This window comes from Eumetopias jubatus, unplaced genomic scaffold (assembly GCF_037043125.1).
Source record: "Eumetopias jubatus isolate StellerSeaLion01/CBP00866 unplaced genomic scaffold, mEumJub1_p1.0 scaffold_12, whole genome shotgun sequence".
Lineage (NCBI taxonomy): Eukaryota > Metazoa > Chordata > Mammalia > Carnivora > Otariidae > Eumetopias > Eumetopias jubatus.
In genome coordinates this window covers 113,231,974-113,304,062 of record NW_028274818.1, presented here as the reverse complement: position 1 = coordinate 113,304,062, position 72,089 = coordinate 113,231,974, and the positions used below count along the sequence as shown (strand labels likewise).

Here is a 72,089-nt window from a genome sequence, read left to right as displayed (position 1 = left end):
TCCAGGAGGATCCTCCAGGTGGGGCTTGGAGCCTGGGTAAACCTGGTCGCACTCAGGTTGCATGAGGAACAGAGGAGTTGAGGTCTTCATTTGGAAGAGTCATTTCGCTTTTCCAAAAAGGTCAAGGTCATTGGTCTACTTTAGAATGAAGATAATGACTACTTAAAAACAAGTGTGTGTTTCCCCTTCTCCCAGAAATGGAAGCAGGTGTGCAGGCCATAGGTCGGAGGACCTACTTATCCCCACCTGACAGCACTTCTCTGCTCTGGATCTAGGAGACTCAAGGTTTTGAACATCAGCCTGTGAGTCAGTGATGCAGCTTTTCACAGGATGTCAGTGTTCAGAGAAAGCAGCAGGTCCATTTGGCACAGTGTCATCTTCATGTCAGGACTGGAGGTCAAATTTCTCATGAACCCCAAACTTCCTGGGATTTCCTCTTTTCTCTAGTTGACCCATGGTTAGGGTTAGAGTTACGGTACAGGTTAGGGTACGGGTTAGGGTACGGGTTAGGGTTAGGGTACGGGTTAGGGGTTAGGTTTAGGGTTAGGGTACGGGTTAGGGTTAGGGTACGGGTTAGGGTTAGGGTACGAGTTAGGGTTATGGTTTGCGTTAGGGTTAGGGAACACTGCCCTTCATGCAGGTGGAGGTGTGACCTCCTTCCACTCTTACAGGAAGGTGAAACCTCTTTTTTTAAGATTGATTTATTTATTTGACAGAGAGAGAGACACAGCAAGAGAAGGAACACAAGCAGGGGGAGTGGGAGAGGGAGAAGCAGGCTTCCCGCAGAGCAGGGAGCCCGATGCGGGGCTCGATCCCAGGACCCTGGGACCATGAGCTGAGCCGAAGGCAGACACTTAACGACTGAGCCACCCAGGTGCCTCAGGAAGGTGAAACCTCTTAACATGCAGGGATGTGAGGTAAGCATTTGTCATCCTCCCGTCGTTGCGATGCCGTCCCCTGACAATCAGAAAAAATGAATCCTCAGGATATTCAGGTGTTTGTGGTGAGAAATCCTGACCCTCAGGTATAGGAGACACATCTTCCTGCATGTAGGTCCCAGAGAGGAGACCTGGAGACACTCAGGTAGGAGTGAGACCTGAGATCACAGACGCTGTGATACCTAGCAATGAATAGAAAGATGGGCTTTGTAGTCCTAAATTAGAGAAATTCAAAGTGGGTCTTTGAAAAGTGTGCTGATAATATGTACTTGGAAAAGGGAAAGACAATTTGCCCTACACAGTGGTAATGATCGATTAATCTGGTGAGCCAGACACCCTGTGACCATTGACATGTTGCATCATCTTGACACAGAGGGACAGAGCTGCCCCTCAACACATGATTTGGAACAGGAACTGTGGTTGCAGCTTGCATGAGGGGCAGACCCTGACACTGCACAAAACTGGATCCTCAGATGATACTGAACCTTCGAAGGGTAACTGGGAATGAAGATCCTGGCCTTGGGACAGAGGGAGGGCCTGCACATGAGCCCCCATCACCCGAGGGGTGCAGAGGAGCCTGTACAGAAAGCTGGCATCTTGTTTTGGCCTGAACCGGTTAAGCTAATGGGCTCCTGCCTGGCCTGACTATTGGGGGGTTTGGGGGGATGTAGCCATGCTGATTGGTCCAGAGGTCACAGAGCTTTGTGAGGTTACTGGGCTTCCAGGCCAGGCTGGGACAGGAGTATGATAGAGATGCTGCCAACTGCCATTCTGCTGGCCTTGGCAGTGTCTGGGGTTGCCAAAGATAACGCCACGTGTGAGTAAGTGTCAGGGACTCCTCCGGGGGGTGGAAAGAATGTCTTCTGAATAGCAAGCCCCACCCAGACGCCCTCTGTCCAGGGCTAGGCAGGAGGCCAAGCTTGGGCCTTAGTAGTGCCCTGGGTCTCACGGGTGTGACCCACATCCCCAACTCAGACCATCCTTGCTCCCAGCTTCATCAGCCGAGATACACCAGGGCTGACCTCTGGGCTCTTATGCCTCCTGTAGCACAGACGTTGGGGTCCTTCCATCACCTAGAGACTGACCTCACTGCCTCTTGCACATCAAGTCCCAATTTTTAGAAACCCCTTTCTTCCCACAGATACTGAGGTGCCCCACCTTTGGCTGACCCCAAAGACCCCAGGGTATTGTCATGGCATTCTTCTAAGGTCCCGCCTCCACCTTAGATTGTGACAGCACCCAAGGGACCCCCAAACTCTTGTTGCCTCTCCCCAGTTCCCAGAACTTCCACCCCTGGCCCCCGCTGTTCCCCACACCTGGGATCACTGGACCTGCCTTGGCTACTCTCCCTCGTCCTGCCACCATTTAACCCCACACTGCAGCCCCAAGACACCTGTGGCTCTTTTCTTAGTCTCCCGCCCAAAATTGGCTCTAAAGACCTCAAGCCATTACACCTCTCTCTCTCCACCTCTAGCCTCCCCCTCTGCCTCGGGATCTCCCCTATTTCTAGGGCCCTTATCATCGGTCCTGCTTCCTTTGGCGCCTTCTTACTTCGCCTTGGGGCTACACCCACAAGACCCCAGAACTCATACTCCTCAAAACCAGTTCCTGAAGCCTGCAGCTTCCTGCTTCCCTACCGCCCTGACAGCGCCCCTCCTCAGCAGCTCCCCCTCGGACCCTCCACACTCCCGATTGCCCCACTTTGCTCAGCCCTCTAGCCCTGTTTCCCCATCGTGCAGGTGCGAGGACAGGCTGTGCCTCTTCTTGGTTTGAACTGTGCCCCTGGTCTATCCCCAGTACCCCCCTGTGGGTTAGGGTTCAGGCAGAACCCACCGGGAAGTGGCCATATCGCCGGAGGGCAGGATGCAAAATCGGGGCCTGGCCCTGGATGGTCAGCCTCCAGGTATTCATGTCCCATAATAACCGAAGGTACTATGCGTGCAGAGGCACCTTGCTGAACTCCCATTGGCTGCTTATGGCTGCCCACAGCTTATTACGTGTGGGAGCGCGTGGAGGGAGGTCTTCAGAAAGGCTCTTCCCAGAAAGGGACATTCTCCAGGGCTCTCTGTGCGCAGTCTCCCTGGGGCTCTGGGCCTTGTGGCAACCAGACCGAGAGTGGGTGGGCCCAGGCCCTTGCTGAGGGAGGGCTCTGAGGATCATGATCACCAGAGGTTTCTGTCGAGCCCGTCCTTTCTGAGGATGACCTGGCTTGCCTCTGTGCCCACAGAAATGTATATGACTGGAGACTGATTTTTGGAGCAAGGGAATTTACGTATGGGAACGATAAGGCAGCGAAGCCACCTCAACAGGAGAGAGATGTCGAGAAAATCATCATTCATGAGAAATACATCCCCAGTTTATAGCACAATGACATCGCTCTCATGAAGATCACCCCTCCCGTTCCCTTTGGGCAATTCATCGGAACGGGCTGCCTGACCCAATTTAGGGCAGGCCCACCTCGAGTTCCCCAGGCCTGCTGGGTGGCTGGCTGGGGATTCTTGAAAGAGAAAGGTGAGTATGGGAGGGGCTCTCACAGGGGTAGGGACACTGCTGGTCATTCCCTCAGTGATCTCTGAAGTGCAGGGGCCATATGTGGTGCCTAATGGTGATGTCCACCAGAATGGGGGACACTATCCCCTTTTAGAGCAGGAGAAACTGGCAGCCGATTCCCCTGTCCACAACCTCACCACTGATGGCTCATGTGGTCGCTGGGTGGAAGGGTGCATGCAGCCCCAGGAGAACCTGGGCATTTTTCGAATGGGGTATGGGCTGTGGCTCTATCTGGGGCCTGGAACCCCAGTTGCTAACTTCTGGAAATGGGGGATTGTCCCTTGACACGGCACTTGGAGAAGAGCTCGAGATGGGGTTTTGTGGTGGCGGGCCAACTCCTCTCCTCTCTGGACATCCATTTCCCCATCTGCGAGTGCAAGGGCCATGTCACGTGGTCTCTGAGCTCTGAGACCCCAGAGCCCAGCCCTCTAGACCTCAGTGAACCTCTGCTCACCACCCTCACTGGACACAATGCGAGAATCCACCCTCCCCATCCAAGTGACTTCGTATTCTCTGCAGAGAGAGGACAGGGTTCTTGGCAGGCCAGCAGTGGGCAGCAAGGTTTTGACGAGTAGGTTAGGCCTTTCAGCTTTCCACAGGTGACCACATGGACTTTTTACCCAGTCACATTGGGGATGAGAAGAGAGACTGAAAGCTCTTCTGTCCCTTGATAATGGAAAACTGAGGGCTCCTAATTCAAGGCACTTCAGTCATTTGGGGTTCAAAATTCAGCATTTTCTGCTGACAAAACCCTGGTAGTTTCAGTATGCTTCCTGTAACTCTTCTTCCCTCTCTCAAGGCTGCCCCCCTTCTCTGATTGGGTTGCTTCTCCTCCCGGGCACCCCTGTTTTCTCTGGCCTCTGCTGGCCCTTCCCTCCCTGACCTGGGGTTTCAACCTCTGTCTGCCTATTGATGTCCATAGCTCTGCTGAGGCCTCTAGAGCATTCTTCTTCTCCCAACCTCCCGGCCTACCCTGCTCTGCCCACCCACCCAAACATCTGTGCAGTGTCCCATGGTTCTTGGAGTCCCTGGGGGGGGGTGATCTCAGGGTTCCCATCTACAAACCACCCCTGCCACCACCTTTGCTGTCCTATCTCTCAAAAGGATTATAGGCTCCCAGCTACACCCTGGACATCACACAGGCCTCTTTTGTTCTAGAATCCTCCTCAACTTAGTGGGATTTCTACCATCTTCTGGTGAATCCCTCCCCCACTGGTAAGGCCAAGTCTTAAAGAAATCCCCAGCCTCCAAATTTCTGTGACATTCCTGCAGACCTTCCTTTTTCTACCTCCTCCTTGAGCCCATATGCTTGTGGGGTAGTCCTCCTTTTCCATTGAATTTCAGGTTCTTGTGGACTTTTTAGCATTTAAAGCCAAGGTGTTGGGATTGAGAAAACCCTGTTCTCTTCCAGGTCATCTGGATCTTCCATAGATCTAAAAGGTCACCACAAGCGACCAGGCTTGTTGTGGGGGTCATTTCCATGTCACCCCTGCCGTGGGGACAGTGCAAGTACAAAACTAACCCTTCTTGGGTGGTATGCAAAGTTGACCTGAAGGGCCTGGAGACACAGTCCAAGCCACACAAACACACAGTCTGAATGCTGTGTGCCTAGCTCCATCCATTTGCTCCACTTGGTTCTGGCTTCCCACTTGGCCTCCACTGCCATGTTCCAAGTGTGATCTGCCACCTCTCCACCCGGATGCAGGCGATTTCAGACCCACCCACCAGGCTGTGGCTGGGCTGTGGGTGCGGCCGTGGTGGGGGGAGGCCACTTGATGAAGAGGGGATAGCTGCCCCTATAGCCAGGTGTGAGGTTGGCTGATGGAATCATAGCCTGGGCTGGGCCTTTCTTAACCCAAAGGTCATGATGGAGCCTCTGGGGCTGTACAGGATGTTCTGACCTGCCTTCCGGTTATTCCAACCACCCATGCCCCTGACAGATCTGTGTGTGTGGAGGCCATCCTGCAGCTCCTCCTTCTCTGTAACTTCAAAACGGATGGGAGGCATGCGGGGAGGACTCATCTGCCCAGCCCCAGCAGATCCTGTCCAGAACTGAGCTGAGGGGTTTAACGGGGGATAAGAAGCAATGAGGGGGACTTAGAGCCGTACTGTGGGGAAATGAAATGTGTGTCCTGGATTTGAGTGTAGAGAGGAAAACCTTGGTCCGAATCCAAGCCACGCCACATCCCTACCAGCATGTTTGGGCATGTGGTGCTCCAAGCTCTTTATTGGAGGCAAGGTCAGTCACAGCGCTTAACACAGGGGGTGACTGTGGGGTGTAAATGAGGTGACACATCCTGGCTGTAGCTGTGAATAATCATCTGGCATCAACACACATTCCTGCAGCCACATCTGCTTATCCTCCATGCACTGCCCATTCTCTTCACCTGCATATGCCTCCAACACCCCACATCCTTCACAAGTGTCTGAGGAGAGGCCAGGGGCATTGTCCTTCATGGATTTTAGGTTGAAGTAGAGCATTTCAGGATGATGGGGGTTCCGTGGAGGGAGGAGGCAGGTCTTTCCCAAAACATGTCTTCTGTGATCGCTGACCACCGAGCTGCCTGGCTGTAGCCTACAGGATCGCACCGACACTGCAGGAGGCCCGTGTGAACCTCATCAACCTCGACTTTGTAACTCCACCCAGTGGTACAACGGGCGCATTTGTTCAACCAATGTGTGTGCAGGGTACCCTGAAGGCAAGATCGACACCTGCCAGGTAACTTCCCTCCAGGTGCCCCTTTCCCTGTCAACACATATTTTGTGAATCCCTGAACTCCACTCACTCCAGCGCCCTGCTTCAGTGACCCTTTCCCTGGTCTCATCTTGTAGCAGTGAGGATGGGAGGTGATACCTCGGGCCCCTACAAAGAACCAGTCACCACCACACAGAGCGCTTTATCCCACCGTGACACAGAGATCATACCACCCGAACACCACCCTGGAAGAGAATGCTTACCTCTCCTCACGAGAATACAAAACCTTCAAATCCACTTGTACACACATGCCCATGAATGCATAAGGCCTCATACGTGGACTCATGGATCGCTGATCTTCCCTCCTCACTGCAAGAAGACCCATGACAATTCATCCCCTTCTCACATCCACCTGAAGCTGTTGATACCAACTCAAGGTTTACCACCACCACTTGTGTTCATGGCAGCAAGAAGCCATGTGACTGAAGAAACTGTCCTTCCAGAGCCTATGGCCCTTCTGGGCAGGGGAAATGTGGCTCAGACAGAGAGTGACTTCTGTGTCCTTCTGGGCAGGGGGACAGCAGCGGGCCTCTCATGTGCAGAGACAACATGGCAAACACCTATGTGGTCGTGGGAGTCACAAGCTGGGGGTGGCTGTGCCTGAACTAAGCGCCCCGGAGTCTCCTGCCCATGTACATGCCCTTCCACAAAGTGAAATCAAGGTCCAGATAGCTTTACTGGCAAAGTCTACCATGCAAGGAAGAAATAATATGAATTTTACACTAACTCTTCCCAATAGCTTAAATATGGAACACACTTCCCAATTAATTTTATGTAGCCAACATTATCCTGATAGTGAGACTAACACAAAGATGTTGCAGGAAAATGAAACTACAGACCGATATTCTTCATGAACATAAACGCACCGGTTTATTTTTAATTTTAGCAAATGAAATCCAGTAAGATATGAAAAGGGTAATACACTATAATAATAGTGGAGTTTATTCCAGGAATGTAATGTTTATTAAACATTCAAAAATTGGGGCACCTGGGTGGCTCAGTCAGTTAAGCATCTGCCTCAAGTCATGATCCCAGGGTCCTGGAATGGAGCCCCACGTGGGACTCCCTGCTCAATGGGAAGCCTGCTTCTCCCTCTTCCCCTTCCCCTGCTTGTGCTCTCTCTGTCAAATCAGTCAATAAAATCTTAAAAAGGAAAAGAGTTAAACATTCAAAAATTATTCAGTATAAGCAAGAAGTGAAGGATAAAATGAACCCTGTGGTACTGGATATGGGTTGGAAACAGCAGTATGAACTCCTGTTTAATATATATGCAGATGGATAGATACAGAATCAGTACAGGCATGCATGTCCACGTGGGTTAGGATCCATGCCTGTATTGCCTGGTTTTGTCTTATCTACCTCAGGGGGCCTAAAAGCAATGACATCTCAGGAGCAACAAGCATGCCTTTTGTCTAGATCTTGGTTTCCAATTAACATTCTCCAATGAAAGGAACTAGGTCATCTTAGAGAAATGCAGGACTGAGTTAGGGAAAATACCAGATAAGCCTGGAGCATTTTATAATATGAAAGTAAAGATATATTTAAAAAAATGATAGGGTCACATGAAACAGACACAGTAGCCATGTGAAAGCACTCCCAATGGCCAAAGGTAGAACAATGTAAACAACAAATTAAATAATACAGTATTGGAATATCATCCAAAGTATCAAATATATGTGAGTCTATACTGCAAAAATAATAAATAGTGGGAAAGAGGCAAATACTCCCTACAGAAGAATTATAATTTTTTTAAGATTTATCTATTTATTTTAGAGAGAGAGAGCACAAGTGGGAGGGGCAGAGGGAGAGAATCCTCAGGCAGACTCCCCTCTGAGCACAGAGCCTGACGAGGTGCCCGAATCCACGACCCTGAGATCACGAACTGAGCCCATACCAAGAGTCGGACGCCCAACCAACTGCACCACCCAGGCGCCCCAGAAGAATTCTAAGTAGTATATGTAGATACTACACCTCGCAGGAGCTGACACTTCATCAACACCACCCCCTAGTGTGCGCTAAACAGAGCAATTCAATTTCAAAGAATAAAGGATGGAGAGGGAACTGTGAATAAAGCTGGAAAACACTACCCTGCCCAAGGGGCCAAGGTTTAGTTTCATCCCTGATGTCATGTGTACGCCATGGACTCCCCCATAGGAGTGAGGAGAAGGGTACTTCATCTCCATGGAATTCTTTGAAAAACTCATAATCTCAATAACCATGAAAAAACCATAAAACAATTCATATTAAGTGACATTCTACAACACATCTAATCAGTATTCCTCAAAACTGTCAAGGCCATATAAAGGCAAAGGAACACTGAGCAACTATCACAGACCACAAGAGATTAACGAGACTTGAAACATAGAAAGAATGTGGTACCCTGGATCGGACCTTGGAACAGGAAAATGACTATCATGGAAAAACTGGAAAAATATTAATAAACTCTGGAGTTTAGCTAATAATAATGTACAAATGTTGATTTATTAATTTTGACATACATACCTTGGTAATATAAGATTTAACGACAGGGGAACCTATCAACTGTCGAACCCAGGGGAACCTATCAACTGTTTCAACACAGTTGAAACTGGGTGAAGGGCATGTGGGAACTCTGTACAACTTTGCAACTTTACTGTAAATCTAAAATTCTGAAATAAAAGTTTATTTAGAAAAAGAGGTCAGTATAATTCACCAGATTAACAAAATAAAACAGAAAAACTCCCTGACCACTTCAATAGATGCAGAAAATTTTCTGACAAAATCCAACACTCATTCTTGATATTGAAAAGATAAATAAAAATATCCTAGCAAAGTAGGGGTAGAAGGGAATATCCTCAACCTAATAAAGGATATCTGTGAAGAAAAATCATGCTCAACACTTAACTTCACTACTAACATCGTACTTAGGGATGAAAGGCTTAATTATATGCCCTTCAGATCAGACACAAGACAAGTATTCCACTCTCAACCCTGCAGTCAACATTGCTCTGAAGGTCTGGCCAATTGAAGAAGGCAGGAAGGAAAAGAGGAAGGATGAAGGCAGACGGGCATCCAGTTTGGGAAAAAATTATATAAAACCCTCTTATTCACAGATGACTTGCTTTTCTATATAGAAACCCAAAGGGATCTACAAAAAGCCTACTAGAGATGGAAAACAGACACATGAAAATATGCTCTATATCACTAATGACCAGGGAAATGCAAATCAAAACCATAATGAAATGTCACCTCACACCTGTCCGAATAGTTAAAATCAGAAAGACAAGAAATAACAAATTTTGGCAAGGATGTGGAGAAAAGGGAACCTTTGTGCACTGTGGGTGCGAATGTAAATTGGTATACTGTGGAAACCAGTACAGACATTCCTCAAAAAATTAGAAATAACATGTGATCCAGTAATTCCACTACTGGGTATTTACCTGAAGAAAACAAAAAGATATATGCCCCCCCCATGTTTATTGCAGCTTTATTTACAATAGCCAGGATATGGAAGCACCACAAGTGTCCACTGACTGATGAATGGATAAAGACATGGTGTATAAACACATTGGAATGTTATTCTGCCATAAAAAGTAATGGGATCTTGACATCTGCAACAACATGGATGGACGTAGAAGGTATTATGCTAAGTGAAATAAGTCAGAGAAAGACAAATAACATATGATGTCACTTACATGTGGAATCAAAAACAAAAGGCAGAAACAGACCCATAAATACAGAGAGCGAACTGATGGTTGCCAGAGGGGTGGGGGTAGGAGGCAGGGCAAAATGAGTGAAGAGAAGTGGGAGATACAGGCTTCCAGTTATGGGATAAGTAAGTCATGGGGATGAAAGGTACAGCACAGCGAATACAGTCAGTGATACTGTGATAGTATCACATGGCGAGAGATGGCAACTACACTTGTGATGAGCACAACATACAGACTTGTCGAATCACTTTGTTGTCCACCTGAAACTAACGTAACATTGTGTCAGCGATACTTCAATAATTAAAGGCTGCTAGAGGGACACCTGGAAGGCTCAGTTGGTTGAGCTTCCCACTCTTGATCTCAGCTCAGTTCTTGATCTCAGGGTCATGAGTTCAAGCCCCACATTGGGCTCCATGCTGGGCATGGAGCTTACTTAAAAAAAAAAAAAAAGTCTGCTAGAATCAATAAGTGAGTTCACCAAGGTTTCAGGATGCATAATTAATACACAGAAAATAATTATATCTGTATATACTAGCAATGAATAGTTGAAAATTGAAATTAAATAACATTTATAATAATATCAAAAGATGAAATCCTTAGGAATAATTTTGACAAAATATTGACAAATGACCTGCATACTTAGACTAAAACATTGCCAGGGGAAATTAAACAAGTCTTAAATAGATTTTGTTGGAAAGATACACTGCGTTAATAGTTCAGAGGACTCGATATTGTTGAGATGTCATGTCTCCTCAAATTGATCTATAGAATTGGGCCTCCTGTCTGGCTCAGTCAGTACAGCGTGTGACTCTTGACCTTGAGGTAGTAAGTTCAAGCCCCATGTTGATTACTTAAAATAAAAAATCTTTTTTTAAAAAAATTATCTATAGATTCAACATAATCACAATAAAAGTTCCAGCAGGATTTGTTTTATAAATCAATAAGGTGATTCTAAAATTCACATGGAAATGCTAAGGACCTAAAATAGCCAAAACGGCTTTGAAAAAACATTTGAAAGATGCACACTACCTAATTTCAAGACCTCTTGTAAGCTGTACATAGTAAGATAGTGTGGAAATAGTGTCAAGTAAACTTGTTCAAAGGAACAAAACAGAGCTCAAAAGTAGAACCATACATATGAGGACAACTGATTTTCTTCAGAGATATGAAGCCACAGTAGAGAAAGAAGAGTCTTTTCAACAACTAGATATACACATACAGAAAAACGAGCATCAATCCATAGTTTACCATAAATAAAAATTAACTCAAAGGGACCATAGACCTAAATGTAAAACCTAAGACTCTCAAACTTCTAGAAGTAAACATCAAAGAAAATCTTTGAGACCTTACGTTAAGCAAAAATGTCTTAGATACGACACCAAAAGAATGATCTACAAAAGAACACATTAATTGAACTTAATCAAAATGTAAAAAGACATTATTTAGAGAATTAAAAAAAGCCATAGACTGGGAGAAAATATTTACAAAGCATATATCTGATAGAGGACTTATTTTCGGTATATAAAAAGAACTCTCAAAACTCTAAAATAAAAAGACAATGAAAAATTTTAAAAAGGCAAAAGATTTGAACAGACCACCAGAGAAGATATGTCAATGGCAGTTGGCACATGAAAATATGCTTAACATCACTAGCCTTTAGGGAAATGCACATGGAAACCACAGGATTTCCAGGTTGGTGAGCTCATGGCAGTGCTGGGAGGGTGGGGGTCTTGAGAGAACGCGAAGCTCCACAGCCATTCCCCCACATACTTTGCCCTATTCATCTCTTCCATCTGTCTCTTCCTGGATTGTATCCTTTTAACTAAACAACTAAACAACCCCAAACAAAAGAGCAAATTGTCTACGGTTAAATGCCCAAAGCCTGAAGGAGAAGATTCAATGCTGGAACTTTCTGTGAGACTGGCAGAGACAACAATGCCCAGATAGTGCTAGCCACAGATCCTGATGGCAGCGACCACTTCGGGAGACTGGCCACGGGAACGCTGTCATGTCAGCAGCTTGGCTAGGTAATGGACATCGGACTGGATGGTCAGGGAGGTCTCTGGTGCAACCTGATGACTGCAGCAAGATACAAGGAGAGAGTAAGCCCTAGGAGTTTTTATCCCACGGAAAACATGTCTCTCCTTTCTTTTCTTGTCTTTTCTTTTTGTTGTATCCATATTGAGAAGATGGATGTTGGCTGAATCTACTGTGGTGATCATTTCACAATCAATATAAATCAAACCACCCTGCTGCACACCTTAAACTTATACAGCAATGTATATCAATTATTTCTCAATAAAACTGGAGGGGAACAGGATGGGGCGCCTGGGTGGCTCAGTCAGTTAAACGTCTGCCTTTGACTCAGGTCATGATCCCAGGGTTCCGGGATTGAGCCCCGCATCGTCAGCTACATCCTCTGGGGGGAGTCTGCTTCTCCCTCTCCTTCTGCCCCCCCCCCCCCAGCCCCATCATGCTCTCTCTGTCTCTCGCTCTCAAATAAAATCTTAAAAAAAAAAAAAAAAAACTAGCAGGGGGACAAAGGCCTCCTGGAAAATGGGAAAGAAGTCCTTTTGCATTTGAAGAGTTCGTTGGTTTTCTGTGTGGAACTTCCCTTTGCATAATGATGAGTTGAGTACTGCCGCTGTTGTTCTGTGATGGTCTTACTTAGAAACCATGAATGTAACATTGAAAGAGCAACTGATTACGATTCATGAAAAATATGGTTATCATATTTCAAAGATTTCTTATTTCTTGTGTTGTGATCCAACTAACATCAAAAGTGTATTTGAAAGGCTTCACAGTTTTTATTCTCCAAAAGAATATCCAAAATTTATGGGATACTTGTTGTGTTGCATACACAGGACGTTACCACTGGATATGACGGCGGCAAGCCTAATCAGAAATCAGTGTTGCCTGTGAGTAAAAACAGCAGAGTGATTACATCCCCTTCTCAAAATGGCTGTGTTGGTGGTCCTTGGACGAGCAGCATGGAACCAAAGACAAAGTACTCTGCAGAGACGTGAGTACTCCCTGACCCGGAGATGGGAATCACAGAGCCTTATTGGAAGAAGAATTGAAGAAGCTCATTTAAGCTCGGATTTAAAATTGGTTTGGGCCCAGTTAAGGATGAAACAGAACAACCAAGAGAACTATGCATTGAATTCGTGTGAACATTCTCTACCTCATCTGGGCAAATATTTTCCTTTTATTTCCTTTCTTTCTGGTCAGCTGACTAAACTAGTTGTATAAATTTGAAATGAAATGGTCTTGAGAGAAGTTATTCAAATTTTTCATAATCTTGAACCAAAGTCATTACATTAAAAGTATTAGAGTAACACAGTTTTTCCTTTAACAGAAACATAATACAAACGTGATTTTTCTAATTAAAGTATGATTAAGCTTAGTTCTATAGTCTTATAACTGTGTACAGTACATTTTCTAAAAAGGCATGTAAGTGTTATGTCATTGTACAGTTAAGGAAATTATTCATAAAATTGGCAAAAAAGTGGACTGTTCTCCAATCACTGTGGTAAAGTGCCATTGTTACATCATAGATATTAATTCATAAATTAGAGTATTTGAAATAGGGTATTTAGCATTCACAGTTTATTTTCTTAAGATTTATGTATTTGAGAGAGAGAGAGAGCACACATGTGAGCATGGGGGGCGGGCTGTGGGGGTAAGGGCAGAGGGAGGGAGAAAATCTCAAGCAGACTCCCCACTGAGTGCGGGACCCAATGTGGGGCTCCGTGGGGGGGCTTGACCCCATGACCCTGAGCTCATGACCCGAGCCAAAACCAAGAGCTAGACACTCAACCCATTGAGCCAACCAGGCACCCCTAGCATTTGTGGTTTAAAACAGTGTTATAATATCTCCTTCAACACCTCTGCTAAAGATGCTCATGGTGTAGTATACATTTATTATATGTATCTAAAATTTGATGTTCACTATACAGAAAATAAGAGTGGGAACACTCCTGGTTTTGCTCTTGTCAGATTTCTCAGTGCCTTCTCAGTCTGGTGTGAACTGATACAGTGCTCCTGCATTGCGTATGAATTAATCAGTTAATTTAGCAGACAGCTAAAGAAAATATTTTCAAACTATCTAGGTGCTTCCTCTTTACCTCACATGGGTTTGCTGACTTAAGAAGAAAATCTGAGAAAGAAGCTCTGAATCTACTCAAAAGTCCAGTTTTATAAGTAGATTTATTCCTTTATCAGATGAAGTAATGCTAATTTTACTAAGACACAAAAACAGATTTTAGGTATTAATGAATCACTAACGCTAAAGGCCAGTTTATTCTAACATTTTGTGGCCTCTGTAGAATTTGTGATCACGTGAGTTCCGTTTATCATCTTAGTGTGGAAAAATGTTTTGGAAGTTCACTTCTGGTGGATTCTGTGGTCTTCTGAACAAGACCTCACAGAGAAGTGCTGTTTGAACTTTTTCAAGTGCACCCTGTCCTGTATAGCTCTCAGAGTGCCTGGGCACGTGCGGCAGAGTTAGGAGGTTGCAATCACAGGCCTTGGATAGACTCACACTAAACAATTTACCTAGAGGAGTTAGCAGTGGTATTAGAGAATTTATTTCCTTTACAAAGAACAGTATAAGGTTGGAAATGATTGGAATGTTCATTAAATCTTGGTCTGTTGCAGCTGTCAGCTAACATTTGCTTAAACTCATAGGATCCAAATATAATTTTCAAATTTTTATATTTCCACTATTAATTTGTTCCTTCCTTACCTTCTTATAGATGGATGTCGCATGACTAGAGTAATACCTAGCCAAATGCAGAGCACCACTTTTCTGAATAAGGTTATTTTCAAAGGCTTTGCACTAAAGAAGCAATGTGTAGAATGATTTGTTTTATTGCTTTTAGGAATGTTGACTGTAATTTTGGAAGTGGCCTATATTCAACAAAGTGGTCTTCACAATGCTGTGTCTGTGTGTACAGTATGTACCTTTAGGAAGAGTAATAGTGTTTCAGTGACTGAGGGATGAAGTAGGGCTGCAATGATAGGACAGCCTGCTCATCATTACTAGAGCCACGTCACAATGACCATACTATATTCACGAGAGAACATTTTGACTGCTTTAATACACTTAAGTCATGTTACTCAAGGAAAAGTTATTGAAGTTTGGATTCTTATCTCAGAAATTAAACAATCCAAAATTAAATCAACCAATTTTCTATTCCTGGCATATACAGCCTGAGGAATCATTTGACCCTAGCCACACTCCCGAATCTGTCTGAGCATGGAATTTAGCATCTCTTTGGCACAGTGGCACACATTTGCCTAACAAAGTCAGTTCAGTGATAGCTCAACCCAGCCAGGAGAGATGCAAGGGCTGGCTGGGTAGGTTCACCCCTGGGCTCTGCATTGTCTCTCTTCTTCTTTATGAAAATATCATGGACATGAATGAATTCTCCCTGAGCATGCAGATCCAAACTGGGGTTCTCTAGAGCTTTGGGGAGAAAGAATTAGTGGGGCAAGATCAAAGCATATATTGGAAATAAACAAACCGTATTAAGGTCAATAAGGTGGCACATGATGCTTCTTGTGAAGAGCAAACCTATCATCACCCTAAAAGTGGAGGATGAACTGACTGTGGGCAAATTGTTGACTTGTGCTAAATTTGGGTTTTTTAGTATCTTATTAAAGAGGAATCTCTACAATGTAACATGGGGCTTGAACTCAGGACCCCAAGATCAAGTGTCACACACTCTACTGACTGAGCCAGTTGCACACCCTGAGGATTTTGTTTTAAATATAAAGTGTTCTGTTTGGGTGTAGTAACTTCAGCAGACAGGGCAGCTCTGGGAGTTTGGATACTTTGGAATATCTTTATATAGTAGAGACCTGGCTTAATGGAGAAATTGTTCTATGGCCGTGGCTATTGTTATGTCTTTCAGATGTTTTCCATTGATGTTTGTGATGCTTGAAAAATCCAAATTCTGTTTGAATGAATTTAATTTTATACTTATTTCTACCTCCTCCTTTCCCTATGTGCACTCCCACATTTTGTTGCTGTCAAAAGTTACTGCCCTATTACCTCATGATAAATCTTAACAATATTCATTTCGAATGCTTTAAATATATATATAGACTACACTTGTGGATAAAAACCCCACACATGACATATTATTACACACCTATAAGAATGGCTAAAATTCAGGGCGCCTTGGTGGCTCAGTGGTTAAGCGACTGCCTTCCGCTCAGGTCAGGATCCCCGGGTCCTGGGATCAAGCCCCATGTCGGGCTCCCTTGCTCAGCGGGGAGTCTGCTTCTCCCTGTCCCTCTGCTCTTCCCCCTGCTTGTGCTCGCGTGTGCTCACTCTCTCTCAAATAAATAAATAAAATCTTTTAAATTGTTTTTAAAGATTAAATTAAATCGAAAAGACGGAGCACACCAAGTGTTGGCAAGGAGCTGGAGGAACTCGAACCCTCAGATACTGCTGACGGGGATGTAGAGTGTTGAAACTGCCTTGAAGACAGGTTTTGGCAGGTTTTAAAAGTGCTCACCATACACGTACCATATGATCCTGCGTGTAGGTACTTAGCCAGGAAACATGAAAGCATATGCCATACAAAGACTTGTGTACAAATGCTCATAGCTGCTTTATTTCTACTGACCTAAAACTGTAAAATCCATCACCTGGTTAGAGAACCAAGTGGTGGGGCAGTCACATAGTGGAGCGCTGGGTGGCAACAAGGATGAGACGCAAGGACTGTCCAGTCCACAAGGACTGGAATACACTGTCACATGGATAAACCTCAAAATGATTATGCTGAGTGAAAGAAGCTAGACCAAAAAAAAAAAAAAAAAAAACACTCGCTGTATGATTGCATTTATTAATTTTTTTTAAATGCAAACAGATCACAGTGAGAGAAACAGAGTAGAAGTTGCCAGGGCCGGGGAGGGAAGGGGCTGGAGGGATTACGGAGTACCCCAAGGAAGCCTTTGGAGTGATGGGCAGGTTCACTGTGTTGATTGTGGTGCTGGTTTCCTGGGTGCATTCATATGTCAAAACTTACATCTGCCATATAACCCAGCCATTCCACTATCTGAATATCTACCCAAGAGAAGTACACAGGCCCAACTATTGTGGCCAGAAGCAGGTCACTGACGATTCTTTACCAAGAATATAGTTTCTGCAGAAAACTCCATTAGGCTAATTTTTGTTTCTTGATGAGTTTTCTACACATTAAAGAAGAACTACCTCCATTTTTTCCACTTCCATTTAAAATATACTAAAATTATATTTATTGGGATCTGGTTTTCCTTGTAAATATAAGATTTCTTATACTGGGGGTGTGTGAGTGGCTCAGTCGGTTAAACGTCTGCTTTGGTCAGCTCATGATCTTAGGGTCCATGGATCAAGTCCCACATCGGGTTTCCTGCTCAGTGGGGAGCCCGCTTCTCCCTCTGCCTCTGCATCTTCTCTCTGCTCATGCTCTCTCTCATGCTATCTCTCAAATAAATAAATAAATAAATCTTAAAAAAAGTTTTCTCATATGGATCAAATTTGCAATTAGAACTTGTGCCTATACACATCTTAGGACTGTTATTCCCGAATGCTCCGGATTCAGGCTTTTACCACGTGCACAGGTTTAGCCACCGTCAAACCATCTTGTTACTGTTCCTAGCAATAAAAGTCATTATGAATTCTGGTTTTAAGAAAATACTTATCATTTGCCTAAACCATCCCACAGAGAAACAGTGAGCATATCCCTCAGTTGCCTAGATGCCCCTTGGTGCTGGCTCATTGTACAGCCTGTCCAGTTTTCCCCTGTTCTTCTTGTCTCTGTGTGCAGCAGTATCTGCTCTGGGACCTGTAAGCCATTTTCAGGGTTAGAGTATCCACAGGGATATGAAGGCAGATCAGAGAGTCTCACTTCACTTGTCAACAACTTCATTCATAATTTAAAAAAAAAATGACAATTGGAACATCTATTCATTTTGCAAAAATCAGTGAATTTGATTTAAACCAGTATTGGCTTATATGTGGGGAAATGAGTACATTGAGGGAAAGCTAAAGCAGGGGGCTAGATAACCCCTCCCAGGAAGGCAATGTGGCACTATATCTCGTAAGTACGCCTACCACACAATGTAATTTGAGAAGGTGAGTCCCTGTGTACTAATAGGAAAATAACTCTAATTTGCTAAATGAAACAGGAAGTCAGAATAGTATGAACAGTGACTAAATAAGAAGAATATTATACGTAAATCTATTCGTGGGCATTGAAAGTTTTGGAAGATACACAAGACACCATCAATTGGATTCTGCAGGCTCTACCCAATCCATGGCCTCCCATCAGCACTCCCTGAGCATAAGCCCTGTCTCCCCAGGAAGGAGACCCAAGTGTCAGCGACAGATGACAGGCCCAATGAGCAGAGAAGGGAAAAACTAAGGACAATTATTTGAGCATGTGAAAGGAGAGAGTGCCAGGAGAATCCGTTCTGGATCCTGGGAAGCTCTGAGGAGGAGGGATAATCTGTAAGTGGAAAGAAACCACTGGTACTATAGCTCCTCCAAATTTGTCCCAAATCCTCTGCACCCACCCCTACTCCCTAGCCTGAGCACATCTTTCCACAGCATTCCCACCTGCAAGCTCAGGGTTCAGGACTGCCCAGGAAGGGTGAGGGCAGGTCCTGAGTTGCTGCCATGGGTGTTTCTGCTCTTTGGACTGTGTGGCCTATGGCTTGGTGTTTGTCTCACTCTGTGACTGACATTGAGTTTTGTCCAGTGTTTAGAGGGTTCCTGGTGTCTGACACCAGGGTACAAAGCTTATATACCCAGTAGGGAGATTAAGAAACTGACTTTAGAAGAGACAGACAAAAGCCCACGAAAGGAATCATGGACATGCCAACTCTAATCTTAGAAATGTTGGCTCTCAGTGAAGACAGATAAAATTTGTTTTTTTTTATTTTATCAATGTTAATACACTACAGAGTCATGGGCCACCCAGATTAATTTGCAAGTCCCCTTAGGTAGCCTAGGTTCCAGGGCTCATAAGGGCACAGACAAAATACACCCGAGTGCCCCTGCATATGTATAAGGTTACCCAGCATCTCATCACCAGGTGGCTCTAGAGCACTCATCTATAAGCATGTATGGACTGTCACGCTCTGCTCTGAAAACTTCACATCTGTCCTACTTTCATTGTCACACAACCCTCTGGCCATATTCCCAAAGCCACATAGCTGACGAGGGGTAAAGTAGGGGGTTTATTTGAACCCAGGTAGACTGACGAATCGTGAAAATACTCATGCCTGCTTCATCATTCCCTGTTGCAGCCCCAGCAGGAAAAGTCAGGGTCCTTGGCCTTGCTCACCCAAAGTTCCTCCCTCATGCTCCTGTACCCTATGCCATCTATCTTTGCATCCAAAACATAGGACCATATTGCACTTGAAACATGTGCACACAGTGAACAGGTGACCAGGTATGAGACTGTTGCTTGTTGCAGCAACGGCCCAGCCAGGAGCCCAGGGGTTTCTTTCTGGAGCCTGCCATCTTTTTTTTTTTTTTTTTTTCGTATTTTTTTTTTTGAGTTTTTTTCTTTTTTTTATTGTTATGTTAATCACCATATATTACATCATTAGTTTTTGGTGCAGTGTTCCATGATTCATTCTTTGTTCATAACACCCAGTGCTCCATGCAGAACGTGCCCTCCTCAATACCCGTCACCAGGCTAACCCATCCCCCTACCCCCCTCCCCTCTAGAACCCTCAGTTTGTTTTTCAGAGTCCATCATCTCTCATGGTTCGTCTCTCCCTCCGACATACTCCCCTTTTCTTCCTCTCCTGTTATCTTCTTCTTTTTCTTTTTTCTTAAAATATGTTGCGTTATTTTTTTCAGAAGTACAGATCTGTGATTCAACAGTCTTGCACAATTCACAGCGCTCACCGTAGCACATACCCTCCCCAATGTCTATCACCCAGCCACCCCATCCCTCCCACCCCCGACCACTCCAGCAACACTCAGTTTGTTTCGTGAGATTAAGAATTCCTCATATCAGTGAGGTCATGTGATACATGTCTTTCTCTGATTGACTTATTTCACTCAGCATAACACCCTCCAGTTCCAACCACGTCGTTGCAAATGGCAAGATCTCATTCCTTTTGATGGCTGCATAATATTCCATTGTGTATATATACCACTTCTTCTTTATCCATTCATCTGTCGATGGGCATCTTGGCTCTTTCCACAGTTTGGCTATGGTGGACATTGCTGCTATAAACATTGGGGTACACGTACCCCTTCGGGTCCCTACTTTTGTATCTTTGTGGTAAATACCCAGTAGTGCAATTGCTGGATCGAACGGTAGCTCTAATTTCAATTGTTTGAGGAACCTCCATACTGTTTTCCAGAGTGGTTGCACCAGCTTGCATTCCCACCAACAGTGTAGGAGGGTTCCCCTTTCTCCACATCCCCGCCAACATCTGTCGTTCCCTGACTTGTTAATTTTAGCCATTCTGACGGGTGTGAGGTGGTATCTCATTGAGGTTTTGATTTGGATTTCCCTCATGCCGAGCGATGTTGAGCACTTTTTCATGTGCCTGTTGGCCATTTGGATGTCTTCTTTGGAGAAATATCTGTTCATGTCTTCTGCCCATTTCTTGATTGGATTATTTGTTCTTTGGGTGTTGAGTTTGATAAGTTCTTTATAGATTTTGGATACTAGCCCTTTATCTGATATGTCATTTGCAAATATTTTCTCCCATTCTGTCGGTTGTCTTTTGGTTTTGTGGACTGTTTCTTTTGCTGTGCAGAAGCTTTTTATCTTGATGAAATCCCAATAGTTCATTTTTGCCCTGGCTTCCCGTGCCTTTGGCGATGTTTCTAGGAAGAAGTTGCTGCGGCTAAGGTCGAAAAGGTTGCTACCTGTGTTCTCCTTTAGGATTTGGATGGACTCCTGTCTCACATTTAGGTCTTTCAACCATTTGGAGTCTATTTTTGTGTGTGGTGTAAGGAAATGGTCCAGTTTCATTCTTCTGCATGTGGCTGTCCAATTTTCCCAACACCATTTGTTGAAGAGACTGTCTTTTTGCCATTGGACATTCTTTCCTGCTTTGTCAAAAATAAGTTGACCATAGAGTTGAGGGTCCATTTCTGGGCTCTCAATTCTGTTCCATTGATCTATGTGTCTGTTTTTGTGCCAGTACCATACTGTCTTGATGATGACAGCTTTGTAATAGAGCTGGAAGTCCGGAATTGTGATGCCGCCAGCTTTGCTTTTCTTTTTCAGTATTCCTCTGGCTATTCTGGGTCTCTGCTGGTTCCATACAAATTTTAGGATTATTTGTTCCATTTCTTTGAAAAAAGTGGATGGTATTTTGATGGGGATTGCATTGAATGTGTAGATTGCTCTAGGTAGCATTGACATCTTCACAATGTTGATTCTCCCAATCCATGAGCATGGAACGTTTTTCCATTTCTTTGTGTCTTCTTCAATTTCTTTCCTGAGTATTTTATAGTTTTCTGAGTACAGATCCTTTGTCTCTTTGGTTAGATTTATTCCTAGGTATCTAATGGTTTTGGGTGCAATTGTAAATGGGATCGACTCCTTGATTTGTCTCTCTTCTGTCTTGTTGTTGGTGTATAGGAATGCCACTGATTTCTGTGCATTGATTTTATAGCCTGCTACTTGACTGAATTCCTGTATGAGTTCTAGCAGTTTTGGGGTGGAGTCTTTTGGGTTTTCCACATACAGTATCATATCATCTGCAAAGAGTGAGAGTTTGACTTCCTCTTTGCCGATTTGGATGCCTTTGATTTCTTTTTGTTGTCTGATTGCTGTGGCTAGGACTTCTAATACTATGTTGAATAGCAGTGGTGAGAGTGGACATCCCTGCCGCGTTCCTGACCTTAGGGGAAAAGCTCTCAGCCTTTCCCCATTGAGAATGATATTCGCTGTAGGTTTTTCATAGATGGCTTTTATGATATTGAGGTATGTACCCTCTATCCCTATACTCTGAAGAGTTTTGATCAAGAAAGGATGTTGTACTTTGTCAAATGCTTTTTCTGCATCTATTGAGAGGATCATATGATTCTTGTTCTTTCTTTTGTTACTGTATTGTATCACGTTGATTGATTTGCGGATGTTGAACCAGCCTTGCAGCCGAGGAATAAATCCCACTTGGTCGTGGTGAATAATCCTTTTAATATACTGTTGGATCCTATTGGCTAGTATTTTAGTGAGAATTTTTGCATCCATGTTCATCAAGGATATTGGTCTGTAGTTCTCTTTTTTGATGGGGTCTTTGTCCTGTTTTGGGATCAAGGTAATGCTGGCCTCATAAAATGAGTTTGGAAGTTTCCCTTCCATTTCTATTTTTTGGAACAGTTTCAGGAGAATAGGTATTAATTCTTCTTGAAATGTCTGATAGAATTCCCCTGGGAAGCCATCTGGCCCTGGGCTTTTGTTTCTTGGGAGATTTTTGATGACTGTTTCAATTTCCTTAGTGGTTATAGGTCTGTTCAGGTTTTCTATTTCTTCCTGGTTCAATTTTGGTAGTTGATACATCTCTAGGAATGCACCCATTTCTTCCAGGTTATCTAATTTGCTGGCATAGAGTTGCTCATAATATGTTCTTATAATTGTTTGTATTTCTTTGGTGTTGGTTGTGATCTCTCCTCTTTCATTCATGATTTTGTTGATTTGGGTCATTTCTCTTTTCTTTTTGATCAGTCTGGCCAGGGGTTTATCAATCTTGTTAATTCTTTCAAAGAACCAGCTCCTAGTTTCGTTGATCTGTTCTACTGTTCTTTTGGTTTCTAGTTCATTGATTTCTGCTCTGATCTTTATGATTTCTCTTCTCCTGCTGGGTTTAGGCTTTCTTTGCTGTTCTTTCTCCAGCTCCTTTAGGTGTAGGGTTATGTTGTGTATTTGAGACCTTTCTTGTTTCTTGAGAAAGGCTTGTATTGCTATATACTTTCCTCTCAGGACTGCCTTTGCTGTATCCCAAAGATTCTGAACAGTTGTGTTTTCATTTTCATTGGTTTCCATGAATTTTTTTAATTCTTCTTTAATTTCTTCGTTGACCCATTCATTCTTTAGTAGGATGCTCTTTAGCCTCCATGTATTTGAGTTCTTTCCGACTTTCCTCTTGTGGTTGAGTTCTAGTTTCAAAGCATTGTGGTCTGAAAATATGCAGGGAATGATCCCAATCTTTTGGTACCGGTTGAGACCTGATTTGTGACCTAGGATGTGATCAATTCTGGAGAATGTTCCATGGGCACTAGAGAAGAATGTGTATTCCGTTGCTTTGGGATGAAATGTTCTGAATATGTCTGTGAAGTCCATTTGGTCCAGTGTGTCATTTAAAGTCTTTATTTCCTTGTTGATCTTTTGCTTAGATGATCTGTCCATTTCAGTCAGGGGGGTGTTAAAGTCCCCCACTATTATTGTATTGTTGTCAATGTGTTTCTTTGCTTTTGTTATTAATTGCCTTATATAATTGGCTGCTCCCATGTTTGGGGCATAGATATTTACAATTGTTAGATCTTCTTGTTGGATAGACCCTTTAAGTAGGATATAGTGTCCTTCCTCATCTCTTATTACAGTCTTTGTTTTAAAATCTAGTTTGTCTGATATAAGGATTGCCACCCCAGCTTTCTTTTGGTGTCCATTAGCATGGTAAATGGTTTTCCACCCCCTCACTTTCAATCTGGGGGTGTCTTTGGGTGTAAAATGAGTCTCTTGCAGACAGCATATTGATGGGTCTTGTTTTTTAATCCAATCTGATAGCCTGTGTCTTTTGATTGGGGCATTTAGCCCATTTACATTCAGGGTAACTATTGAAAGGTATGAATTTAGTGCCAGTGTATTACCTGTAAGGTGACTGTTAACTGTCTGTTGTCTGTGTTCGTTTCTGCTCTTTGCTGCTTTTAGGTTCTCTCTTTGCTTAGAGGACCCCTCTCAATATTTCTTGGAGGGCTGGTTTCGTGTTTGCAAATTCCTTTAGTTTTTGTTTGTTCTGGAAGCTTTTTATCTCTCCTTCTATTTTCAATGACAGCCTAGCTGGATATAGTATTCTTGGCTGCATATTTTTCTCGTTTAGTGCTCTGAAGATATCTTGCCAGTCCTTTCTGGCCTGCCAGGTCTCTGTGGATAGGTCTGTTGCCAATCTAATGTTTCTACCATTGTAGGTTACATATCTCTTCTCCCGAGCTGCTTTCAGGATTTTCTCTTTGTCTCTGAGACTCGTAAGTTTTACTATTAGATGTCGGGGTGTTGACCTATTATTATTGATTTTGAGAGGGGTTCTCTGTGCCTCCTGGATTTTAATGCCTGTTTCCTTCCTCACATTAGGGAAGTTCTCTGCTATTATTTGCTCCAATATACCTTCTGCCCCTCTCTCTCTCTCTTCTTCTTCTGGGATCCCAATTATTCTAATGTTGTTTCGTCTTATCGTATCACTTATCTCTCGAATTCTGCCCTCGTGATCCTGTAGTTGTTTCTCTCTCTTTTTCTCAGCCTCTTTATTTTCCATCATTTGGTCTTCTATATCGCTGATTCTCTCTTCTGCCTCATTTATCCTAGCATTTAGTGCCCCCATTTTTGATTGCACCTCATCAATAGCCTTTTTGATTTCGATTTGGTTAGATTTTAGTTCTTTTATTTCTCCAGAAAGGGTTTCTCTAATAACTTCCACGCTTTTTTCAAGCCCAGCTAGTATCTTTAAAGTCATGATTCTGAACTCTAGGTCCGACATCGTACTAATGTCCGTATTGAGTAGGTCCCTGGCTGACGGTACTACCTCTTGTTCTTTTTGCTGAGGTGATTTCTTTCGTCTTGTCATTTTGTCCAGAGGAGAATAGATGAACGAGAGAACAAAATGGTAACAGGTTTACAACGTCCCCAGCAAATATACTGTATACAAATCAGAAAAGACCTGAAACCAGGGGAAAAGAAAGGGAAAGAAAGAAAAAAGAAAGAGAAAAAGAAAAAAAAAGAAAAAAAGATAAAAACAAAAACAAAACAATTCAAAAAAGGCAGAATATGATCAAATATGATCAGGCTAGTGCATAGATCAGTGCCACACACTAGATTTTGGGCATATTTTGGTCTGTTAGAAAAAAGTGCCTCCTAAAATTTTAACTGAAGAAAGACATATATGTACAAAATAAGGGTTGATACAATGAAGGGATGGAAGATGACTGTAAAGATGAAAATTATAAAAGATTTTATAAAAGGACTTGGTAAGATAAGTTGTTTGAAAAAAGAAAGAAGATTTAAGGAAGGAAAAAAAAAAAAGGGAAAAGGGAGAGAATGTGATCAGGCAGGAGACTAGAACAAAGCCATACACTAGTGGTTTAGGGTATATTTTGATCTGTTAGAAGAAACTGTACCTCAAAATTTTAAAGAGAGAACAACTTATATATATATGCCAAAAACAAGGATAACTACTATGAAGGGATAAAATATGACTCTAAAAATGAAAAAAAAATAAAAAATGTTTTTTTTTAAAAAAGGGATTTATAAGATGTTGGTTGAAAAAGGGAAAAAGAAAAATAAAAAAATGTCAACAAAAATTAACTTTGATGAAATAATGAATCATGGTAAAAAAAAAAAAAAAAAAAAAAAAAAAAAGAAGCCATGAATCTATGTGCAGTATTCCCCTAGCGCTGGAGTTCTCCTATTCTCCTTGATCGATCAACTTGGTCTTGGCTTGCTGGCTGTTTGTGCTGATCTTCTGGGGGTGGGGCCTGTTGCTGTGGTTTCCAAATGTCTTTGCCGGAGGCGGAATTGCCCCACCCTTATCGGTCTGGGCTAAGGAAGCTGCTCCAGTTTGCTCTCAGGAGCTTTTGTTCCCTGCAAGCTCTCGGTACAGCTTTGGAGGACCAGGGCGAAAATGGCGGCCTCCCAGTCTCCGCCCGGAGGAGCCGAGAACCCGGGGCCCCACTCCTCAGTGCGCCCCCAGAGAAAAGCAGTCACTCCCGTGTCCCCGGTCTCTGGCCGCACTCCGTGCTCACCCGGCCTGTGATCAAGCGTTGCTATCTCTGGCACCCGACCCCCTCGGAGTCTCCAAACCCAGCAGATCCCTGCAGTGCGTTCCCGCACCGCTCCTCCCTGGGAAGGAAGGGGAGTCTCCCCGGATCTGCTGCTTGTTGGGTCCCTGCTGGGGGAGCCGTGCCCCGACTGGGCCGCAGATCACAGTTTGTGGCAACCCAGAGCTGAGAGCCCACGACTCTGCTCCGTCTCTGCAGCCTGCTTCCCCTCTCCGATACCTGGGAGCTCTGGCGCACGCAGGCACCCCCGGTCTCTCTGTGATCCCAAGGGTCCTGAGACCACACTGTTCCGGGAGGATTCCACCCCCCGCTTAGCCACTGCAGCGACGTCCCTCCGCCGAGCCAACTTTGAAAAGGTCCGATTTTGTGCTCTGTGGCTCTAGCACTTGCCAGAAGCAGCCGGCGGAGGCCCCTCCCCGCCGTCTATCCTCCCGAATATCGCCTCGGATTCACTTCTCCGCACGCCCTACCTTCCAGTAAGTGGTCGCTTCTCTGTTCAGAGAGTTGTTCCTACTCTCCTGTTCGATCTCCTGTTGAGTTCGTAGGTGTTCAGAATGGTTTGATCCCTATTCAGCTGAATTCCTGAGACCAGATGAAATCTAGGTCTCCTACTCCTCCGCCATCTTGCTCCGCCCTCTGGAGCCTGCCATCTTTATTTCTCAAGAGGCTAATCCATCATTTAGGCTTGATCTGGGCCCTGACCAGAGTGGGCAGTTGACCTGAGGCCATTGAGATCTGTTTCTCAGGACGTCACAGATGGACATAAGCAATTCTGGTTGAGGGCAGACTCCTGCCTGGGGTTGGCCATGTGGACTGAGCATCAGATGGCCATGCTACAAAACTTCAGACTGGGGTCATTCTTCCAATCGACTCAGGCCCACACCCCTCCTTCTGAGTCAGCTCACCTCACAGAAGTGCTGTAGGGCCCAACTGCACTGATTTAATAAGCAGAGACTCTGAGTGTGAGATCCAGACCATACCGGCCTGTCACCACAGATCGCCTTGTTCCAACTTCAAAAATCTAGATTTAGGAAACCACAATGACCCCTGACACACAAGCATTTCCACCCTATTTGAGGGTGACAGAGGGAAGACAGATTTGCTGGGGGTGAGTTTGGATTATGTTGGGGAGGGCAGGTAGGAAGAAGTCCAGAAATCATCCCTTCATAGATTAGATAGATAGATAGATAGATAGATAGATAGATAGATAGATAGATAAATTTATGTTTATATTTATTGATTTCATCTTTGTTTTCTTGGGAGTAAAGTGCTCACTGGGTCGGTTTGGAGTGGGGTCAGATCAGGAGGCAGCGGTCTGTTCTGGGAGATCTGTGGTCTCTATTTCGTAATACCCCTTTTCATTAGAAAAGGTCTTCCCCTTCAAGATCTCTGTGATTTGCTGTAGTTGCTTGGCAACATAAAGTACTTGGGGAGCTTTAGTGATAGGTGAGGGAGCAGGTGGGAGTGGGGGTGGGGCTGGAGTTGGCGCCGGGGGTTTGGGTCGAGGTCGAGGTCGAGATGCAGGGGGGCTGGGAGGAGGTCGAGGAGGGTGTTGGAAGTACGAAGGAGGGCGAGCAGAAGGGCGGGCAGAGGGTTGTCAGGCCGGGATTTCTTGAAAAGTCTGATGGGGAGGGGTGGGCGATTGAGCCATGTGCAAGGCATTAGAACCAATCTTGGAAGCAGTCCAGTTCAGGTAGGGCCAGTTGGCCATGTAGACTCCAGGACACTTAGTTCAGGCACAGTCTACCCCCAGCTTGTCACTCCCATGACCACATAGGTGTTTGCCACGTTGTCTCTGCACATGAGAGGCCCGCCACTGTCCCCCTGCCCAGAAGGTCACAGAAGGCACTCTCTGTCTGAGCCACTTTTCCCCTGCCCAGAAGGGCCATAGGCTCTGGAAGGACAGTTTCTTCAGTCCCATGGCTTCTTGCTGCCATGAACACAAGTGGTGGTGGTAAAATTTGAGTTGGTATCAACAGCTTTAGGTGGATGTGAGAAGGGGATGGATTGTCACGGGTCTCCTTGCAGTGAGGAGGGAAGATAAGCCACCCATGTGTCCATGTATGAGGCTTTATGCATGCATGGGCATGTGTGTACAAGTGGATTGGAAGGTTTTGTATTCTGGTGAGGAGAGGTAAGCCTTCTCTTCCAGGGTGGTGTTCGGGTGTTATGATCTCTGTGTCACGGTGGGATAAAGCTCTCTGTGTGGTGACTGGTTCTTTGTAGGTGCCCCAGGTATCACCTCCCATCCTCACTGCTACGAGATGGGACCAGGGAAAGGGTCACTGAAGCAGGGCGCTGGAGTGAGTGGAGTTCAGGGATTCACAAAAGAGGTGTTGACAGGGAAAGGGGCGCCCGAAGGAAAGTTACCTGGCAGGTGTCGATCTTGCCTTCAGGGTACCCTGCACACCCATTGGTTGGACAAATGCACCCATTGTACCACTCTGTGGAGTTACAAATTCGAGTTCGATGAGGTTCCCACGGGCCTCCTGCAGTGTAGGTGCGATCCTGTAGGCTACAGCCAGGTGGCTTGGTGGTCAGCAATCACAGAAGACATGTTTTGGGAAAGACCTGCCTCCTCCCTCCACGGAACCCCCATCGACTTGAAATGCTCTACTTCAACCTAAAATCCATGAAAGTCAATGCCCCTGGCTTCTCCTCAGACACTTGTGAAACATGCGGAGTGTTGGAGGCATATGCAGGTGAAGAGGAGGTGCAGTGCATGGAGGATGAGCAGATGTGGCTGCAGGAATGTGTGTTGATGCCAGATGATTATTCACAGCTACAGCCAGGATGTGTCACCTCATTTACACCCCACAGTCACCCCCTCTGTTAAGCGCTGTTACTCATCTTGCCTCGAATCAAGAGCTTGGAGCACCACTTGCCCAAACATGCTGGTAGGGATGTGGTGTGGCTTGGATTCGGACCAAGGTTTTCCTCTCTACACTCAAATCCAGGACACACATTTCATTTCCCCACAGTACGGCTCTAAGTCCCCCTCATTGCTTTTCATCTGCCGTTAACACCTTAGCTCAGTTCTGGACAGGATCTGCTGGAGATGGTCAGATGAGTCCCTCCCCGCATGCCTCCCATCCGTTTTGAAGTTACAGAGAAGGAGCAGCTACAGGATAGCCTCCACCCACACAGATCTGTCAGGGGCATGGGTGGTTGGAATAACCGGAAGGTAGGTCAGAACATCCTGTACAGCCCCAGAGGCTCCATCATGATCTTTGGGTTAAGAAAGGCCCAGCCCGGGCTATGATTCCATCAGCCAACCTCACACCTGGCTATAGGGGCAGCTATCCCCTCTTCATCAAGTGGCCTCCCCCCACCACGGCCGCACCCACAGCCCAGCCACAGCCTGGTGGGTGGGTCTGAAATCGCCTGCATCCGGGTGGAGAGGTGGCAGATCACACTTGGAACATGGCAGTGGAGGCCAAGTGGGAAGCCAGAACCAAGTGGAGGAAAGTGGATGGAGCTAGGCACACAGCGTTCAGACTGTGTGTTTGTGTGGCTTGGACTGTGTCTCCAGGCCCTTCAGGTCAACTTTGCATACCACCTAAGCAGGGTTAGTTTTGTACTTGCACTGTCCCCAAGGCAGGGGTGACATGGAAATGACCACCACAACAGGCCTGGTCGCTTATGGTGACCTTTTAGATCTATGGAAGAGCCAGATGACCTGGAAGAGAACAGGGTTTTCTCAATCCCAACACCTTGGCTTTAAATGCTGAAAAGTCCACAAGAACTTGAAATTCAATAGAAAGGAGGACTACCCCAGAAGCCTATGGGCTCAAGGAGGAGGTAGAAAAAGGAAGGTCTGCAAGAATGTCACAGAAATTTGGAGGCTGGGGATTTCTTTAAGACTTGGTCTTACCAGTGGGGGATGGATTCACCAGAAGATGGTAGAAATCCCACTAAGTTGAGGAGGATTCTAGAACAAAAGAGGCCTTGTGTGATGTCCAGGGTGTAGCTGGGAGCCTATAATCCTTTTGAGAGATAGGACAGCAAAGGTGGTGGTAGGGTTGGGAGTGTAGATGGGAACGCTGAGATCAGCCCCCCAGGGACTCCAAGAACCCTGGGACACTGCGCACCTGTTTGCGTGGGTGGGCAGAGCAGGGTAGGCCGGGGGTGGGACAAGAAGAATGCTCTAGAGGCCTCAGCAGAGCTATGGACATCAATAGCCAGATAGAGGTTGATACCCCAGGTCGGGGAGGGAAGGGCCAGCAAAGGCCAGTGAAAACGGGTGTGCCCGGGAGGAGAAGCAACCCAATCAGAGAAGGGGGGCAGCCCTGAGCGAGGGAAGAAGAGTTACAGGAAGCATACTGAAACTACCAGGGTTTTGTCACCAGAATAGGCTGAGTTTTGAACCCCAAATGACTGAAGTGCCTTGAATTAGGAGCCCTCAGTTTTCCATTATCAAGGGACAGAAGAGCTTTCAGTCTCTCTTCTCATTCCCAATGTGACTGGGTAAAAAGTCCATGTGGTCAGCTATGGAAAGCTGAAATGCCTAACCTACTCATCAAACCGTTGCTGCCCTGGCCCCAGGCATGCTAGCCTGCCAAGAACCCTGTCCCCTCTCTGCAGAGAAATCGTAGTCACTCGGGTGGGGAGGGTGGATTCTCGCATTGTGACCAGCGACGGTGGGGAGCAGAGGTTCACTGAGGTCTAGAGGGCTGGGCTCTGGGGTCTCAGAGCTCAGAGAGCACGTGACATGGCCCTTCCACTGACAGTTGGGGAAATGGATGTCCAGAGAGGAGAGGAGTTGGCCCGCAACCACAAAACCCCATCTCGAGCTCTTCTCCAAGTGCCATTTCAGGGGACAATCCCCCATTTCCAGAAGGTAGCAACTGGGGTTCCAGGCCCCAGATAGAGCCACAGCCGATACCCCATTCCAAAAAATGCCCAGGTTCTCCTGGTGCTGCATGCACCCTTCCACCCAGCGACCACACAAGCCATCAGTGGTGAGGTTGTGGACAGGGGACTCGGCTGCCAGTTTCTCCCACTCTAAAAGGGGACAGTGTCCCGGAATCTGGTGGACATCACCACTAGGCACCACATATGGCCCATGCACTGCAGAGACCACTGAGGGAATGACCAGCAGTGCCCCTACCACTGTGAGAACCCCTCCCATACTCACCTTTCTCTTTCAAGAATCCCCAGGCAGCCACCCAGCAGTCCTGGGGAACTCCAGGTTGGCCTGCCCTAAATTGGGGCAGGCGGCCCCTTCCGATGAATTGCCCACAGGGAACGGGAGGGGTGATCTTCATGAGAGCGATGTCATTGTGCTATAAACTGGGGATGTATTTCTCATGAATGATGATTTTCTCGACATATCTCTCCTGTTGAGGCGGCTTCGCTGCCTTATCGTTCCCATATATAGTTTCCCTTGCTCCAAAAATCAGTCTCCAGTCATATACTTTTCTGTGGGCACAGAGGCAAGCCAGGTCATCCTCAGAAAGGACGGGCTCGACAGAAACCTCTGGTGACCATGATCCTCAGAGCCCTCCCTCAGCAAGTTCCTGGGCCCACCCACTCATGGCCTGGTTGCCACATGGCCCAGAGCCCCAGGGAGACTGTGCACAGGGAGCCCTGGAGAATGTCTCTTTCTGGGAAGAGCCTTTCTGAAGACCTCCCTCCACGCGCTCCCACACGGACTTTTTGGAGACGAAGCAGTGGGCAGCAGTAAGCAGCCAATGGGAGTTCAGCAAGGTGCCTCCGCACGCATGGTACCTTCAGTTATTGTGGGACATGAATACCTGGAGGCTGACCATCCAGGGCCAGGCCCCGATGGTTGCATCCTGCCCTCCGACGATACGGCCACTTCCCGGTGGGTTCTGCCTGAACTGTAACCCACAGGGGGCACTGAGGAGAGACCAGGGGCACAGTTCAAACCAAGAAGAGGCACAGCCTGTCCTCGCACCTGCACGATGGGGGAATCAGGGCTAGGGGGCTGGGCAAAGGGGGCAACCGGGAGTGTGGAGGGTCCGAGGGGGAGCTGCTGAGGAGAGGCGCTGTCAGGGCGGTAGGGAAGCAGGAAGCTGCAGGCTTCAGGAACTGGTTTTGAGGAGTATGGGTTCTGGGGTCTTGTGGGTGTAGCCCCAAGGCAAAAAAGAAGTCGCCATAGGAAGCAGGACCGATGATAAGGGCCCTAGAAATATGGGAGATCCCGAGGCAGGGGGGAGGCTAGAGGAGGTGAGAGAGAGGTGTAATGGCTTGAGGTCTTTAGAGCCAATTTTGGGCAGGAGACTCAGAGAACAGCCACAGGGTTCTTGGGGCTGCAGTGTGGGTTTGGATGGTGGCAGGAGGAGGGAGAGTAGCCAAGGCAGGTCCAATGATCCCAGGTGTGGGAAGCAGTGGGGCTCCAGGGGTGGAAGTTCTGGGAACTGGGGCGAGGCCACAAGATTTTGGGGGTACCTTGGGGGCTGTCAGAGTCTAGGTGGAGGCGGGACCCTAGAAGAAAGCCATGACAATACCCTGGGGTCTTTGGGGTCAGCCACAGTTGGGGCACCTCAGTATCTGTGGGAAGAAAGGGGTTTCTAAAAATTGGGACTTGATGTGCAAGAGGCAGTGAGGTCAGTCTCTAGGTGAGGGAAGGACCCCAGCGTCTGTGCTACGGGAGGCATAGGAGCCCAGGGGTCAGCCCTGGGGTCTCTCGGCTGATGAAGCTGGGAGCAAGGATGGTCAGAGTTGGGGATGTGGGTCACACCCGTGAGACCCAGGGCACTACTAAGGCCCAAGCTTGGCCTCCTTCCTAGCCCTGGACAGAGGGAGTCTGGGTGGGGCTTGCTATTCAAAAGACACTCTTTCCACCCCCCGGAGGTGTCCCTGACACTTATTCACACGTGGCGTTATCTTTGGCAACCACAGACACTGCCAAGGCCAGCAGAACGGCAGTTGGAAGCATCTCTATCATACTCCTGCCCCAGCCTGGCCTGGAAGCCCAGTGACCTCACACAGCTCTGTGGCCTCCTGACCAATCAGCATGGCTACATCTCCCCTCCCCCACCCCAATAGTCAGGCCAGGCAGGAGCCCTTTAGCTTAACCGGTCCAGGCTGAAACAAGATGCCAGCTTTCTGTACAGGCTCCTCTGCACCCCTCGGGTGATGGGGGCTCATGTGCAGCCCCCTCCCTCTGTCCCAAGGCCAGGATCTGCATTCCCAGTTACCCTTCAAAGATTCCGTATCATCTGAGGATCCAGTTTTGTGCAGTGTCAGGGTCTGCCCCTCATGCAAGCTGCAACCACAGTTCCTGTTCCAAATCATGGGCTGAGGGGCAGTCTGTCCCTCTGTGTCAAGATGATGCAGCATGTCAATGGTCACAGGGTGTCGGGCTCACCAGATTAATCGATCCTTAACCCTGTGTAGGGCAAATTGTCTTTCCCTCTTCCAAGTACATACTATCAGCACACTTTTCAAAGAGCCACTTTGAATTTCTCTAATTTACGACTACAAAGCCCACTTTTCTATTCACTGCTGAGTATCACAGGGTCTGGTGTTTCCTACCTGAGTGTCTCCAGGGCTCCTCTCTGGGACCTACATGCAGGAAGATGTGTCTCCTATACCTGAGGGTCAGGTGTTCTCACCACAATCACCTGAATATCCTGAGGTTTCAATTTTTCTGATTGTCAGGAGATGGCATCTCACCAACAGGAGGATGACAAATGCTCACCTCACATACCTGCATGTTAAGAAGTTTTACCTTCCTGTAGGAGTGCAAGGAGGTCACACCACCTGCATGAAGGGCAGTGTTCCCTCCTCTCCCTGAGTGTAAGTTCTCCACCAGATAATCTGAGCATCAAGAGGTTGTCCCTTGCCTGCCTGCGTGTCAGGACACCTCATAGCTTCTTCCTGAGTTTTATGAGTTTTCAGATTGTCAAATGAGCTTCATTCTCCTACTAACTTTCTAACTGAGTGTCACACTTTCTCAGCTCACATAACTTTCAGGAGGTCACATGCCCTTCAACTGAATATCCAGTAGGTCTTATATATCTTTACCTGAGTATCAGGAGCCATCATCTCCTAACCCTAACCCTAACCCTAACCCTAAACCCTAACACTAACCCTAACCGTAAACCTCACCCGACCCTCACCCTAAACCTCACACCTCACCCTCACCCTCACCCTCGCCTTAACCCTAATCCAGGGCTGATCAGCAGAGAATCTGGAAGGCCAGCCCTCCAGAGCCCCTGCTAGCCCAGCCAGAGACTCCCTGAGCCCAGAGCTAGCCCTCCCCTGCCTGCCCAGCCAAGCACTGGCCCCTGACCTTCATGATGGCCTGTTCTTGACCCTGAAGGTGAGCTGGCCGACTAGGAGGGGAGTCCAGCTGGTGGGACAGGCTGTAGATACAGGACAGAGTGACACCATGTGAGCTAGCAGGGGCCACACTCTAGTCTCCCTCACGGAGCCTGCTCGGGAGCAGGAGTCTGGGTGCCCTAGTGGCCGGCACACAGCAGGGTCTGTGCTGACCAGGCAGCCATGGTCCCCAGGGAGAGTCCACTCTGCCCTCTCCCCACTCCTGCCTGGCCTCACCTCTCCTCACTGTGGGGCTGCAGGACCAGGAAACAGGCCCTATTGGGCTGGCTCAGCTCCAGCTTGTAAAGGTTTCCCAGCCCCTGGAGCAGCAGGATTTCCTGGGGCCAGAGGGAGGACTGGCTGTGGACAAGGACTGCGCTGGGGAGGATGCAGGGCCTTGTAGAGGGTGAAGGATGGGGCAGGCGCCGAGTCCTGGGGCCACTGCACATGTCTACTAAGGGCTGAAATCCCTGAATGCCCACGTGGTTCCTCATTATAGTAACGGCCCCCTCTACATGGGAATCCTGCTGGTGGGCCCCTCCACACCAGCTTCCTTCCTGCCCCTCTGAATTCAGCCAGGGCTGCAGCCAGGGACAGGCTGGACATCGTCCCAGGTCCTGCCAGGAAGAGAAGGCAAAAGGAGGAGAGGAGAAGTGGAAGGGGCAGACTGATCTTCTCCCTGTCCTGAGTCAGCCTCCACTGGTGCCTCCAGGTCCTCCGGCCCAGCCCTGCACTTAGCTGGGCCCTGAGAGGGAGTTTGCATTCCTGCAGACTGGAATGCATTCCAGCTCAGTGGGGGATATTGAATGACCTGTGCGTCCCCAGATATCGTACCCACCTGACCTTGCACAGGCCGTGGTTGTAGAGCCCGGTGGACTTTGGGGCCACAGAGCAGTTGGCGGTGGTGAGGGAACAGGGGGACCCTTTAGGTGCACAGCCATGGGTCTCGTGTACATCCGCCGCAGGGCTGGGTCACTGTACAGGTGCTCTGTGCAGGTCTCCTTTGCACACCTGGCCATGACACACCTGGCTGGCCCTCTCGGTAGGGAGGCCTGTGTGCCTGGTGCACCTGTCCCCCACCTTCCCCAGGGAAGCAGACACGTTCAAGCGTTTCCATGTCCAACCCTCAGGGACAGTTGGGAACATGGGTCAAGAGAGGCAGGCCCAAGACAAAGGAGGGGAGCAGAGCCCAAGGAGCAAGGCTGCTCTCCAGTCCTAGGTCAGCCCGAACCCTCCCATGAGGTTCGCTTTGTGGGTGAGAGCCCCTCAGATCCTCGGGGATAGCTACCCACCCCGCCCCATGTGGGGACATGACCTTGGCATCCCAATGCACGTAGAGGCATGCGCACCTGCACACCCACCCACACACACACACCACTCTGACTGCCCAGCTGGGGGTCAGAAGGGGAGGACACCCAGGGAGTGACATGGAGGACAACAGGAAAGAAGAAATAGGTTGGAGACAGCTGGGCCATAGGGCAGGGCATCAGGACTCCTGGCAAGGACCCAGATCCAGAGCATGGGGAGGGGAGAGAAGCCAGGCTGATGCTCAGGGGTCCCCAAGGGGCCCAGGGGTTTGCCAGGGAACTGGGGGAAGACAGGGTCTGGGTTCCGGTGTCCACCACCACCCTGGGCACTTGGGAGTAGGAAGAGATACCCACCCCCAAGTCCAGTGGGGCTACAGCCCAAAAGGCCTCAGCTTACTCTTCTGTCACTTGGGCTACAAGAGGCTTGTAGAAGAGCCTGTTGGCCTTGGATCTCCATCCCTGACCCACTGTGCTCCCAGTGCTGGGGAAATGCTTTCTACCCCCTCGAGGTCCTTCTCAGCAGAGGACAGACTTGGGGCTTGGGGGGCTGATGACCGGGGTACGCAGAACGTGGCAGAGCACAGGGCCACCAGTCTGGGGACCAAGGTCAGGGCCCTCCTTGTGGCAGCCTCAGGGTCCCCATGTGGAAGAGGATCCAGAATCACTGCTCCGGTCAGGGTGAGGAGGCCTTAGGAAGGAATGGAGCACCTGGACCGGAGATGGAAACGTGGACAAGGGAGGGTTCTGAGGTTTCTCACATCGCCCATGGAACCCACAGATCCTGCTCCTGTGAGAGACACAGACACAGAGACAGAGAAGGAGACAGAGAATGAACACAGGAGAGAGGGAACCAGGAGAAGTCATAGACTTTCTTCCACCAGCTTGAAATGACATCCTGGCATTTTGTGCCATTCCAATCCTGAGAGCGCCGTCACACAGGCCATCCACCCTGGAGGGGAGGGGATTCCACAGGGATGTGTGATCAGGACCCAGGGGTGCCAGGGGCCACTGTGGGGACTGCCCAGCACACGGGCACAGACGAGGCCCTGGGACCTGAGCCTAACCCTAATGGGAGCCTCTGGAAGTCTGTGTTGTGAGAGGACAAGGTCAGAATCAGTTCATTACTACCTTCCCACGGGGGCTGGGACACAAGCAGGAGGGGGGTGGCTTTGCCTGGACCCCAGAGCAGACGCAAGCCCCTCTGAGCTGTGTTCTATGCCAAGTCCAGCTCCTGGCTCATCCTTGCTTTGCAAGTATGCACCAGCCTCCTGTGAAGGCAGGTATGGAACATGTGTAGAGGTCCTAACCCCAATGGTGTAACTAGAAGTAGAAGCCAGAATACTCCAATGTGCACATGGGGAGCCTGGGGAGGCCCTGAGAGTCACAGGGTCTGTCCAGGGTCACAGATCTGGGCACGCACAGGAAACAGGTGTGAACCCAGATCTGTGCCCTCACAGCAGAGACACCAGCTGCACCCAGGCCTCCCGGGGGCTGTGGGTGGGCTGTGTGGGTGTCACTGTGTGGATGGGGCATGGGGGGAGGATGAGCATTGAGCAGCCGGTGGAGGGGGGCCCTCGGGGGGCTCTTGTGTGAGGAAGTTGTAAGGGTTCCCCAGGCAGTGGTGACCTCACTTCCCTGACAACAGAGCCCAACAGAATTTGGAACCGTGATAACCAGGGACCCACATTCCACAGACAGCCCCCTGCCCAGCTCATTTCATTGGAGATCTTCAAACCAAGATGTTCGCATGTTGCTTTCCGAGGTCTGGAGGCCACAGGTGGAAAAAAGCGCGCCCTGCAGATGCTGTCCCCCGCTGGGGATTTAATGTCAGGGCTCCCCACCGCCTCTGGCCATTTGGCCGGAAGGACAGAGGTGACAGCAGGAGGCCCAGAGCCGGCCACCCAGCCCCACTCACTCTGATGACCTGTGTAGCCCCAGGTGCCCTCCGTGTGTGTGTGTGTGTGTGTGTGTGTGTGTGTCTGTGTGTGTGTGTGTTGGGTGCACGTGTGTGGATGGGGGTGTGCGTCTGTGTGTGTATGTGTGTATAAAGAGGGGTCATGGAGGGTGGGGCCACCCCGAGCAGGAGCAGGCTGATGAGGGGTCAGATACCCAGTGGGCAGGTCATGTTCAAGGTCAAGCCTGGCTGTGTGGGATGGGGTGTGTGGTCGCTGCGCGTTCTGCCCGAGGTTTATCCTGATAGACATGCGGGGGGATGGGTCACTGCATCCCGGATGCAGGGCTGTGCACGCACAGCTTTGTGTCTGATCTGGGTGCAGCAGGGGGACTGGGCAAGAGGACAGTGCGGATGGCCGGGTAGGGCTGTGATGCCTCGGGGACGGATACCGGTCCCTGTCTTTGCAGAAGGCCAAGGAGTACATGGAGAAGAGGCTGGTGGACATGCCCTCCATTTCCTCAACAGAGGGGGTGACCCCACAGGGGTTCCCAGAAGCAGGTGCTGGGGATTGTAGGGGAAGACCTCCTACACCACCCAGACCACTGTCCCAGGTGGTTGTCCACTGGACAGTGGTCCATCAGCCAGAACCCACGGAGGCCGAGGCCGAGGGTAAGAAGGCTGGGGCTTGGTGTTCATGGTGTGTGGGGACAGGTCGGTGCTGGCCCCACAGGGAGGAGCCCCCAGAGGCTGGTGTGGGGCCAGGAGCAACGACTGGGCACAGAGCACACAACGGGTGGACTGCAGTTGGGGAGAAGTCCCCGTGAGGGTTCCTTCCCGGCTGTGGCTTCTCTGGGAGGCCCTGGGCTGGGCTCTGTCTCTGCAAAGGCCCACAGAGAGCAGGCACGGGGTAAGCTTTTCTCCTCTCACAGCTGCTCCACAACCTGAGGAGCTAGAGCTGGATCTGGAGGGAGGGCTGGTGCCTGCAGTGACTTCAGGAGGAAACCAGGAGCCAGCATATGACCCGGCACCTGCCCACGGAGAGCCTGGCGCTGTCCAGGAAGAACTGGCACCTGCTCCTGCACCAGCCCCTGCCCTTGCCCCTGCTACAGTTCCTGCCACTCCCCCTTCCCCCACCCCAGCCCCTGCCCCTGCCTCGGAACTAGATCTTGACCCAGTTCCTGCCCCTTCCCTTACCCCTGCCTCTGCCTCTGCCCCAGCCCCTGCCCCTGCCTGTGCTCTTGTTCCTGCCCCTGCCCCTGTTCCTGCTCCTGCCCTGCCAGAGTTACTGTCCCTGACCCAGATCCTACCCTTGCTCCTGTCCCTGTCCATACTCCTGCCAGAGCCGCTGCCCCTTCCTCTGCCCCTGCCAGGGGTCCCGTTCCTGCCCCTGACCCATATCCTTTCCCTGCTCCTGCCCTGGATCCTGCACCTGCCACTACTGCTGACCCTGTCCCTCCCCTTGCCCCTCCCTCTGCACCTGCTCTTACCTCTGTCCCTGCCCCTGTCCTTGCCCCTATCCTGAGCCCTGCCCCTACTCCTGCTCCTGCAGGGCTCCCACTGCCACATCCAGAGTCCACAGCCCTGCAGGGAGAGCTCCTTGTACAATCACCCTTAGTTCCATCGCCGGAACCCGAGACCCTGCCCGATTGTTTCATCCCCTCCCCCTGTGTTCTTTCTCTCTGGTACATTTTGACTGTTATTTTATCCTTCCATGTCCTATATACTGTTTATTATTTGTTTTAAATAAAATTTCTTCTTTTCAATTGAACACATCATGAGCATTAAGTACATGCCCAACGCTGTGCCACCACACCCCAGAACATTGCCACAGAATATCTCATTCCCCAAATGAGTCCCCGAACCAGAAGCCCTCCCTGCCCTTTTCTCCCCCAGCTCAGACCCCAGCAACCCCTAAGCTGCTTTCTCTCTCTGTTCCTTTACCTATTCCTGATGTTTCTGTTATTGGAATCACACAATAGGGGCCTTTGTGTCTGCCCCCCTAACTTCAAAGGGGACTCCTTTTCTTCTGTGTTTATTTGTCATAAAATTTCCCTTATTTGATATTGAAATCCCCGAAGGATTACACATCAGATGTAATCAAAGAGGCCACTTTAGGAATTATGGGCACAAACTCAGGGCCGAGACCCTTGGTCCTGCTGGGTCCCCACAGCCTGACCCCAGACAGGACAGGGCTGGTTCCTCCTGAGACCCACACAGAAACCAGGGAAATGCAGAAAGCTGGAAGACACACCACAAAGGGCAAAAGCATTGCTCACAACCCAAGGGCAGAGAAAGGTTTCCCCTGACTCTGGTCCAAACCACGCTCCCAGTCACTGGGTTCCACAGGGACAGAGACCAAACACAAGCAAGTCCAAGGCGGAAGGATAGGCACGCAGGGAATATGGGTCAGAGATGCGGGAGCTCCTGGGGAAGGACTCTGGCAAAGGAAACCCTTTGGAGGCAGCGCTGGTCACCCTCAGACCGGCAGGTGTCTGGTCTGGGGACCAGCAGCCCTGGGGAGAACCTGAGGAAGTAGAGGTCCCCTGGAGAGAATGGTGTCAGGCACCCCTGTCTGGGAGAACAGTGAGCAGCACCCATCCCAGGCCACAGGTGCACCCAACTTCAGCCTCGGACTCAGCCCCAGAAACTCTGGCTCGGGTTTTCACACACGTATTGTCAGGAGTGTTCATCACAGAGGTGCTGGAGAGAGCAGGGAATGGAACAACACTAATGCCCAAGGAGATGGATGGGATCCACTGTCCCAGTTCTCATGATAGAATGCCTTGCAGCTACTGTCCCAGTGTCATCCGGGGCACAGGATCCGGGAAGCCCCTCCTAAGACCCACCCCTCCTGCCACCCTGCCCCTGGGAACATTGAGAATTGTTGAGGAGGAGGGGGAGAGGATCCAGGATGACAGCGGGTCCAAGGAGAAGGAAGGTCAGCACTGGGAGGACAGATGGACGTGCCCTGAGCCACCATCCAGGGCCCAGGCTGTGATGCCCTCGGACCTCACCCCAAATAAGGACTCCTGATTTATGGACCCAGCTTCTGTGGATTTACTCCCTCCCTCATTCATTCTCTCCCCCATTCATTCCCTCCCTCCAACCCTCCCTCCCCCTCCCTCCCTCCCTCCAACCCTCCCTCCTTCCACCCTCATTCAGCAGAGGATCTGGGGTCCCTGCTGTGTACTGAGCACTGGGGCTTCATCAGTGAGCACCCCCCAACCCACATGGTCATGTCCACTGTGGGAGGTGACGGGGGCAGTCCTCAGGGTTAGCAGTGGTGATGAGCACCAAGAATCAGCTCCTGAAAACAGAGGCCAGTTGCACAATGCAAAGAATGGAAGACCCATGCTTAGCACTTCCTCTAGAAAAATCTAGTCCTGAAAAGTAATGAAAAGTAAGTATATCCTAGACTTCATGCAATGTGAGTTCTCCTGGCAGGTACCTACTGATTCCTAGAACCAACAAAGAGTAAATCCTCCAGTGTCGACTGGGGTGTTGTGACCCAACTTTTTGGACCAAATGACTGCGTTTCAGCCAACATCTCCAGGGCCTCTGTGTTTTCCAAGGGTCTCTGCAATTCTCTGATCCTTTCATCAACCTCCTTGGGAAGCTCTGCCCTGTCATCTTCCTTGTCTTTGCCTCTTCTGGGACCCTTCAATGACTTCCCCGCCAGGGCCACCCCTTCCAGGACTCCCTGTGCTCCCTGGTCTGACACCCACATCCCACGCTGGGTCCTGTGAGCCCGGTGCTTTTTGCAAGGACTGTGTCCTCCTTCTGGGGTCACTAGCCATCTCTCTTGCAGTGGCCTGCCTCTTCCTGCGCTGGGTCTCCTCTGAGCAGTCCGTGAGGTCAGACTATGCCCATGTGACAGGCACGGAAGCGAGAGTCCAGAAGGTCCAGACGACCTGCTCCCAGTCCCAGCGTGTGGAGCCTGGGTCAAGGATGGTCCGCGAATAGAGGAAGACTTGGGCCCAGGGAGACTGAGGGGGTATGTGGCACAGTGAGCCTGCAGGAGGAGAGGGGGCACTGTGGGGACCTGGCGCACAGGCCTGCTGGGAGACCACATCTCACCCACACCAGCTCTGTCCCCAGGGCTGGAGGTTGTCACGGTAGCCACCCTCCGAGGCTGCAGGCTGACAGTGACTGACAGGAGAGGAGGTGCACCTGATGCAAGAGAGAACCCTGAGGCAGAGAGGCGGGGGCAGGTGCTCCCCCAGCAGCAAGAGGAACTCGGGGTAGCCACCCTCCCAAGCTGCAGGATGGCAATGGCTGGCAGGAGAGGAGGCACCTGGTGCAGGAGAGAGCCCTCAGGCAGAGAGGAGGGGGCTGGCTCTCCCCCAGCAGCAGGTGCACTCGGGCAGGCTGAGGGGACCTCCGTGGACAGCGGTGCCTGCATCTGGGGTCTCCACACAGACCCCCTCCTCAGGCTCAGCACAAGCTTGTCTGGATGGCCTTTGTCCCCCAGATACAAAGACTGGCCCAGGACCCTCCTCAAGCCCCAACTCCCAATCCTTTGACCTCAGCTCAAGTGACAAGAAATGGCCAATAGTTTAGGTGGGTTTGCGTGCACAGGGACATTTGCTTTTCTGGCCCATGCTGTAATATTGCTGGCATTTAAAGATCTCAGGGCTTTGATTCAAAACCGGTAGGATACCGGGGACCCGAGTCGGGTCTCTGGAAACCTGCCTCTGGACCTTGCAGCCCTCCCAACCCACCAGGTCTGCTCAGAATCCCTATAGGTCACAGACCTACAGTCTTGGCTCCTCAGATGGCCTGGACAATGCACCTTCATAAAGAGATCCTGGTGGGGCAGCAGAACACACTGCGGATTCCAGCAAATCTGCCTCCCAGAAACTGAGGGTACTGCTGGATGAGCTGTCTGAAAACAGCCATGTCAGGGTTCCAGGAAGATACCAGAGGCACAGGAGTAACTGAGGAGCACCGGAAGGTCAGGTAGAGGCAGTCAGGCTTCCAGACATTTCTTCCCTAAAGCTCTTCATTCCTCAGCCTTTCTTCTGGTGATTCTGCTTGGTTTCTATTGCCCCAACTGTTATCCATTGCCTTAGGCAGCAGAGACTGATGTATGCCTTTAAATGTTTTGGACACTGAATGTCTTCCAGTAGCCACTTCACTGCTGGGAGAGTTGGTAACAAGCAAGAAGTCCCAGAGGACTCCAAGGGTCTGGACTTGGTGTTTCCCTCTCCTGACATGGGGACACCTGTGGGAGGTGCAGGTGCTCAGCTGGGGGAGGGGGGCAGGCACCTGACGTGGACAGATGGGGCATAGGTGAGGCCCGAGGCCCCCGGGGTATGTGCCTGGCATCCGGACTGAACAGGTCTTCAGAGCTGCAGACTGGCTGGGATCATCTTCAGTCTGAGGAGGAAGGTGAGGGGAGCAGAGGGGACTGAGGAGGTTCGGCTCAGACAGGAGAGGGCTGGGCCACACTTATGGGGGGAAAGTGGGTCAGGTTCAGGCTCATAGGGACAGACCTTGAGGCCATTATGCCATGTGAAATAAGCCAGTCCCTAAAGGACCGACACCGGACGACCCCACTTGTGAGGGATTGTGAGTATTCCCTTTCACAGAGGTGGAAGGAGCTGCTGGGTGCCGGGGCTGGGGAAGGGGAATGGGGGTTATGGTCTCGCGGGTAGAGGTTCAGTTTGGGATGATGAAAACATTGTGGTGATGGACGGAGGTAGACGGTGCAGAACAGGGAATATACTTATTGCCACTGATACACGCTTCATGGTATCAGCTGTATGTCCATTATACCACAATACAAAAGAAATGAGTCATGAAGTCGGGGCCATCACGAGTCCCTGGAGGGCCCAGGAGCAGGGAGCCTGTATCTTAGTTCTCGCTCTCATGCTCTGCCCCTTGTTGGGTGACTGAGCTTAGTAAGTGCTTGCTAAGACACAGTGCAGGCAGATGGTCCAGAGAAAGTGCACAAGTGCAAACCCACTGGTGGGCACTGAGCAATGCCAAGGTGATGTGCATCCAGACAGAGCGAATGCCCACATTTCACAAACACCAGCACAGAAATAGTCATTTAAAACCAAGTCAGGAGCCTTATATAGCCCAGAGGGCTCCACGCTCCTGGAGGCCGATCTAGTGGCCATGGCCAAGGCCTCTGGTGGTGAGGGCACTGGGGGTCTGGGAGGTGGCTCGGCGCACCCCTGACCCTGAAGCCCCATGGCTGCAGTGAGGTGTAAGGACTGGGAGGGAAGACCTGGTCAGAGCCCGTTCTGGCTCCATGGCTGCTACAGGGCTGCTCCCAGCCCCAACAGGAGATGTCTGTTTAGAACCATGGAGAAAACCTTTTCCCTCAATTGTTCTTTTTAAGATGGTTGCTTAGCATTGACACAGAAAAACATCCGATATAAAACTGGAGCCATTCTGAGCTGAAAAGGACCCGGAAATGATCAAAATGTAGTGACCGCAAAGAGAGGACTTTGTGCCCCAGGCAGGCCTCCTGTGCGCAGGGCTGGTTAGGGCGCTGGCATGCCCGTGCAAGCAGTGCTGGGCTCCACAGTTTCCCTGAAGGGAACAGAAGTAGGAATCTGCTCTGACCGCTCTGCTCAAGGCAGCACCCCCTGATGGAGATGGGGGCAGCCCCTTGTGACGTCCAGATATCCTGGGGATTCTTCAAATCTCAGCTTCTCCATGACAGGGGCCAGCCCATCAGCTGTGGGTCTCACAGGTCCTTCAGGGGACAGCCCAATACTGCAGGTCCCACAGCTCCTCCAGGGACAGCCCCTCATGAGTTCAGGGTGGCCTGTTGATTCTGGGGCACAGCCATGGTTCTCAGCTTTTTCATGACCCGGGGAATGATGGGGGAGCCAGCCCAGCAGCCATGGGTCCCACAGGTCCTCCGGGGACAGCACCTTGGTGGGCCTGCGTCCCAGCAGGTACCTGTTCAGGTGGCTCTTATCGGGCCACACAGCCTCAATTCCATTGGCCCAGTTGACGACCATTGCCCGGTGACAGGCCGAGGTCATTCGGGGAAACTCCACCACCAGTTCCCCAAAAAAGGCCCCCATGTAGTAAAAGTTGCCCTGGTACCTGGGGATGTGGGTTGGGACTGTGTCCAGCGCTCATAGCTAAAGTCCTCATGGGCTGCCCAGTAGAAACCGAGGTGTGCGGTGCCAAAGAGGGGAGACAGGATCTCCATGCCCACATGTTCCCAAAACTTCATTTCTGCATCCACGTCCACGGACACCAGGTCTTCCACATCACAGAGGAAGCGCTGCTCACGGAAGCGTCTGATCATCGCTATGTGCCACATGGACACATCCTGCCAGAGCAGGATGCCGTGGACCTCGACGACCACCATCCTCTGGCCCTCCCAGAGTGGCCCACGGGGCACAGCAACCAGCTGGTCAGTGAAGACGTAGTAAGTGACCCTGTGTCCTCCATGAGGACCACCACCTTCCGGCTTACCTGGAAGGGGACTCGGGGCCCGGCAGCTGGCTGATTGGTGAAAACCTAGTAGGTGACCCCATGCCCCACCATGTAGTGTTTCTCTGCTATCTGCAGGAACAGCTCCAGGAAGACCACGCATCCACAGGGGGAGTGGACAGGGCAGGAAGAGGGTCACTGCCAGAGGCTGGCAGCAGGACACCAGAGTTGGGGGCCTTGGACGTGTGCAACTTCTTCATGGGGGCAGGCCCTGGGCTCCTTTAAGGAACATCCACCTCCTGACCTTCCTGAGGGAATCTGCCAGCAGGACCTCCCTAATGTCTGTTCCCAGAGATGGGGGCCATCAGCAGCCTGTCTTCCAAAGGGGAGCCTGAGGCTTCGGAGGCTGGAAACCCATGCAGCCCCACAGTCAGCATGCTGGAGCCTGGAAAACTTCCCCTGTGCTGAGCTCCTGGGCAAACCCTGCAGGTGCCCTCCACTGGCCACCCCCCTGCAGATCCCATCCCCACCTTCCAGGAAGGAAGCACCTTTGGGCACAGCCCTCATTTCTTTGTCTTACAGAGGGGCTAGAATCAGCAGGGCCTACCACCTGTCCCATTTTGCTTTGAGTGGGCTGCCGCTGGCCCCCACAGACCTGTCTCCACTTCCTGTAGGCTCCTCCCTGGAAGACTGCTGGGCATCCTGCTGACAAGGTGCTCAGTAAGCCACTGGTATTCCTAGGAGGGGTCACCCTCAAACTCTGCCACATCAGGAATCAGGTCCAGCCTGTGGACAGGGAAGGCAAAAGTCAACACCAAGAAGAAGAGGGGGCTTGCTTAGGCCCCAGGCTTGAATCCAAGGGTGTAAGCTTCCAGGTCCAGGTCTACATCTCCCCGGCCCCCAAGGGTTCAAAGTCTTATCCAACCACGTCCCATGGCTGGTCCCCCTTTAAGGGTACTACGTGCTCCGCCCTGTGAGGACAGCAGTTCCCCCATTATCAAGTGTGGTGAGCCCCTCTGAAACTGATGTTTTTGCATAGGTGCTAAGGCTACTTCCCTGGGCGTGCCCCATACCAGGAAGGTTTGTAAATCACTCACACTGGGAAGGCGGGCACTACATTGAAATAGGGGATAACCACACTCAACCAGCAGACATGTGTCAGGTCACCAGAGGGCAAGTCCAGACCCAGCCAATGGGGGAAGAAGTCAGATATGAAGCAAGGGGACGGAAGAGTGATCCTGGCAGAGGGCACAGCAAAAGCAAAGGCTTGTAGTCAGGGCCAGGGCACATGTGGGATGACCACACACTTGGGTGGCCCACATAAGGGTGGCTGTGGTGGAAGAGATGAGGCTGGAGAGGACGGGCATGAGGGGAGCATACCACAGAAAGGCCCAAAGGTTATGTTCCGAAAATATCACTCTAGTTACCAGAGGAGAATGGGTTCTGTGCAGCAGAGGACAGGGTGACCCTAAGCCTCACCCTAATCCCTAACTCCTAACCCTAACCCTATCCACTATTACCAACCCCACAAAATCAGCAAAATGCATTCCTGTACCTTTCTTAATATAGATGTAAGAAGCTAGATCAGAAGAATTGCAAAACCAAGAGCTCATAAATAGACTGTGCACCCTAAGCAAGTGGCTCTGCACAAACACCTCAAAGGTTATTCAATAGAGTGAAACAAGCAATGTTATACAGCACAATGAATTTTTAAATAAAAACATGTGGTCATATGAATTGATGCAGAAAATGTTCTAACCAAAGTCCAATGTCTGTTGATGATATAAATACTCATGAAAGCAGGAATAAGGAGTAATTTTCTCATTAAAACTCTAGGAAACACCATGCATAAGTCTGAAGATGGACAGCTCTACTCTGAAATCAGGAACAAGGACGGGATGCTGGTTTTCACCTGTTGCTCAGTATTGTACTGAAAGTTCTACCCAGAAGGATAAGCCAAGAAAGAAGGCATCCACATGTGAAAGGAAACACTAGAACTCTGTCTATTCAGAAACCAGGGATGACATCATCTTATATAGAGCTTCCAAAAGAATCAACAAAAAATGATTAGAGCCGGTTACCTAATTCAGCACAGTTACAAGACAAAATATCAATACACAAAAATCTCTCTTATTTGTATACACTAGCAATGAATCATCTGAAAAGGAATTTAAGAAAACAATTCCATTTTAGGGAACATCAACATGAAGCAAATATTTAGGCATAGATGTAATCAAGGTGCACATCTTGTACATTGAATGTTACAAAACATTGCTGAAAGAAAGTAAGGGAACCTAAATAATTCTGAAGATACCCCATGGTGATGAAAAGACATGCTATTGATAAGATGGCAGTAGAACACAAGGCGATGTGGAAATTCAATGTGTTCCCAAGAAAATTCACAAAGGCCTTTGGGAAGAAATGCACAAGCTAATCCTAACAGTCATATGGAATTTCAAGGGACCACAAGTTAGCCAGAACAATCTTGAAAAAGAAAATCAAAGGTGAAAGGTCATACTTCCAAAGTTCAAATCTCATACAAAGCAACAGTCAAGAAAACGTTGTGATACTGTTGTAAAGGTATGCATTCACCCTGGAGCAAATAATACATTACATGTTAATTCATTGAATTTAAATTTAAAAATTTTTAAATAAATATATAAAATAACAATTTTTATTTTTATGCATACCCTTTTCAAAAGGTATGCATACAGATCAGTGGGATTTAACTGAGACCAGAAATAAACCCGTTCTTCTATGGTCCACTGAATTTTGACAAGGGTGGACAACATTACATTGGGGGACAATTGGTTATCCATGTGCAGAGGAATGAAACTGGACCCTACCTCATTCCACATAGAAACGTTAGCTCAAAATAAGTAAAGGTTTAAATGTAAGAGGTAAAATTATAAACTCTAGAAGAAATAAATGGGGATAAATCTTCATAATCTTGGATTTGGCAATGCTTTTAGCTCTGACACCAAAGCATTAGAAAAGAAAGAAAAAATCATATCCTCAAAATTACAAATCTTTTCAGCACGCCTGGGTAGCTCAGTCAGTTAAGCACCTAACTTAATTTTGGCTCAGATCATGATCTCAGGATCATGATATCAAGCCCCATGTCAGGCTCCACGCTGAGTGTAGGGCCTGCAGGTGAGTCTCTCTCCCTCTCCCTCTGCCCCCGACCGCTCACACACTCTCTCTCCCTCGCTCTTAAAAAGATGTAAAAAAAAATTACAAATCTTTGTACATCAGAAGTGACTATCCTGAAAGTGAAAAGACAGCCCCCAGAAGGAAATATTTGTACATTATGTATCTAGTAAGAGACTGTTGTCCAGAATATGTAAAGAGCTTTTACAACTCCTCAACAAAAAGACCACCTAATTTTAAAATAGACAAAGGACTTGGATAGCCCCTTCTCCAGAGAAATCATGGGGAGTTGGGTGTTTAATGCACACAAAGTCTCCCTCGGGGAGAATGAACATGTTCTGGAGAATGAGGTACAACCGTGGGAACTCAGCTAAGGCCAGAGCACTGTGTAGAGGGGAAACACAAGTGGGGGAGTGGGAGAGGGAGAAGCAGGCTTCCCACCGAGCTTGGCGCCCGACGCGGGGCTCAATCTCAGGACCCTGGGATCATGACCTGAGCTGAAGGCAGACACTCAGATTGAGCCACCCAGTCGTGCCATGTTAGTCTTGTTTTATTTTCAGTTATACTTGAGCCTTGAGCAACTCGGGCCTGAACTCTGTGGGTCCACTGATAGGTGGAAATTTTCCCTGGTGAATACAGTATGATACTATGAATGCATTTTCTCTTCCTTGTGATTTTCTTATTAACCTTTCCTTTTCTCTAGTTTATTTTATTGTAAGAACTTAGTATGTAATATATGCTACATACAAAATATGGGCTAATCGACAGTTTATGTTGCTGGTAGGGCTTCTGGTCCACAGTAGGCTATCAGTAGCTATGTTTTTTGGGGGGCTTAAAAGTTATATGTGGATCTGTGGCTTCATGTGGGGTCAGCCTCACTGACCCCCACAGTGTTCGAAGGTCAGCTGTATTTCAGAGCTGGGGGTAGACAATAATTTTTAGGGGTCTTGGGCCTTTAAAGATCTTAGTTCAAAACTCAGATTAGCTGGGATACTGGGCAGTGCAGTGGGGCGGGGTTGGGGGGGCATTTCTGAGATCCTCCAACCTGAGAGCAGCTGATGTCCCAGTGGGTCGTTACCTGACTGCATGTGGGAACCCCCTGGGGGGAAGCACCAATGGGAGGACAGGCAGGTGCTCAGCATTTTCAAGCTCCTCTACTGACCACAGCATGTGGCCAGGGTGGCCGTGTCCACTCTGGGTGCCCTAACTTGGCCCAGCCGTGCAGGTTCCCGGGCGGATCACCTTGCAGAACTGCAGGAAATGAGAATTGGCCTTCCCACCTTCCCACTCTCCTCCCCTGCTGAAATTGGAGCTCTCCATCTTAAATCTTGGACCTTGTTATGTCATCGCTGTGAGGGTCAGGGGACAGGAGGGGGCTCCTGGCACACAGGACAGAGTGTGGCCTTAGTAGCTCAACAGATGTGAGTTCGAATCCCGACTCTGCCCTGTACCAGCTCTGCCATCTGGGAAAGGCTCTGAACTGCAGTTGCCCCCCTGCAAAGTGGGGCGGGGCTAATGCCGCCTACCTGCAGGATCTCCATGAGGCTCATGGAGGGGAGGCTGGGAGACGCGTGCCTCCCCTCTGCCCCAGCTCTGCAGCTGGGTGCACGAGGGTCTCGCTGGCTCTGCCATCTTGGCATCAGCCCTCCTGTGTGCACACCTTCTCCTGGGCTCCCTGACTCTTCCCACCCTAGGTCAGGCTCCCCCTTCTCGCCGGAGGTTAACACCCCCTCCCCAGGGACGGTGGAGGTCTGCCCTTGCTGTGCCAGGGGCTCATTGATGCCTCTCCCCTTGCCTGCCTTCCACCGTGGTTCCACCGTGCCTGATGGCAGTGCAGCCTACTTTTGCCCATCCATTGCCTGTGAGGCCACTGTCCGCCCTCCCAGAGATGCCTGGTACCATCCACACCGGCCCCTTCCAACCACCCAATCTGGTATTGTGGCCATAGCCAGCTCCAGAAACGCAGCAGCATTAAGTCATGCCTTGCTAAGACCTGCACTTGCCCCAACTCACTGTGGGCCCATAGGATCGGGCCCCGGCCTGCCTTTACAGCCCCCTCTCGCTTACTCCCTCACTCACCTCAGATCCTCCCACGTGGGCCCTCCCACCTCAGGACCTTTGCACATACTGTTCTCTTTCCTGGAATTCTCTCTCCTAGATACATAATGAGCTCTGACTCAATTACGCCTTGTTTGGGGGTTGAGTACCCACCCCACCATATTCAGTCCACTGCAATGCATTCTTGTACCACCTGATACTTTTCCAATAAATGAGCTTGATCATGTGATTCGTGGCCCTCTATCCCACTAAATGGCAAACTCCATGAAGCGAGGGCCAGGCTGGATTTTGCCCATCATTATAACCCTTCAGTTGGTATGGCGCCTGGCACAAACGAGGAACATTTGGACTGAGTGTATAGGCTTGTGTCTCTCGTGTACCCGTTAATAGTTTCTTTAAGGAGCAAGTGCAGAGTAACAACAGGGAAATGGTCCGGTTTACCAGATGTGTGAGTGCCCACTGGGGCACTTTTTATCACAGATAAAATACAGGACCCCTGCTTAGAATCTCAGCCAGGTAACAAATGACTTTTTTAGGATATGTTCCAAATATTGTAGGGGACATAGTTAAACAAAAATTACTTGTTTATGTCATCTTCTACCATGGCTGGAAAACCAGTACAATTTTTGCTAAATCTGACCACCCTGTGCTGGAGCGTGCCCACTTCTCTTGATGCTTCTGTGCCCTTCCTTCCTCCCTGGCACCGTACTTGCTCAGGTGCCGGCAAGAATAAGATCCCCTGCCCTCAAGGAACCCACAGTCTAGTGTAAGAGACGAGACCGCAAACACATATCTCTGAGGCAACGCCAAGTCTATTTCTGAGAATTTAGAGGCTCTGGTTGGAATAGGGACAGCCTTGGAATTTAGCAGATACCACAGATCATGGCACAGAAAAGCAAGTCCAGAAATAAACCCACATTTCATAAGACTATAGATTTGAAATCACTGATGAAAGGATTATTCAGTAAGTTATGTTAGGGCAATTCATTAACTACCTGGACAAAATCAAATTAGATCCTCATTGCTTTGAGCCTCACACCCCATTTTCTCGGTCTCCTCATTTTGTCTGATATGGTGTTTGTTTCTGTGCATAAGGTCGGCTGTGTCTCCTGGTCTTATACAGAAAGTGTCCCATGGGACTAGGCAGCACTGTCACCCTGGTCACCAGACCCTGTGTCCCCTGTCATGAGTGCTGCAGGAGTGCTGAGGGACAGGGCTTGCCCTCGGGCCAACTGTTGGCAGTGACCGGCCTCCACAACTGGGGACCTGCTTGTACCAGTGCGGCTGCTGGGAGGCCTGGCCGTAGGTGCCGGGTTTGCTGGGTGGGATTGCCAGATCAGATACAGGACCCCTGCTCCCAGCACAGTGAGCTGAGAGGCCCAGCCCCAGCTGCTGTGTATGCGCTGCTGGGTCGCACTGGCTCCCATCCTCCCTGGACAGGAGTCTCTTTGCAGGACTGCTGGTCCCAGCCAAAGTGCCCGCCAGGAACGGTGGGGCCTGATCCACTTTGTAGGGGCACCTGCTGGGGTGGGAGCGTTGGGGAGGTGGGTCCACAGGGGACCAGCAGGGTGTGGAGTGCTAGCAAGATAGATGGAAAACGTGAGAATTGGCTCCTGCAAACACCAGGGTAACTTCAGAAGGAGGGCCGGAAAGTGCTGAGGCCCGGGCCTTCTGTTCCCAGAGAAAGCCCCTACCAATCCTTGCCCTCCAGCACACACGCTATGTTAGACAATGATTCTCCAAACTGCTGCCCCCATGCTAGGTCTTAGATGGGGTGTCGCACCACGCTGGTGGTGTAAGAGGGGAGCCTCCAGCTCTCCCAGAGTGATGTCCCCCTAATTTTCAAAGCTCCCCAAGATAAGCTGTGAAGATTTTCAAAGCCAGACATTATGCAGGTTCGTCTTCCTGGGGAGGTCCTCAGACGCGGGGTACCCGATGTGGGGCTTGATGGCCTCACTCCCCACGGAGGATCTCTGCGTCTCTGACATCCCTTTGGATTGTGGCTATTTGTGCTCGGGTTTTGACTTCGGACCTCGTCTGAGCCCCCGCTGCCCTGTGGATGTGGCCCTCTCCTCAAACCCCCCGCTGCAGAAGGCCTGTCCTCCAGTCTTCAGGTCCTTTCCAGAGTGGGCGGCCTTCCGTGTGTGTTGTCGGGTCCATGCGAGGAGGTGAGCTCGGCATCTTCCCGCTCACTCGTGCTCTCCACTGTGATCTGCACACTCATATTTTTAATTAGGTAGGAAAGTAGAGAGAACCAGAAACCAGAAAGCCTTTAATGCTGTTTTTTAAATATTTCCCATGTAGTTCTCTTTACCGATGTTATTTTTTTTTTTAAAGATTTTCTTTGAGAGAGGGAAAAGGAGAGACAGCGAGAGAGGGAACACAAGCAGGGAGGAGAGGGAGAAACAAGCTCCCCACAGAGCAGGGAGCCCAGCGTGGGGCTCGATCCCAGGACCCCGGGATCATGACCTCAGCTGAAGGCAGCTGCTTCACCGACTCAGCCACCCAGGCGCCCCTACCGATGTTATTTTTTAACGTGGCTGAGATTTACTGTCTAGTGTCCTTGCATTTTTAACCTTGAGGAAGCCCGTTGGCGATGCCTGGAGCACAGGTGTCCCTGTACAGGTTTGCAAACGCCCCAGGATTTTATCTAGGATTAGCACTTTCTCCTTAGTTTTGAGGGACAGGTTTCCCGCTTTTTCCTTTCCACATTTTGTCATCCTGCTGACTCCTGGACTACAGGGCTTCGGATGGGAAACTGATCTAATCTTACTGTGGATCCCTTGCACATTGCGAATTGCTTCTCTTGGACTTTTTCCAGTGTTTTTTCTCTTGGTTCTTGGCAGTCTGGGTCTCTGTGATGCATCCTGCTTGAAGCACATGGAAATTCTCGAGTATTTAGATTCATGACTTTCAGTACATTTGCAAAGTTTTCAGCCATTCTTTGTTCCAATTGCCTGTCTGACATTGACCTCCTACCTTCCCTTCGGAGACTGCTGTGTTGCTGGTGCTCCTGATGGACTCACCTGGGTACCTCGGGCAGGTGCTCATTTTTTTCCCCTTCAGTTCCCTCCATTTTGAGTTGTTTTCTGTGTGTTGTGTAAGATAATCGTCCAAATCCTTTCTTTCTCTCTTCCTGTTTTTTTTTTATTTCTAGTTTCACTACATTGTCATGAGAAAGATAGTTGAAATGATTTCAATCTTCTGAAATTCGTTAAACCTGGTTTTGTGAACTAAAATGTCATCGATCCTGGGGAATGCTCCGTGTGCATTTGGGAAGAATGTGCATTCTTTTTCTATTGGATAGAATGTCCTGCATGGGTCCATCAGTCCATTTGGTCTAAAGTAGAGTTGAAGTCCGGTGTTTCCATATTGATTTTCTGTCTAGATGGCTTATCCATTGTTGAAAGTGTGGTCATGGACTCCCGTACTATTATTATCTATTTCTCCCTTCAGATCTGTCCATATTTGCTTGACATATTTAGGTGCTCTGAGGTTAGGTGCAAATATATTTATAATTATTCAATTTTCCTGTTGAATGGACCCATTCACCATCCTATAAGGGCCTTCTTTGTCTATTGAGACAGTTTTTGACTTAAAGTCGATTTTGTCTGCGGTAAGTGTAACCATATTTGTTTTCTTCTGTTGACCACTTTTGTGACCTGTCTTTTTTTAATTTCTTCACTTTCAGCTTATGTGCCTCTTTAAATCTAAACTGAGTCTCTTGTAGACTGTATAAATTTATAGTATACCCTATGATCTGTGAAGTCAAGATCTCCTCTGCCCTGTTCCTTTTGGCACCATTCTCTAAAATTTTATGAGAAGAGTACTTTAGATAAATTTTAGTATCATTTTGTCCAATTTTAAGTACCTGAATTGGTATTTTTTAAAAAGATTTTATTTATTTATTGGACGGAGAGAGACAGTGAGAGAGAGAACACAAGCAGTGGGAGTGGGAGAGGGAGAGGGAGAAGCAGGCTTCCCACGGAGCAGGGAGCCCGATGCGGGGCTCGATCCCAGGACCCTGGGATCATGATCTGAGCCGAAGGCAGATGCTTAATGACTGAGGCAGGTGCCCCTGAATTGGAATTTTAAAATTTTATTTTATATTAAATTTATATATTAACTTTGGAGAACTTGTAATTTTGTTCTAGTAACTATTCTGTTTTGGAACATAGCATATCTTTTCATTGGTCCAAATCTTTCACATAGTTTTATAGTATTATTTAGATAGGTGTTTTACTTATCCTTAATTTTTCAATGTTTTCCTTTAAAATTTTCATGGTATCTCCCTTCATTTTCATTTCTCATTGGTATCATTAAGGAAAAAGATAGAGCAATTAATTTTGTATATTTATCTTTGGATAATATATATTAACCAAACAGCTGCCAAAGTCACTTAATTCTAGCATTTCTGTAAACCTTTAGGCTTCCTAGTTATAAAACCCAGTGAAAAATAATAACAGACTAAAAATAACTTGGTATTTTCTCCAAATATCATACTGATTTTTTTTTCTTATTGCATTTGTTAACATTCAACAATATCAGTATGACTGGTAGTAGTTGTAGGCAAGAAAACCAATTTTAACAGAAATACCTCTTAGCGTTTTACAAGTTTGGTTTCTATTTTCAGGTCAATAACTCCATCGTCTTTAAGAAGGTATTCTCATTGTGATTGTACTTCAAGGTTTTATTAGATAAGCCACTTATGAATTCTGTCCAACAAGTTTTCTGCATCTATTGATATCCTATGGCAGTCTCCTTTTTTGATGTAATTCTTATGTTGGAAGATTTTTCATATCCTGGATTCACTGGGTCATGATGCGTGCTTTTGATACCCTGCGCCTTGTTTCAATAAGATTTTGTTCTATAAATATTAACTTATAAACTTATAAACATGCTAGATGTTTATAAGTGAGATTGTATACTACAAAAATCTTTATCAGTTTGCGCTGTTGGTAATATTGACTTTATAGAGTCAATTATGTAATTTTCTATCTTTTTCTATACCTTGAATTCATTTAAATCATTTGAATAATCTATTTTTTAATGATTAGCTAACTCTGTGAAGCTATCTGTTTCAAGGGCTGTATTACTAGTATCATTATTAGGATTGATGATAGATTTTTTTCTTTCAAGTTGAGATTGATTTAAATTTTCTAGGTATCCTTGGTCAATTTTCTAGTTCTATTTCATCAGAAATTGTACTGTTATAACAGGTATAACAATACACAAAGTTACCCATCCTCTCTCTATTTTTTAAACTTATTTTTAGAGTTTTACCCAGTGTCATAAATACTAATAATGAGTATTTTCTATATATATGGTTTATGACATCTTTCTCACTTGGGACCTTGTACATTTTTTCACTATTCCATGTTAATCAAACTTATAATGACTATGGTGGTTATTTAAAATATATTTTATTATTATTTATATATATATATTTATATTTAAGTGTAATACTGGTTTCTGGAGTCAAATTCAGTGATTAAGCACTTACATATAATACCCCCCAATGCTCCTCACAACAAGTGCCCTCCTTCATGCCTGTCACCAATCTAGCCCTTCCCCACCCACCTCCCTCCATCAACCCTCAGTTTGTTCTCTATGGTTAAGAGTCTTTTATGGTTTATTTCCCTCTTTCTTCCTCCTGGCCCCATCCATATGTTCATCTGTTTTCTTACTCACATTCCAAATATGAGTAAGACCATGTGGCATATGTCTTTCTCTGACTCACTTCTTTCCCTTAGCATAATACACTCTAGTTCTATCCATGTTGTTGCGAATGTCAAGATTTCATTCTTTTGGATGGCTGAGTCATATTCCAGTGTGTGTGTGTGTGTGTGTGTGTGTGTGTGTGTGTGTGTACCACATCTTCTTTATCATGGTGGTTTTTTAAATGGCTTTTTATTTAAATGCCCCTCTTTATTCTGATGAGTGCTCTTAAGGTTGCTTATTTTATTTTTAGTTTTTAGTGCTGTTAAGTTAAATTCCACCCTTTCTGATATTAATATTGCCACCTCAGCTTTATTTTTATTTGCATTTGCTGATATTTTGCTTTTTATTTTTAATCTTTATTACACTTGCTAAGACTTGTTTTTATTTTTTACTTTTTTAAAAGATTTTATGTTTTTATTTGACAGAGACACAGCAAGAGAGGGAACACAAGCAGGGGAATGGAAGAGGGAGAAGCAGGCTTCCCGCTGAACAGGGAGCCCAATGTGGGGCTCAATCCCAGGACCCTGGGATCATGACTTGAGCTGAAGGCAGACGCTTAACGACTGAGCCACCCAGTGCCCCAAGACTTGCTTTTATAAACAATATATTTTACATGCAGTCTTCCTTTCCTATTTAATGGAATTCAGCTCATTCATTGTAAGTATTTTAGTTGCTTCATTAAATTTTATGCTTTAGATCTAATTGTTATTGATTGTTTCACTTTGTTGTTTTTTCTTCTATTTCCTCTTCGTTTTTTTTTTTTTCTGGTTTGATTCTTTATCCTTCCCTTAAAATGTTCTAGTTAATTAAGAAGTCCTAGGGGCGCCTGGCTGGCTCAGTCGTTAAGCATCTACCTTCGGCTCGGGTCATGATCACAGGGTCCTGGGATCGAGCTTCACATCGGGCTCCCTGCTAGGCAGGAAGCCTGCTTCTCCCTCTCCCACTCCCCCTGCTTGTGTTCCCTCTCTCGCTGTCTCTCTTTGTCAAATAAATAAATTTAAAAAAATTAAAAAGTTCTATTTTCTTCTCTCCTACGCCACTCATGGTTCCTACTGTCCCTGTAAGACTTACAAACAAATTTCTCAACCATTATGTGGAAGAAAGAGGACCCCCATGTCCCCAGTCCAACTGCTTTCCCCCCCTGCTGTGTCTCTTCACAGGAGGAGAGGTTTTCAGATGCTTTCCTTCCTCCCTCTTCCTCAGTAGGTAAGACCATTAGAATGTTTCATTTGCCTTCTCTCTCCACCCCCCCCATTCTTATGCTTTCTAGATGCCGTTACAGTGCTTTAGTTTCAGACTTCGACAAGTTTTCCCTTTTCAGACTGGCTTCTCTATGTCAGTAATCCATACTGAACACTCATGATGAACATGTGCTGGTGCGGATGGTGGTTGCTGCCCCCAATCACACTCCCATACATTTCTTAAGTTCTGCCAGGGCTCAGTAGTACACTTCGGATACATCAGAGGAGACAGCATGTGCAGCTCCATTGTTCAGCGTCAGTTGCAATGGAAACATGTTGGCTGGAATCGGGCCTGCCAGCCTGAGGAGCCTGACAATCCCTGAAACAAAGACTCTCAGCCTGTTGTCCACATCGAGTGGTGCAGAAAGAAGAATGGTAAACACTGAAAAGGGTCCATTCAATTTAGCAATTGGAACAATGTTCCCAGGGGACTCATTGAGTGGAAAGACAGGGATTCTGTGTGAGGAATGCAGGAAGGCATGAAAGTGCAGCTTGCCGCCACTGGAGGCAGTGCTGAGCCTTTGCCGGGCCCAATACAGAGAGCCACGTCCATGCCGCTTGCCGCCACTGGAGGCAGTGCTGAGCTATAGTCGGCCACTCCACCAGAAGCAGGGACAGTGCAGTAACTACCTGGTATAGTGACAGAACTGGTGTGTGAGTTTATGTCTCTTTTCCTTTATTAACTCTGCTCTTCATTCACCTGAAAGTGAGCCAATACTCTTTTTTTAAGAGTAAGATAGGCAGGTAGTTGAGGTTCAATAACTTGCCCAAGGTCACAGTGTTTTTAACCCCTCTGTAACCGTTCCGTTTGCTTCCTGGAGTCCAGAGTCTCTCATGTTTCTTCTCCCTATCTGATATCTTCCCATTCACTTTTTCCTCCCTTCCCCTTGGTCCTCCGCACTATTCCTTATGTTCCACATATGAGTGAAACCATATGATAATAGTCTTTATCTTCTTGGCTTCTTTCACTTCGCATAATCCCCTCCAGTTTCATCTATGTCAATGCAAATGGTGGGTATTCATCCTTTCTGATGGTTGAGGAATATGCCATTGTATACATGAAGCACATCCTCCTTATCCATTCTTCCGTTGAAGGGCATCTCAGCTCCTTCCACAGTTTGGCTATTGTAGACATTGCTGCCATGAACATTGGGGTGCAGGTGCTCCTTCTTTTCACTACCTCTGTATCTTTGGGATAAATACCCAGTAGTGCAATTGCTGTGTCGTAGGCTAGCTCTATTTTCAACTTTTTGAGGAACCTCCATACTGTGTTCCAGAGTGGCTGCACCAGTTTGCAACCCCATCAACAGTGTAGGAGGATTCCTTTTTCTCTGCAGCCTCACCAATACTTGTTTCCTGCCTTGTTAGTTTTTGCCATTCTAGCTGGTGTAAGGTGGTATCTCACTGTGGTTTTGATTTGTATTTTCCTGATGGCAAGTGATGTTGAACCTTTTTCCATGTGTCTGTTGGCCATTTGTATGTCTTCCTTGGAGAAATGTCTGTTCATGTCTTCTGCCCATTTCTTGACTGGATTATTTGTTTTTTGGTTGGTGAGTTTGATAAGTTCTTTATAGATCATGGATAGCAGCCCTTTATCTGTAATGTCGTTTTCAAATATCTTCTCCCATTCCGTGGGTTGTCTCTTCATTGTTGACTGTTTCCTTTGCTGTGCCAAAGGTTTTTATCTTGATGAATTCCCAAAAGTTCATTTTTGCTTTTGTTTCCCTTACCTTTAGAAATGTGTCTTGAAAGAAGTTGCTGTGTCCCCTGTGAAAGAAGTTACTGCTTGTGTTCTCCTCTAGGATTTGGATGGATTCCTGTCTCACCTTGAGGTCTTTCATCCATTTTGAGTTTATCTTTGTGTATGATGTCAGAGAATGATCCAGTTTCATTATTCTGCATGTGGCTGTCCAGTTGTCCCAGCACCATTTATTGAAGAGACTGTCTTTTTTCCATTGGATGGTCTTTCCCGCTTTATCAAAGAGTAGTTGACCATAGAATCAAGGGTCCATTTCTGGGTTCTCTATTCTGTTTCATTGATCTATGTGTCTGTATTTGTGCCAGTACCATGATGTCTTGATGATCACATTTGTAATGTAGCTTGAAGTCAGGCAGTGTGATGCCCCCAGGTTTGGTCTTCTTTTTCAACATGATTTCTTGGTACTAATGTTAAAGGTGTTTTGCCTCAAGTTCTTCCCTTTAAGTGTAATTATAATGATAATGGTGATTTTTACCTTTTACCATCCATGGGCTCTGATCCTGGGCGCCCATGGAAGATATCCTTTAACATTTTACCAAGCTCATAACAGCTGGGTGAAACCTCAAAGCATGGGCCATGTGTTCATCCCCAAACACATATTGTACATCTGCTTTGAGAAGAAAAAGATAACCAAAAAATGCCATTGCAAACATAAAGTTAAGAAAAACAAAAGAACCTCTCTGGTTCCCTTAATATTCAAGTCATACTGACTTGCACAAACTGAAAACATAAGAAAAAGTCTGTAACTTTCTGGAATGTTCTTCCTCATGATGATGTGTAACTCTGTATGTAAAACAACACAGAACAAATATATAAACCTGCCCCAAATGATCCTTCCCTGGAGCACTCCTTTCTTGTGAAGATTGTGTCTCCCAGGCCGCTGTCCTGAGGTGGGTTTGAATAAAACTCTTCATTTTTCTCTAAACTGTTTAAAACGGTTTCTTCATGTAGTATTGACAGTAACAGTATATTTTCTTTTTAAGTGAAAAATAAATGTTCCTGCTTCACAACTCCAATAGCACAGAAGGGTGGCTATTCTTCATCCTGGACATTTCCCTGCAGAACCAGGCATATGTATATATATTCTAGCTCAAAAGGGCTCATCCTACAAGGGTGCTTTGAAGGTCTAAGAAGCACTATCCACTTCCTGGGTGAGACAAGAAATTGAAGCTCTTCCCGCTTAGAGCATTGCTTTTTGGGTTTAAAATTGCCTTGGAAATGTGGGAAACCATGGCATTTCCTAAAGCCCAAGCCTTGGAGGGTCTGAGAGCAGCTAACCTTGCCGGGAGCCAGAAACAGCTCTGTAGGCAGGGTTGGTGCAGGAGGAGATGGGGCAGACCTCTGGGGGTGGTCTGCAGCCAGAGGGGTCAGCAAAAGGGGTCGGATGTCTGGGGGGCCCTACCCATGACCCCACCCATACCTGCCCCACTGAGCCAGGTGTTGGGGCTAGGAGGTGCCTCTAGGACCACCTGCACTCACAGAGAGGCACTGGTGTGAGGGTGGGTTGCATGGTACAGGCAGGTGCAGCATCCAGTGGGCTCGGGGCACAACCCTCCCTGACCAATCACCATGTGGGGGTGGAGCTACCTCTCTGTGGGTGGACCTGGGGCTGCCCAGGGATGCAGAGGTGGGGCAGGTGAAATGGCGCTCCAAAAGAGTTGACCTGAGTAGTTCCTGGCTGGGTGAGTCCGTGCTGTGGGCTGAGGTGGGGGTTCCGGGGATACGGTGTGGGCTGGGTGGGAGGTGGGGGTCTTAGAAGGCCACAGGCAGTGAGCTAATGCTGCCAACTCAGATGAGTTTTCTTTTCCCCTTGAAAGTCTCTTCTGCCCAAAGTCCATCAACTGGCCATATCCCCCAGACCTGTGAACTCCAGGGCACTTGCTCACCTGAGCTTTTGTGGGGTGGGTTGTAGACATTTCATGGTTTCCCATGTTCCCCAGGAAGAGTGCATGTAAGGACGACACACAGCCCGCAATTTCAGTGGGATGCCCCCTGTCCCCTGTCATAGACAGTGCAGGTAATGGACCTTAAGCAGCACCCTGAGTTCAGCAGGGTGTCCCTGTGCCCCAGAGCACGGGTGTGGTGGCAACGAGCCTCAGAGCCGTCCCCCAACTTCAGTATTGTGCACTGCCTCTGCCTGGGGATGGTGGTAATGGTCTGTTAGGATGGTGCAGGAGGGTCCTCCGGGTGGGCCCTGGAGGCTGGAGTAAACCAGACCACACTCAAGTGACATGAGAAACAGATGAGTTGAGGAGTAATTTGGAAGAGTAATTTCACTTTTCCAAAAAAGACAATGTCATTGGTAATCTTACCATTTCCAAGGATGTGGATGGATCTAGAGTGGATTAAGCTAAGCAAAATCAGTAAGGAAAGACAAATCTCCTATGATCTCACTCATATGTGGAACTTCAGAAAGAAAACAGATGAACATAGTTGCGGGGGGCGGGGAAGAGAGAGGCAAATGAGGAAACAGACTCAACCTTAGAGAACAAACCAAGGGTTGCTGGAGGGCAGGTGCATGGGGGGAAGGGTTAAATGGGTCATGGGCATTAGGGAGGGTACTTGTTGGGATGAGCACTGGGTGTCATATGCAGGTGAGGAATCACTAAATCCTACGCCTGAAGCGAATATTACACTGCATGTTAACTAACTGGAATTTAAGTAAAAGAAGAAAAGAAAAAGACAATGTTCTGCTTCATGAAGTGTAGGGTAAAAATGTAGTGATTTTGGCTGTACTATTCTGTAGATGATAGTTTTAAAACACCCTGTTGTAGGATACACTAGTTTCTTACCTCACAAGGGGTCCTCGGAAGGCTGTGATGAAAGATTCAGAGCATTTTCATGTTCCATTGATATGTGACAGTTTGCCCAGGTAGGAAGGTAAGTGCAGAGAAATATGACAGAAGGGGAAAGTAGGTGTGAACCATTCATTAGGTAGCCTTCCACCTTTCTCATGAAAGCCTTGGGCCAGTGTCATTTTGGAAGAAGAGGTGGAATTCTGGAGCTCTGCAGCAGATGGGGGAGTTCCAGGTCTGGGTAAAATTCACAGGGGTCTCAAAGGAGAGCTGAGTGCATTGAGCAGGAGGGTGTGGGCAGGGCGGGCTCCAGGGGTGGCTGTGGGTCTCCCGTGTGAGAGTTGTGACAGGTGAGGGCCGTGAGGAGGTTCCTGGCTGAGGACAGGTGAGGCCCAGGTGGAGAGCTGGCCGAGCACCTTCTTCTGTGCCACCAGCCTCACCCAACATACACGACGTCATCGTCTGTCCCTGTCACTCCGGTTCAGACGTCTCAGAGTTGCCAGGCTGAGACGTTTGTTTGAGCTTCTTTCTTTGAGTGTGTGTGAAGTTGCAAAACTTAGATGGTGGAAATGACAGGTCATCAGAACATCTGTTACTCTTTTATTTCCTGCTCTTCTTCCAATCACCAAAGTGAATCATACCTGCTACTGGAAGGGGCTATCTGTGCTTTTTTATTTCCTGTTTCAATTAAACAATGGGAGAACAATCTTCTGAAATACTAAAAGAATCCTTTGTGGGTGTTCATGTTTTCCTCTTCCATGAACCGCATTCTGATATTAGAAATTATGTTTTAAAGTAAAACACAGCCTCAGAGCTGTAACAGGGTGCCGTGCCCTTTGTGAGAGGGACACATGGAGAAGGAGTGTAGGTTCTTTAGGAGCTCGGGGAGTGGTGCATCGTGCTCCCAAAGGAAATTGAGCCTCCTGTTAGCCTTCCCCGAGGGAGCTGCTTACCTGGTGGCCCATCCTGGGCTCTGGAAGCTTGACCCGGTGAGTCACTTGCAACTTGAGCTGGGGAATTTATGAAGAAAATGGAAGGAATCCTGGAGGGTGCCTGCATCCTTTGTACTCGGACAACTCCACGTAGCAAAGGAACTCATCATCCCGTGAGGCGTGTCGGGATCCCTGAGGGAAAGGGGTTCGCTTCGTGGGCTGAGGTTGTGTCTTCATCCTTATCTGGACCAGAGCCATGTTGTGTGGCTATGGAGATCCAGACCCTTATGTGACCACATTATTATTATTATTATTATTATTATTATTATTATTATTATTTTAAGAAAGCAATATAGATATTGACTTCGAGATACGAATATCAAAAGGAAAAACACAAGGTCTCCTATATATAATGATTGAACTTGTGGTATCTCTCATTAATATGGGTAATGTAGGGCTGCCTGTATGAGAAAGATGAAGGGATTATATTTTGATAGAAGTGTGCTGTGCATACATAGTGTTTTATTCTGTCATTTGCCTTATTTCTCTGAAGGGAAAATGGAGTGGTGACTGGAGCTTGGTTTCTGATTTTACGGAATGGGAGACAAGTGAATTGAAAGAGCAGCGTTGGTGCTGACACGGTGCTCAGCATCCAGTGAGTGAAGATTTGTAGCTTGGACTTGGAAGTGTCGGTGTTCAGCGAGGATATTGTCCGAGTTTCCAGCACATGGTATCACCTGGCTGGTGTTCCTAATCAGGCCAGTTCCTGCCTTTCTAAGGGCAGCTTGAAAGTGGCTTGAAACCCTAGGGCATTTGTGGAGTGGTCTGGATGGGACACCTGTGTGGGCCAGTGTAGACACCACCCAGGGAACTCCAGAGCTAATTATGAGCACATTTGTGAGGCTGGAGTTTGCTTCTCTGTGAGAAGCCTTGAGCTGGAGTGGAAAGAAGTTGCTGGGTCTTATGACTCACTGTGTCAGCAGGTCTGAGCCTGGCAGGGTAGTCAGATCAGATAGCTGGGAGGTTGTGATGCCCTGGTGGTGGACCGTCGGTCATGATGGGCAGGCCAGCTTGCTACAGGGACAGAGACCGTGTTCTACTCCCTGGCCAGCCCTCCTGCTGCAGATGTGATAAGAGCGTTGTTCCCTGTTTCGTTCTCGAGCCCTCGGCTCAGCCAGGTGGTGGGTGGGAAGAAGCCCACACACAGCATTATTGATTCTTGCCCAGTGTGCCCCCTGCTTCCTCAGAGGAGGCACAGCAGATGTCCCCTGCCTCGTGTCGGTGAATTCAGCTGGCAGAAGCACTTCTTCCAGAGCCACAAGCCTGAGAAATCCTCTCCACATTCCTGTGCTGTGTGCAAGAGGTCACTTTTTATGTGGAACTGAAATCTTAGCTCCTCTGTTTGGAACTGAGGCCACACAGGACACGAGTCTCCATGAAGGTCTAGTTCCAAGTGGAACCTGATGTGTGAGACTGAGGCTGAACCTGTGCAGTCTGCTGACCCTGCTGCAGGCTCCTTCCTGAAATCTGTGCAGCAAAGCCTGGTTTGTGATGACGTCACAGGAAAGAGGGACAGGTTCACCACTCTGCCTGACGACGGGAGGATTCTGGACTTTAATCGCAGGTGGTTGGTGCAGGGAGGAGAGAAGTCTGTTTCCCAGGACCTTGGCCAGAGGGAGATTTGGACCCTGGGATGGGTCTCTGTTCAGCTTTCTCAGATGAGCACCTCAGGCAAGGGGAGGAAGTGTGTGTGCTCACCTGTAACTGAGGAAGGTGTCTGGTTTCAGGTCTCATGTGCAGGTGGAGTCCTCGTGTGGCTCATTTTCCTGATGGTGTTCAGGGTACAGTAGGTGGACCCCCTGGTCCTGCGCATTCTGGTTGTGCAAGAGCCCTGGGGCACCTTTTCCCCAGGGCTTTGGAACAGGAAATAGGAGGGAGTCAGTGGTGAAACCATCAGTGTAGGTCTCTGGTTCTGCCCTGCTGAGATGGACTGGTGACTGTGATAACTGCTATGGAAATACAGAGCATGAGACAGGGCAGGGGTGCTGAAGGGGAGGTGGGGGTGGTACTTGCTATTCACGTAGGCGCTAGTGGGCCCTCACAAGGAAGGTGATCCTTGAGTCAAGATCTAAAGAAGGTGAGTGATATCACATCAAGAGCATTCTAAAAGGAAGGGAAAACATGTGCAAAGGTCCTGGGGCAGGAGCACACCGGGTATGTCCAGGAGCAGCAAGAAGACACTGTGGCCACAGGAGACAGCTTAGGACATGACCTCAGGGAGCTGACAGAGGGAGACAGAAAGCCATTGCAGGGTTGTGACCCCATGGGACACTTTTTCACTGGGCCATCCTGACTACAGTGTTGAGAACAGATGACAGAGGGTTGAGGATGGGCAACGGAGGGCCATGATGAAGGTTTTCCAGGAACTCAGGTAAGAGATGGGCTCCAGTGTGGACCAGACAGGTGGCCTTGGAAGAAGTGGTCAGTCATGTTCTGGTTGCATTGAAGATGGAGCTCACTGGATTTGCTGATGGGTTAGATACTGGGAATGGGAGAAAGGAGGAATTGGTGTAACACCCAGCTTTGATTGGTTGTCCTGAGTGAAGGGAAGGAGGAGGTTTCTGGGGGTAGGAGGTTGTCTGTGTTCCGCACGCTCGGGAAGGTGCCTTTCACGGTGGATCTGCTGATGTGTGTGTCCGGGAGAACAGTTAACATCTACTCCCTCAGCAAATTTCAAGTACAAGTGTTCCCCACTTTTTAAAAGTTCACGGTGAGACACTGGCTTTCTTTGAAAGATCTACGTCATTGCCTGGCTTCAGTAACAGGAAGAAACCTGAAGAGGATTTCCCTCTTATGAAAAAAGTCAAAAACTGAGCATCGCGTTCAGCATCTGTTTTGCTGGGAGCCACTGCAGAGGCGGCGAACACCACAACCAGCTCCTTCCTGGGAACCGCTCACCACGTCCAGCCCCCAGCGCTTTGAATTGTGTCTGTGAGCATCAGCTGTGCTTTATCTCCATCCATTAGGAATTTGTGTCCTGAGGCCTAAGGAAAGCCAAAGAGAAGTCATTTTTGGAGTCTGAGCTTGCTCACTATTTTTTCTGTATAAATGAATGGTAATTCCTCCCTTGGTTTACACCATTTCTGCTGTGAAAGGTTTCCTAAGATCAATGTACTTTCAAATAGTGGGGGAAACTGTACCCCATCCTGCTGGGTTAGCTTTAGTCTCCATGCTGCACAGAATGTTCCATGACTTACGGATTTTATCACTCGAACATTGTGCCTCTGACCACCTTCCGTGCCCCCCATCCCCGAATCTGGCAACCACCAGTCTGTTCTCAGTATCTATGCGTTCAGTATATTTTTCCATGTGGAATGTCCATGAACATCTGGTATTTGTCTTTCTGTGTCTGAGTTACTTAGCATAATGCCCCCAAGGTCTCTGTTTCTATGTCTGGTTATTGTGAATAATGCTGCAGTGAACAACGGAGTGCATCTATCTTCTTGAGGTAGTGTTTTTGTGTTCTCTAGATAAATACTCAGTAGAGTAATTCCTGGGTCATGTGGTAGTTGTGTTCACTTTTTCAGGAACCTCTATACTGTTTGTCACAGTGGTTGTACCAATGTACATTCCCACCAACAGTGCACAGGGTCCCCTTGTCTACACACCTTTGACCACACCTGGTGTCTGTCTCTGGGACCATTGCCGTCCCAACAGTTGTGAGGTGATAGCGGATTACAGGTTTGACTTATGTTTCCCTGACGATGATTTGTGATGTTGAACAACGTTTTCTGTGTCTGTTTGTCACCTGGGTGCCATCTTTGGAACGTATCCGTTCACATATTCTCCCCATTTTTTATACAGGTTTTTGTTTGTTTGTTTTGATTTGTATGAGTGTTTTGGGTATTTTGGATATTAGCCTCTTCTCACACATATGATTTGCAGATATTTTTTCTCATTGGGTAGTCCACCTTTTAAGTTTTTTATTAGTATTTTTTTTTTTTGCTGTGCAGAAGATTTCAATTTCATGTCGTTCTACTTGTTTATTTTTGCATTTGTTGCCTTTGCTTTTAGTGTCCGATCTAAAATACTCTTTGCCAAAACCATGTCCAGAAACGTACTACCTGTGCTTTCTTCTCAGAGGTTTATGGATTCAGGTCTTATGTTCAAGTCATTCATCCACTTAAATTTTTGTGTAAGAAAGTGATGCAGTTCCATTCTTCTGCATGTAGCATGTGGTTTTCCAGTGCAGTTCACTGAAGAGACAGTCCTTTCCGCACTGCATATTGTCTGCTGCTGTGTCATCAGTTAAGACCATAGCTGTGTGGGTTAGTTTCTCAGCTTTCTTCTGCTTCTGCTTCTGCTTCTCCTTCTCCCTCCTCTTCCTCCTTCCTCCGCTTTTGTTTTAGCGTTTTCCTTTGAGAAAATATTTTTCCCGTAAGAATATACGCTGTGTGGACTTCATTGATTACATGTCATACTATTTGTTAGGACACTTCTCTGACATGTGATTTTTAAATGAGTAGCTGGATCTATAGCTCCCAACAGGTTAAACATTTGGGCAGAACTTCTCAAGTCATGTTATATCCTTCCATCAAATACGGATTGTGTGTGATTGTCGTCTTTTGTGATGCTATCAGTTGTGATGATGGATATCTATATTTCTTTCTCCATGATAGTTTTATTAAAGTGATTTTAAGTTTTCGGTCCTAGGCTCTGAGTTTAGCAAGGAGTCTGCTTGAGGATTCTCCCTCTCCCTCTGCCCTTCCCTCGACACACACTCTCTCTCTTTCTCTCTCCTTCTCTCTCTCTCAAATAAATAAACTTTATTTAAAAAAAAAAAAAGTGACCTGAGGAGGCGGAGCAAGATGGCGGAGGAGTAGGAGACCTAGATTTCGTCTGGTCTCAGGAATTCAGCTGAATAGGGATCAAACCATTCTGAACACCTACGAACTCAACAGGAGATCGAACAGGAGAGTAGCAACAACACTCTGAACAGAGAAGCGACCACTTACTGGAAGGTAGGGCATGCGGAGAAGTGAATCCGAGGCGATATTCGGGAGGATAGATGGCGGGGGAGGGGCCTCCGCCGGCCGCTTCTGGCAAGTGATAGAGCCGCGGAGCACAAAATCGGAACTGTTAGAAGTTGACTCCGCCGAGGGACGTCGCTGCAGTGGCTAAGCGGGGCGTGGAATCCTCCCGGGACAGTGTGGTCTCAGGACCCTTGGGGTCACAGAGAGACCAGGGGTGCCTGAGTGCGCCAGAGCTCCCAGGTATCAGAGCAGGGAAGCCGGCTGCAGAGACGGAGCAGAGTCGCGGGCTCTCAGCTCGGGGTTGCCATAAACTGTCATCTGCGGCCCAGTCGGGGCACAGCTCCCCCAGCAGGGACCCAACAAGCAGCAGATCCAGGGAGACTCCCCTTCCTTCCCGGGGAGGAGCGGTGCGGGAACGCACTGCAGGGATCTGCTGGGTTTGGAGACTCCGCGCGGGGTCGGGTGCCAGAGATAGCAATGCTCGATCACAGGTCGGGTGAGCACGGAGTGCGGCCGGAGACCGGGGACATGGAATTGACTGCTTTTCTCTGGGGGCACACTGAGGAGCAGGGCCCCGAGTTCTCAGCTCCTCTGAGTGGAGATTGGGAGGCCACCATTTCTGCCCTGGTCCTCCAAAGCTGTACCGAGAGCTTGCAGGGAACAAAAGCTCCTGAGAGCAAACCGGAGCAGCTTCCTTAGCCCGGACCGACAAGGGCGGGTCAATTCCGCCTCCGGCAAAGATATTTGGAAACCACAGCAACAGGCCCCTCCCCCAGAAGATCAACACAAACAGCCAGCAAGCCAAGACCAAGTTGATCGATCAAGGAGAACGGGAGAACTCCAGCGCTAGGGGAATACTGCATATAGATTCATGGCTTTTTTTTTTTTTTTTTTACCATGATTCATTATTTCATCAAAGTTAATTTTTGTTGACTGTTTTTTTTTTTTATTTTTCTTTTTCCCTTTTTCAACCAACATCTTATAAATCCCTTTTTAAAAAAAAAGAACATTTTTTATTTTTCATTTTTAGAGTCATATTTTATCCCTTCATAGTAGTTACCCTTATTTTTGGCATATATATATAAGTTGTTCTCTCTTTAAAATTTTGAGGTACAGTTTCTTCTAACAGATCAAAATATACCCTAAATCACTAGTGTATGGCTTTGTTCTAGTCTCCTGCCTGATCACATTCTCTCCCTTTTTCCTTTTTTTTTTTCTTAAATCTTCTTTCTTTTTTCAAACAACTTATCTTACCAAGTCCTTTTATAAAATCTTTTATAATTTGCATCTTTACAGTCATCTTCCATCCCTTCATTGTATCAACCCTTATTTTGTACATATATGTCTTTCTCCCTTTACAATTTTAGGAGGCACTTTTTTCTAACAGACCAAAATACGCACAAAATCTAGTGTGTGGTACTGATCTATGCACTAGCCTGATCATATTTGATCATATTCTGCCTTTTTTGTATTGTTTTGTTTTTGTTTTTATCTTTTTCTTTTCTTTTTCTCTTTCTTTTTTCGTTCTTTCCCTTTCTTTTCCCCTGGTTCAGGTCTTTTCTGATTTGTATACAGTATATTTGCTGGGGACGTTGTAAACCTGTTAGCATTTTGTTCTCTCATTCATCTGTTCTCCTCTGGACAAAATGACAAGACGAAAGAAATCACCTCAGCAAAAAGAACAAGAGGTAGTACCGTCAGCCAGGGACCTACTCAATACGGACATTAGTACAATGTCGGACCTAGAGTTCAGAATCATGACTTTAAAGATACTAGCTGGGCTTGAAAAAAGCGTGGAAGTTATTAGAGAAACCCTTTCTGGAGAAATAAAAGAACTAAAATCTAACCAAGTCGAAATCAAAAAGGCTATTGATGAGGTGCAATCAAAAATGGGGGCACTAAATGTAGGATAAGTGAGGCAGAAGAGAGAATCAGCGATATAGAAGACCAAATGATGGACAATAAAGAGGCTGAGAAAAAGAGAGAGAAACAACTACAGGATTACGAGGGCAGAATTCGAGAGATAAGTGATATGATAAGACAAAACAACACTAGAATAATTGGGATCCCAGAAGAAGAAGAGAGAGAGAGAGGGGCAGAAGGTATATTGGAGCAAATTATAGTAGAGAACTTCCCTAATGTGAGGAAGGAAACAGGCATCAAAATCCAGGAGGCACAGAGAACCCCTCTCAAAATCAATAATAATAGGTCAACATCCCGACATCTAATAGTAAAACTTACGAGTCTCAGAGACAAAGAGAAAATCCTGAAAGCAGCTCGGGAGAAGAGATATGTAACCTACAATGGTAGAAAAATTAGATAGGCAACAGACCTATCCACAGAGACCTGGCAGGCCAGAAAGGACTGGCAAGATATCTTCAGAGCACTAAACGAGAAAAATATGCAGCCAAGAATACTATATCCAGCTAGGCTATCATTGAAAATAGAAGGAGAGATAAAAAGCTTCCAGAACAAACAAAAACTAAAGGAATTTGCAAACACGAAACCAGCCCTTCAAGAAATATTTAGAGGGGTCCTCTAAGCAAAGAGAGAACCTCAAAGCAGCAAAGAGCAGAAACGAACACAGACAACAGACAGTTAACAGTCACCTTACAGGTAATACAATGGCAATAAATTCATACCTTTCAATAGTTACCCTGAATGTAAATGGGCTCAATGCCCCAATCAAAAGACACAGGCTATCAGATTGGATTAAAAAACAAGACCCATCCATATGCTGTCTGCAAGAGTCTCATTTTAGACCCAAAGACACCCCCAGATTGAAAGTGAGGGGGTGGAAAACCATTTACCATGCTAATGGACACCAAAAGAGAGCTGGGGTGGCAATCCTTATATCAGAAAAACTAGATTTTAAAACAAAGACTGTAATAAGAGATGAGGAAGGACACTATATCCTACTTAAAGGGTCTATCCAACAAGAAGATCTAACAATTGTAAATATCTATGCCCCGAACATGGGAGCAGCCAATTATATAAGGCAATTAATAACAAAAGCAAAGAAACACATTGACAACAATACAATAATAGTGGGGGACTTTAACACCCCCCTCACTGAAATGGACAGATCATCTAAGCAAAAGATCAACAAGGAAATAAAGACTTTAAATGACACGCTGGACCAAATGGACTTCACAGACATATTCAGAACATTCCATTCCAAAGCAAAGGAATACACATTCTTCTCTACTGCCCATGGAACATTCTCCAGAATTGATCACATCCTAGGTCACAAATCAGGTCTCAATTGGTACCAAAAGATTGGGATCATTCCCTGCATATTTTCAGACCACAATGCTGTGAAACTAGAACTCAACCACAAGAGGAAAGTCGGAAAGAACTCAAATACATGGAGGCTAAAGAGCATCCTACTAAAGAATGAATGGGTCAACCAAGAAATTAAAGAAGAATTTAAAAAATTCATGGAAACCAATGAAAATGAAAACACAACTGTTCAAAATCTTTGGGATACAGCAAAGGCAGCCCTGAGAGGAAAGTATATAGCAATACAAGCCTTTCTCAAGAAACAAGAAAGGTCTCAAATACACAACCTAACCCTACACCTAAAGGAGCTGGAGAAAGAACAGCAAAGAAAGCCTACACCCAGCAGGAGAAGAGAAATCATAAAGATCAGAGAGAAATCAATGAACTAGAAACCAAAAGAACAGTAGAACAGATCAACGAAACTAGGAGCTGGTTCTTTGAAAGAATTAACAAGATTGATAAACCCCTGGCCAGACTTATCAAAAAGAAAAGAGAAATGACCCAAATCAACAAAATCATGAATGAAAGAGGAGAGATCACAACCAACACCAAAGAAATACAAACAATTATAAGAACATATTATGAGCAACTCTATGCCAGCAAATTAGATAACCTGGAAGAAATGGGAGCATTCCTAAAGATGTATCAACTACCAAAATTGAACCAGGAAGAAATAGAAAACCTGAACAGACCTAGAACCACTAAGGAAATTGAAACAGTCATCAAAAATCTCCCAAGAAACAAAAGCCCAGGGCCAGATGGCTTCCCAGGGGAATTCTATAAGACATTTCAAGAAGAATTAATACCTATTCTCCTGAAACTGTTCCAAAAATTAGAAATGGAAGGGAAACTTCCAAACTCATTTTATGCGGCCAGCATTACCTTGATCCCAAAACCAGACGAAGACCCCATCAAAAAAGAGAATTACAGACCAATATCCTTGAGGAACATGGATGCAAAAATTCTCACCAAAATACTAGCCAATAGGATCCAACAGTACATTAAAAGGATTATTCACCACGACCAAGTGGGATTTATCGCTGGGCTGCAAGGCTGGTTCAACCTCCGCAAATCAATCATTGTGATACAATACATTAACAAAAGAAAGAACAAGAATCATATGATCCTCTCAATAGATGCAGAAAAAGCATTTGACAAAGTACAGCATCCTTTCTTGATCAAAACTCTTTAGAGTATAGGGATAGAGGGCACATACCTCAATGTCATAAAAGCCATCTATGAAAAACCTACAGCGAATATCAATCTCA

The 72,089-nt window shown here is 47.5% G+C and overlaps 2 pseudogenes; both read right to left on the bottom strand.

Moving 5' to 3' along the window:
* Positions 1-27,253: 27,253 nt before the first annotated feature.
* LOC114204085 (acrosin-like) lies at positions 27,254-32,866 on the bottom strand (annotated as a pseudogene).
* Positions 32,867-44,209: 11,343 nt separating this feature from the next.
* On the bottom strand, positions 44,210-45,012 carry LOC148162929 (histo-blood group ABO system transferase pseudogene; annotated as a pseudogene).
* Positions 45,013-72,089: the final 27,077 nt, after the last annotated feature.